General features: G+C 43.9%; 2 protein-coding genes across 6 annotated transcripts; both read right to left on the bottom strand.

Annotated features, from left to right (window-relative positions):
• Positions 1–19,351: 19,351 nt before the first annotated feature.
• LOC117076635 (zinc finger protein 506-like) lies at positions 19,352–47,247 on the bottom strand. Of its 5 annotated transcripts, XM_033200380.1 has the most exons (6): positions 47,026–47,247; positions 44,132–44,433; positions 34,197–34,323; positions 33,277–33,372; positions 20,033–21,066; positions 19,352–19,726 (listed from the first exon to the last, which is right to left on the bottom strand). In XM_033200380.1, the coding sequence occupies exons 3-6, from the start codon at positions 34,228–34,230 to the stop codon at positions 19,712–19,714; spliced, it is 1,179 nt and encodes a 392-aa protein (XP_033056271.1). In that variant the 5' UTR covers positions 34,231–34,323; positions 44,132–44,433; positions 47,026–47,247; the 3' UTR covers positions 19,352–19,711. The 5 variants fall into 5 exon arrangements, with proteins under 5 accessions (XP_033056271.1, XP_033056270.1, XP_033056269.1 ...); XM_033200379.1 differs by lacking the exon at positions 44,132–44,433 and having other exon boundaries at positions 33,277–33,351; XM_033200378.1 differs by lacking the exon at positions 44,132–44,433 and having other exon boundaries at positions 47,026–47,246.
• A 7,996-nt stretch (positions 47,248–55,243) lies between these two features.
• On the bottom strand, positions 55,244–57,873 carry LOC117075648 (endogenous retrovirus group K member 113 Gag polyprotein). The gene is made up of 2 exons (XM_033198188.1): positions 56,134–57,873; positions 55,244–55,818 (listed from the first exon to the last, which is right to left on the bottom strand). Exons 1-2 carry the CDS (start codon positions 57,662–57,664, stop codon positions 55,262–55,264), a joined length of 2,088 nt encoding a protein of 695 aa, XP_033054079.1. The 5' UTR covers positions 57,665–57,873; the 3' UTR covers positions 55,244–55,261.
• Positions 57,874–71,903: the final 14,030 nt, after the last annotated feature.

The following is a 71,903-nucleotide window of genomic DNA, read 5'->3' as shown; positions in this document are numbered from 1 at the left end:
ACTCCAAGCTGGGACTGGCAGGTGATGGTGGCCCCAGCATCTCGGCCACACTGCCAACATGCTGCTGGGAGGCTTTGAGGCCATGCCTGGTATCCTGCCTACCTCCTTGAGACCCCTTCCCGACACTTTCTAGCCAGTGCTACAGCTGCAGCATGTGTCACCACTGAATACCTTCCAGTAGCCGGTGCAGGCTTCAGATGGCAGGGGCGCTCAGCAGCCGTGGCCTCAGCAGCTCTTTCATGGCAACCAGGACAGTCGGGGCAGTGATGACGCCTAGGACCAGTGGGATGGCAGTTCCGTGATGGTGGATGAACCTAGTGGCAGTTCACACCTGGTCCTCAGTGGCTCCCTGGGCTCCTGTGGTGGTAACAGCTTGGCCACCACGAGGCACAGTCTCAACTGCTTCCCCACCTGTCAAGTCAGGCAGGGAGGCCTTGTGCTTGGTGAGGTGTTGGGCTCTGTGAAGGACGGGGACAAGCTGTGCATGGCTCTGTGGCTCTATGGCCTCAAGTGGCAGGAGAACCCCTACTCCTTCCAGTGCACTACCGGCGACATCACTCAGTAGAACAAGTTCAAGGGCATGAACAGCGTCCTGTCTTGCAAGCTGGTAACCATGCGCAGGTAGGTCCCAGTGCACGGCGCAACAAGCACTTGGACTGACCGGATGCGTGTCTGGTGACATTCCTGGCCATCTCTGTGCCCCACCCCCCTGAGAAGGGAGCCAGCGGTTGCTTCCAGGAGGATTTCATCTCCAAGCACAGGAAGAGCCTGATCTGTGGGATGAGCCACACGGCTGGCTGCCCAGTGCTGGCAGTGCCACGTCCTCCAGCACTTCCTGATGTGCCCCAGCAGCACCGAAAGAAGGCCTGGAAACAAGGCAAGAGGAAGGCCTTCTGTATAGCACGGCACCGCTTGAGGAAAGAAAATAAGAAAACTGCCTCCGATCCAAGCAGAGCAGATCAGCGAGAAGGTGGGCATCACTTGGGGAAGTGGATGTGGGTATCAAAGATGAACACTGGATATGTGTCCTGGTCATGGGAGGTGGGTGGTGCGAGAAAGGTGACATTGTGGGTGCCAGCTCGTTCCTGACCCTGAGCACTCCACCACCACCGCCCTCGACCTGCAGGAGGTGGAGAGCATGACTGACAGCTCCATATGTTTTCTCAGGAAGGTGGACGACAGTGCTGCTGCTCAGCCACAGGGCATGGAGTTCATGACAAGCAGGTGAGGGGCTTTGAGAAGGAACATCAGCAGGGGGCCAGCCTTCCCGCAGCCTCAGCCAGGCTTTGGAGTGGGCCCAGCAGGGCTTCTGGGTGGGCCTGAACAGCCCGTCACCTTCACCGGAGGTGCCTACGATGCCATCGTCAAGCTCTTCCCAGACTGGCCCAGGTGGGACCTGGATTCTGTCTTGGACCTGTTACTGCTGTCAAAGTGGCAACGCATCAAATTCCCAGATGTCCTCCATGTTCACAGAGGAGCTCCTACCAAAGTCACGGGGAGCAGTAGACTCGTAGGAGGAGGAATGATGGAGATGTGGGGGCTGATGGCGTTCAGGAGTGTAGGACACGAGTTCTTTGGCCACTTTGGCTGAAATTCACCATCTCCATCCAATTAGAGGGAGAGATTTGAGATCACAGATGCAGCACTTTTTACCAGAGAAAAATATTTTTTTTTTCCAAAAATCGATCTAGAATTTGGAAGCAGCTCTTTATAAAGATGAAAGTGTTGAGTGACTGGATGTTGGGTTGGGGACTTTTTCCAGTTCAAGGATAATTTCTACAGCAGAATAAAAACTTCTATCAAAGAGCCATGGCCAACTATCTGTGGTAGTACAAGGATGGTTTTATGTTCAACTGAGGCCAGTTTAGAATAGAGAATTATGTGGGAAATAAACAGAGAACATGGCAATGGAACCACGTGTTGTAACTTCGTAGGCATCCATACTATGGAAGTTCCTTCCTTCTCTCCTTCCTGCTGTGTGTGCCTCCTCCCAGCATCGGGCATCCCCACGTCCTGGGCCTGTGCTGGGAGAGATATAAAGGATACCATTGGCTATAGGCTAGGGGACTGGCATGGTCAGGGGAGCCTGTGAAGTCAGAGTAGCCCCTGAGGACCAGTCCTGGGATGACTGTGTCCAACTGACCAGGCCCCTGCTGACCAGGGCCCCATGGACTGGGGCCTCTGCCATGACCTGGCCTTCACTGAATGGCCCCTGATAACCAGGACCCCACTGAAGAGTCACTGCTGACGAGGCCCCACTCACCAGGCCTTACTGACTGGACCCCACCTGACTAGGCCCAGGCTGATCAGGTTGTTACTGACCAGGCCCCACTGGCAGCTGCTCTTCCCCCCAGCCAAGCCAGGCCCCCATTGATTGGGTCCAGTGATCAGTCAGCCAGTGGCCAGAGCTGCACTGACCAGGTCCCCACTGACTAGTTACTTACTAACCAAGCTCCTGGAAACCAGGTTCACACTGGCCGGGCACAAGGCCCCACTGACTAGGTCTTCGTGAAAAGGCCCTCACTGACCGGACTGCACTAACTAGGCTTCATGAATGAGACTTTCACAGATAATGTCTTTGCTGGTCATGCCTCCACTACCCAGGAAGTTCTAGTGATTATGTCCCCTTGGGTCACGTCCCTCTTGACTGAACAGGCCCACACTTGAACAGGCCCCCAGTGTCTCTATCCCCTGCACTGACTAGGCCCTCACATCCAAGTCCCACTGACCGGATATTCTGGCCAGGTTTTCACCGACTATGTCCCACTGCCAGACTCTAAGAACTAGGCCCCACTGGCCAGGCCCTCTCTGACCAGGTTTCTGCTGACAAGAACCTGCTGAAAGGTGTTTGCTGACTAGGTCAGTCCTAACAAGATCATCCATGACCAAGGTCCCCACTGATCATGTTTTCACTGACCAGGCCCAAAAGGACTAGGCCCCAATGACCAGGTCCACCACTGAGCAGGCACTGCTGACAAGGTCCCCATGGAACAGGCCCCCACTGTCAGGCCCCCGTTGACTAAGCCACAATGACTACGTCACAGCAGACCAGGCCCCGGTTATTAGGTTTAAGGGACAAAACCCTTGACCACCAGGTCCCACTGGCCAGCTCCCCACCCAACAGATCCCCATAGATGACCCTGAGTTACCAGGACCCCACTAACCAGACCTCTACAGACTAGGCCCCAAAAACCAAGACCCACAGATAAGGCCCTCACTCACTGGGCTTCAACTGGTGAGATTCTGACTGACTAGGTACTTAATGACCAGACTAGGTCATTTATTGACTAGGCCCCACTACCCAGGACCCCAGTGACCAGGCCCCCACTAATCAGGTCCCAAGTCACCAGACCCCCACTGACTGTCCCAACTGACAAGGCCCCCACTGCCTAGGCTTCCACTGACCAGGTCCACACTGACCAGGCCTCAAGAGATGAGGCCCCAACTTACCAAGAACCCACTGACTAGAGAGACCTCCACTGACTGGGCCCAACTGACAAGGTTCCAACTGACCATGTTTTTACTGACCTGACTTTACTGAACAGGCCCCACAGCTGAGTATCCAGTGACCAGACTCTCACTGACTAGGTCTCACTGTCAGGCCTCAAGTGACTAGGCCTCACTATCCAGGACGCACTCATGAGGCTTCCACTGCCAGGCCCCCACTGACTGGGCCCAACTGACGAGGCCCTCAATGACCAGGTCCTTAACTGATGAGGTTCCAACTGACCAAGTCCTTAGTGACCAGACCTTTACTGACCAGCCCCCACTAACCAGGACCCCACTAAACAGGTGCCCACTTACAAGATCCCAGTTGATCATATCCCCAATGTCCAGGTTTCACTGACTAGGCCCCACCAACCTGGTCCCACTGACAAGCCTCCAGCTGACCAGGTCCCCACTGACTGGGACCCAACTTACAAGGCCCCATTAGCCAGGCCTCACTGACCAGGACTCCACTGACTGGGCCCCATCTGATAAGGTTCTGATTGACCAGGTCCTTAATGACCAGGCCTTTACTGACCAGGCCCCACTCCCCATGACCCCAGTGACAAGACCCTCACTGACCAGGTTCCACGGCCAGGCCTCCAGTGACCAGGCCTCACTATCCAGAACCCACGGATGAGGCTTCCACCGCCAGGCTGACTGGGGCCCAACTGACGAGATTCCAACTGACCACTTCCTTCACTGATGAGGTTCTAACTGACCATGTCCTTAACTGACAAGTTCCACCTGCCCAAGTCCTTAACTGATGAGGTTCCAACTGACCAGGTCCTTAACTGATGAGGTTCTGACTGGCCAGGTCTTTAATAACCAGACTTTTACGGATTAGGCCCCATTAACCAGGAACCCAATGACCCAGAACTTTACCGACCAGGCCCCACCAGCCAGGACCCCAATGATCAGGCCCCACTGACCAGGCCTCAGTTGATGAAGCCTCAACTTACCAGGACCCGAGACCACCACTGACTAGACCCCACTAGCCAGGACCCCCTGATGAGGCCTCCACTCCTAGGCTGCCACTGACTGGGCCATACTGACAAAACCCCCAATCAGACCGTCAGTGACCAGGTCTCACTGTCCAGGACCCACGGATGAGGCTTCCACTGCCAGGCCCCCACTGAGTGGGCCCAACTGACAAGGCCCCCTCTGTCAAGGTCTCCACTGACTGGGCCTCAAATGACGAGGTTCTGACTGACCAGGTCCTTACTGAACAGACCTTTACTGACCAGGCCCCACTAATGAGGACTCCAAAGACCAGGCCCCCACTGACAAGACCACAGTTGATTATGCCCCCAGTGGCCACATTTCACTGACTAGGCCCCACTGAAAAGTCCCTCACTCACCAAGTCCCCATTGACCAGGCCCCAACTGATGAAGCCTCAACTTACCAGGACCCCACTGACCAGACCTCCACTGAGTAGGCCCCACTAGCCAGGCCCCACTGATAGGCCCCCCAGTTCCAGACCCCACTGCCAAGCTCCCCACTGACCAGGTCCCTCCACTGACTGATGAGGTTCCCACTGACCAGGTCCTTAATTACCAGACCTTAACTGGCTAGGCCTCACTACCCAGGACTCCAATAGTCAGGTCCCCACTGTTCAGGTCCCTACTGAACAGACTCCCACTGACTGGGCCCCCACTGCCAGATTTCCACTGACTAGGGCTCAATGACCAGGCTTCCACTGACCAGGACCCCAGTAACCAGGTCACACTCACCAGGCTCCCACTGACCAGATTTCAGCTGACCAGGCTCATGCTGACCAGGACACACTGATGTAGTCCCAAGTGACCAGGCCCTCTGACCAGTACCCTCTGATCAGGTCCCCTCAGACCAGGTCCTCACTGACCAGGTGCCTGCTCACCAGGCTTCCTCTGACTAGGTCTCCAATGATTGTGTCCCCATTGACCACACCCCCACTGACCAGGTGCTACTGACCAGGCTGCTGCTGACCAGGTCAGCACTGACCAGACCCCTATTCACAAGGACGTATTCACCAGGCCCTGCTGACCAGGTCCCACATAACCAGGTCCCACATGACTCCACTGAATAGGTTCCACTGATGTGGCCCCCAATAACTCACCTATATTAGTGTGTTCTTGCATTGCCATAAAAAAAAACCTGAGACTGGGAAATTTATAAAGAAAAGAGGTTTAATTGACTCATGGTTCTAAAGGCTGTACAGGAACCACGATGCTGGCATCTATTCGGCTTCTGGAGAGGCCTTAGGAAACTTTCAATCATGGTGGAAGGCGAAAGGGTAGCAGGCACGTCTTACTTGGCTGGAGCAGGAGGAAGTGTGGGGAGGAAGTGCTACACACTTTTAAACAACCAGATGTCATGCAAACTCTATCACAAGAACAGCACTAAGGGGATGGTGCTAAACCATTAATGAGAAACCACCCCCACGATCCAATCACTTTCCACCAGGCCCTACCTCCAACATTGGTGATTCCAATTCAACATAAGATTTGGGCAGGGGCAGATTCAAACCATATTGTTCCACCTCTGGCCTCTCCCAAATCTCATGTCCTTCTCATATTTCAAAATACTACTGGCTGGATGCGGTGGCTCATGCCTGTAATCCCAGCACTTTGGGTGGCCGAGGCAGGTGGATCACAAGGTCAGGAGATCGAGACCATCCTGGCCAACACGGTGAAACCTCGTCTCTACTAAAAATACAAAAAATTAGCCAGGCATCTGGCTAATACAGGTGATGGAGGCCTGTAGTCCCAGCTACTGGGGAGGCTACCTGAACCTGGGAGGTGGAGATTGCAGTGAGCCGTGATCATGCCACTGCACTCCAGCCTGGTGACAGAGGGAGACTCTGTCTCCAAAAAAAAAAAAAATACTACTATGCCTTCTCAACAGTCCTGCAAAGATTTAACTCATTCCAGCATTAACTCAAAAGTCTACAGTCCAAAGTCTTATCTCAGACAAGGCCAGTCCCTTCTGCCTATGACCCTGTAAAATAAGAAACAAGTTTGTTACTTCCAAGATACAATGGGGTATAGGCATTGGATCAACATTCCCATTCTAAAAGGAAGAAATTGGCCAAAAGAAAGGGGTTACAAGCATACACAAGTCCAAAATACAGCAGAATAGTCATAAAATTTTAAAGCTCCAAAATAACTTCCTTTGACTTCATATCCCACATCAAGGGTATGCTGGTACAAGGGGTGGGCTCCCAAAGTCTTGGGCAGAACCACACTTGAAGCTTTCCAGGATTCAGCACCTGTAGATGCTCTCAAGGACTGCCCTTGAGTACTTGTAGCTTTTTCAGGCTGAGGGTGCAAGCTGCCAGTGGATCTACCATTTTGATGTCAGGAGGACAGTGGTTCTCTTCTCATAGCTCCACTAGGCAGTGCTCCAGTGGGACTCTGTGTAGGGGCTCCAACCCCACATTTCCCCTCCACACTGTCCTAGAAGAGATTCTCCATGAGGGCTCCACTCGTGCAGTAGGCTTCTACAGGGACATCCAGACTTTTCCATGAATCTTCCTAAATCTAGGTGAAGGTTTCCCAGCTTCAACTCTTGCACTCTGCACTGCAATCGTAGTGCAGGTCCACTGAACCATCAAAGACCAGGTACATGCCTCTGCCTGGTGTTCTTGACTCATCCACCAGTGTGGAGCTGTCATCCCACTCTTAATTACAGTCATCATCGTTGCCCTAGCTGGCCTGGCTACCACCAGAGTTGCTGAGGTGATGACTGCAGGTTCCCCAACCCCCGGCTCTGGAAAGCCTGAACTGGCAGCTGGAAGGCCCCTGGTGGTGGCACCTGTTGCTGCAGCAGCAGCAGCTAGAGGGCTTCAGGAGGCAGCTTCGAGGAGGTGGGTACCATGGTGAGGAGGGCCTTGAAGCCTCTGGGTGACACGCTGGCCTAGCAGGCTGGGGCACCAGGGCTGCTGTCACTCACCAGGCCCGGCCTAGGGGCAATGGAGTGAGGCCTTGTCTCTAAGAAGAAGCATCTGCATGACAGAAAACATTTGTATATTATACATCTGATAATGCATTAATATCACAAATGTATAAAAACTCAAACAATCCAACAGCAAGAAAACAAATACTATTAAATATTAGCAAAGGACTTGATTATTAGCAAAGGACATTTCTCAAAGAAGGCATGCATATGAGCAACAAGTACATGAACAAAAGCCCAAGTTCAATAATCATCAGGGAAATGCAAATTAAAACCAGAATGAGATGTCACCTCACATCTGCTAGAATAGCTATTTCAAAAAGTTTGAAATGGGCCGGGTGGGGTGGCTCACGCCTGTAATCCCAGCACTTTGGGAGGCCGAGGCGGGCGGATCACAAGGTCAGGAGATCGAGACCACGGTGAAACCCCGTCTCTACTAAAAATACAAAAAATTAGCCGGGTGCGGTGGCGGGCGCCTGTAGTCCCAGCTACTCAGGAGGCTGAGGCAGGAGAATGGCATGAACCCGGGAGGCGGAGCTTGCAGTAAGCCGAGGTTGCACCACTGCCCTCCAGCCAGGGGGACAGAGCGAGACTCCGTCTCAAAAAAAAAAAAAAAAAGTTTGAAATGCACTGAGTCTGGATCTTTAATATCTTTATTTCACTACTTCTTCCAATGTAAGGATTTGGTTTGTTAGTCTTCGATGTGTCTTTTTTTTTTTTGAGATGTAGTGTCACTCTGTCGCCCAGGCTGGAGTGCAGTGGCGCGATCATGGCTCACTGCAACAACCTCTGCCTCCCAGGTTTAAGTGATTCTCCTGCCTCAGTTTCCTGAGTAGTTGCGACTACAGGCGTGCACCAGCTAATTTTTGTATTTTTACTAGAGACGGGGTTTCACCATGTTGGCCAGGATGGTCTGGATCTCTTGACCTCATGATCCGCCCACCTTGGCCTCCCAAAGTGTTGGGATTACATGTGTAAGCCACTGCGCCCAGCCTCAAGGTGTCTTTTTTTTTTTTTTTTTGAGACGGTGTTTCGCTGTGTCACCCAGGCTGGAGTGCAGTGGCGCGATCTCCGCTCACTGCAAGCTCCGCCTCCCGGGTTTACGCCATTCTCCCACCTCAGCCTCCAAGTAGCTGGGACTACAGGCGCCCGCCACCGCGCCCGGCTAGTTTTTTGTATTTTTAGTAGAGACGGGGTTTCACCGTGTTAGCCAGGAGGGTCTCGATCTCCTGACCTCGTGATCCACCCGCCTCGGCCTCCCAAAGTGCTGGGATTACAGGCTTGAGCCACCGCGCCCGGCCCAAGGTGTCTTTTTGTGGTTTTCAGTAAAGTTTTATGGTTTCACACAGGCCTGGGAATGTCTTCTAATCGATTTCATGACAGTTTGCTAATGTGGATAGAGGCTGATTCTTTCTTTGTTATTGTTACTATGTGTTTAGTATTAGTATTAAAGATTCAAGATTTATCGTATGTACAATGTGCATTTGTTCAATTTCCTGAATATTGTTAAACAGTTTTTGTTCTGAAATTTGAAATCGATTCCCCTGCTTTTCTATTTGCACTCATGGCCTCTGTAGATAACTGCAGTTCAAATTCTTTGACTTACATTCTTTCCTGTTTCCTCCTCTTCTCTCTTCTGGTCCAGGCTCAGGCATCCCTCAGAGTGATAAATGGGAGAGGCCTGGCTGGCCCTTGTCTTAGACTTTTCTTCATTGAAACGCTTCTGATGTTTGCTGTTGATTATGATGTTTGCACAGATATCTTTGCTTAATATGAATTTTATTTCCTTCCTTCCTTCCTTCCTTCCTTCCTTCCTTCCTTCCATCCATCCTTCCTTCCTTTTGAAACATGATGTCTGATGTTTCTCAGGCTGGAGTGCAGTGGCTAGTCACAGGTGAAATCATAGCTCACTGCAGCCTCAAACTCCTGGGCTCAAGCGATTCTCTCACCTCAGCCTCCTGAGTAGCTGGAACTGCAGTCATGTGCCACCATGCCCAGCCAGAAGTTTCTATTACCCTATTCGGTATTCTCAATCATTACATATTTTATTTAAGGATATACTAAAGTGATTACATATTTTTTCTATGTTAATCTTTTAATCAAATAAACTATTTTTTTTGAGACACGGTCTTGCTCTGTCACCCAGGCTGCAGTGCAGTGGTGCCATCACAGCTCACTGTAACCTCTGCCTCCTGGGTTCAAGCAATTATCCTGCTTTAGCCTCCTGCGTAGTTGGGACTACAGGTGTGTGCCACCACACCTGGCTAATTTTTGTCTTTTTAGTAGAGACGGGGTTTCACCATGTTGGTCAGGTTGGTCTCGAACTCCCGACCTCAGTTGATCTGCCCGCCTCAGCCTCCCAAAGTGCTGGGATTACAGGTGTGAGCCACCGTGCCCAGCCTCGATTTTATTTTTAATAGTAAAATGTACATGAATAGTTTTTCACGTAATCTGGTAGTAGAAATACACAAGATATCACCATTAGATACTGCTAATCAAATACTTAAAAGGTGCAAGTATCTGGGTGATTTTGTATACAATACTTCCAAACCTTTTTGTCAGACTAATGAGTATAATGAGATTTGATATTTGCTTCTGATGTTGCTGGACAAACTGGGTAAAGAAAAGGATTAAGTCAGGGATTCAAAGTTTTTAATACAAGTACTGCATTAACATCCTAAAAATTTATATGGAGCCCTGAAGAAGATCCTTATCTCCTGCAGCTTCAGGGCTCAAAATACCAAAAATAAATCACAGCATCTCATCCCGTAACTGGCTGAATTACAACAAAAATTAAATTCCCAGGCTTGCAGGATGCCTACTTTTAAAGTGGGTGTATTCATTCGGAAAACATTGGATATTAAAAAATTAGAATGAGGACTGGGCACGGTGGCTCATGCCTGTAATCCCAGCATTTTGGGAAGCCGAGGTGGGAGGATCACCTGAGGTCGGGAGTTTGAGACCAGCCTGACCAACATGGAGAAACCCCTTCTTTATTAAAAATACAAAATTAGCTGGACGTGGTGGTGCATGCCTGTAATCTCAGCTACTCGGGAGGATGAGGCAGGAGAATGGCTTGAACCCGGGAGGTGGAGGTTGTGGTGAGCTGAGATCTCACTACTGCACTCCAGCCTGGGCAACAAGAAAGAAATTCCATCCAAAAAAAAAAAGTATAGGCCAATGCTGGAACACAAAGTTGAATCAGCTGAGATTTATCAATATGGGCTCTCTAAGCAGAGATTCTACGTTTAATGATGCAGCTTGAGGAATCAAAAAAAGTTCTCCTAGTTTGCTTCATTGCCCAAAACATAAGCCAAAATGTGATCAATAGTAACTGAGTTAGAAATGCTGGATCTTAGGCCGGGTGGCTCACGCCTGTAATCCCAGCACTTTGGGAGGCCGAAGCAAGTGGATGACCTGAGGTTGGGAGTTTGAGACCAGCCTGACCAACATGGAGAAACTCTGTCTCTATTAAAAATACAAAATTAGCTAGAAAAGGATTAAGTCAAGGATTCAAAGTTTTTAATACAAGCACTGCATTAATATCCTAAAAATTTATATGGAGACCTGAAGAAGATCCTTATCTCCTACAGTTTCAGGGCTCAAATGCTGAAAATAATCACGGCATCTCATCCTATAACTGGATGAATTACAACAAAAATTAAATTCCCAGGCTTGCAGGATGCCTACTTTTAAAGTGGGTGTATTCATTCGGAAAACATTGGATATTAAAAAGTTAAAATGAGGGCCAGGTGTGGTGGCTCACGCCTGTAATCCCAGCACTTTGGGAGGCCGAGGAAGGAGGATCACCTGAGGTTGGGAGTTCGAGACCAGCCTGGCCAACATGGAGAAACCCTTTCTCTACTAAAAATAGAAAATTAGCTGGGCATAGTGGCGCATGCCTGTAATTCCCAGCTACTCAGGAGGCTGAGGCAGGAGAATCTCTTGAACCTGGGAGGCAGAGGTTTCAGTGAGCTGAGATTGCACCATTGCACTCCAGCATGGGCAACAAGAGCGAAACTCCGTCTCAAAAAAAAAAAAAAAGAAAAGAAAAGAAAAGAAAGAAAGAAATGCTGGATCTTCATTGGTTTGCTATAAAGTGATTCAAAAGCTTTGAAAGATTTGAATGATAAAGTATCTTTTTCATTTAAAACATACTCAACTGAGGAGGATCCAGGAGACACCATTCATTATAACTGTGAGACATACATTTGTGAGAGGAGTCCCAGTATCACTGAAGAGCTTGATCAACACACTTCTCTGTAAGACAGAACTTACAATGAAGATTGTTGCCACCAAAATGAAAAATCTAAATGCATTGGTTATAACTGATCTCGGGACTGCAGGATTTAAGTGGCAGCACTCAAATGCAGCTGTGAAAAAAATGGTAGGAATAGTTATTTAATAGACTGCAAAGTCAAAGCAAGCAATAAGAACAGTTTGACTCATGGGTTTCCTAGAATCAGAGTAGATGGCGCAGTGACTCATGCCTGTAATCCCAGCACTTTGGGAGGCTGAGGTGGGTGGATCACCTGAGGTTGGGAGTTTGAGACTAGTATGACCAACATGGAGAAACCTCATCTCTACTAAAAATATAAAATTAGCTGGGTGTGGTGGCACATGCCTGTAATCCCAGCTATTAGGGAGGCTGAGGCAGGAGAATTGCTTGAACCTGGGAGGTGGAGGTTGCAGTGAGCTGAGATTGCGCCGAGCCAAGATCACACCATTGTACTCCAGCCTGGGCAACAAGAGCGAAACTCCGTCCCCACCCCCCCCCAAAAAAAAGAATTAGAATAGATAGGAAGACTACTAAGTTCTTACTTGATCTGTAGAAGTTCAAGTCAAACAAAGTCAAACCTGAACTATGAAACAAAAAACAAAACCAAAGATTTATGGCTTCTCAATTTTTTTTTTGAAATGGAGTCTCACTCTGTCACCCAGGCTGGAGTACAGTGGCGCGACTTCGGCTCACCACAAACCTCCACCTCCTGGGTTCAAGCCTTCCGAGTAGCTGGGATTACAGCCATGTGCCACCACGCTGGCTGATTTTTGAATTTTTTTAGTAGAGACTGGGTTTCATCATGTTGGTCAGGCTAGTCGCGAACTCCTGACCTCGTGATCAGCCCGCCTCGGCCTCCCAAAGTGCTGGGATTACAGGTGTGAGCCACCGCGCCCGGCTTGGCTTCTAAATTAATTTCCAGTCTCGAATTAGTTTACAGACCCAGAGCTCCTTGAATCAATGAGATGCTGGGTCCCTATGATGAAGAACTCCAGTATACTACTACAAATGTACACTGTTAATTTCTCCCCCTCTTTTCCCCAAAGAAAACGATGCCCTTTAACCAGAGAACCTTTGCACTGGGAAAAAAGAAATAATCAGACCTTTGAGGAATTACTGAATAAAGTTTCTGAATTGATAATAATTCCAGGAGAACTGAAATGACATTGCAGTGCATTAACCAGAGTAGGAACTTACGGAGTTTTGAATCAATTCTAATTCCCAGTTGGCCTGGTGGGTTTCTCAAACCACCCTTTAGTTATCTCCCCCGTTCTGGAATACATAATTAGATTAGCCATACTCAGCAGCTGGTAGAATCTCAAACTGGTTCCCTGACCAATGGAGCGAGAGCTATTATGGTAAAAAAAAAAAAAAGGTCAAGATGAAGTTATCAGAACTGCCTATTCCTAGGAAAAAGTAAACCAAAAGCAACAGCACATCTGTACAGGGATTTCAGAGACTGATGCCACCAGGAAGGTTTTGAAAGATCCAAGGTGCCAGGCGCGGTGGCTCAAGCCTGTAATCCCAGCACTTTGGGAGGCCGAGACGGGCGGATCACGAGGTCACGAGATCGAGACCATCCTGGCTAACACGGTGAAACCCCGTCTCTACTAAAAACTACAAGAATCTAGCGGGGCGAGGTGGCGGCGCCTGTAGTCCCAGTTACCTGGGAGGCTGAGGCAGGAGAATGGTGTGAACCTGGGAGGCGGAGCTTGCAGTGAGCTGAGATCTGGCCACAGCACTCCAGCCTGGGTGACAGAGCGAGACTCCGTCTCAAAAAAAAAAAAAAAAAAGAAAGATCCAAGGTTAGGCTAGGAGAGGTGGCTCATGCCTGTAATCCCAGGACTTTGGGAAGCCAAGGCAGGCGGATCACGAGGTCAGGAGTTCGAGACCCACATGGTGAAACCCCATCTCTACTAAAAATACCAAAAAAAATTAGTCAGGTGTGGTGGCACGCACCTGTAATCCCAGCTACTTGGGAGGCTGAGGCAGTTGAATCACTTGAACCTGGGAGGCAGAGGCTGCACCGAGCTGAGATCATGCCACTGCACTCCAGCCTGGGTGAAGAGCGAGACTCCATCTCAAAAAAAAAAAAAAAAAAAAGATTCAAGGGTCATGGCTCTCATTTCATCCTATATAAGTCACTGAACAAACATAAGAGATCTTGGAGAATTATACTGGATAAACTCAAGCTTAAATCATATGGAGACTCCCATTGCAGCTGTTGTACCAGACGTTGTTTTATACTTGAGCAAATATACACATCCCTGGTACCTAGTGTACAGCTATTCATCTGCCTAATACTTTTTTTCCTGTATCGTTGTTAATAAATACCACCAGAAGCAGTTTGCTTTCAGGTGGCAAAGACACAAACACACCTCCACTGTCCTACCTCGCACACCGGTAACTGGCTCAGGCTTCTGTCACAGCACACCAACTGAGTGACTTCATCAATATATTTTATTCTCACTGTTGCAGAAGGTAGAAGTTATAATCCAGATCATCAGAACTGGTATCTGGTGAGATCTCTCTCCTTGGGTTGTAAGTGGCCACCTTCTCTATGTCCTTCCATGGACTTTCCTCTGTGCTTTTGTGGTAAGGGAGATCTCTAATGTCTCTTTCTCTTCTTATAATGACACTTTTTTTTTTTTTTTGAGATGGAGTTTTACTCTTGTTGCCCAGGCTGGAGTGCAATGGTGCAATCCTGGCTCACTGCAAGTTCCACCTCCTGGGTTCAAGCGATTCTCCTGCCACAGCCTCCCTAGTGGCTGGGATTACAGGCGCCCGCCACCACGCCTGGCTAATTTTTCGTACTTTTTGTAGAGACGGGGTTTCGCTATATTGGCCAGGCTGGTCTCGAACTCCTGACCTCAGGCAATCCACCTGCCTCAGCCTCCCAAAGTGCTGGGATTACAGGCGTGAGCCACTGCGCCTGGCTCTCATTTAATCTTAATTCCCTCCAGTTAGCCACATTGAGGTTAGCACTTCAACATAGACATTTTAGAGGAACACAGTTCAGTCAATAATAGTGATATATCAACTCTTCAGCCTTATGTTGTAGCTTAGTTTGCTGGGATCTTGGTCACCTTTTCCTTCCACAAACTATCACACTGGTTCTTTACATTGATGGTATTATGCTTATTGAATATAGTGAGCAAGAAACTCACTAGACTTATTGGTATGAGAAGCTCACTCTAGACTTACTGGTATGAAATTTATATCAGGATGTAAGGACATTAATCCAACAAAATTTCAGAAGCCTTCTATCTCTGTGAGATTTATAGGGTCCCAGTGGTTTGGGACATGCCAACATATCCCTTGTAAGGAGAAGAGTAAGTTGTTATATTTGGCTTCTATTACAACCAAACAAGAGGCACAACCCTCATGGGCCTTTTGGTTTTGAAGGTAACATATTTCTCATTTGGTAAGTTACTCTGGCCCATTTACCCTGTGACCCAAAAAGCTGCTAGCTTTCCTTTACTCAGAAGAAAAGAATATTCTACATCAGATCCAGGCTGTCGTGTCACTTGGGTCGTGTGTTCCAATAGGGTCAAAGGTGCTGAAATTGTTTTTTTTTTTTTTGTGAGACGGAGTCTCACTCTGTTGCCCAGGCTGGAGTGCAGTGGCCAGATCTCAGCTCACTGCAATCTCCGCCTCCCGGATTTACGCCATTCTCCTGCCTCAGCCTCCTGAGTAGCTGAGACTACAGGCGCCCGCCACCTCGCCTGGCTAGTTTTTTGTATTTTTAGTAGACATGGGGTTTCTCCATGTTGGTAAGGCTGATCTCCAACTCCCGACCTCAGGTGATCCACCTGCCTCGGCCTCTCAAAGTGCTGAATTACAGGCTTAAGCTACCGTGCCTGGCCAAAAGCCTAGGTTTCTTTCTACGTAAAATGTAAAAAAAATTTAAACTCATAGAAGCAGAGTGCAATAATGAAAAAAAAAAAAAAATCCCCTATGGGTTTTTTTTGTCTGATTAAGAGAGCTTCTTCAAGATTGTATTTTCTTCCATATTCTGCATCCTCCTGTTTTTCAGCCAATGGATGAAAAAAGATACAGAGAAAACACATTTGCTTTTATCCCTTTCACTTTCACTCAATATTAGTCAATGTGGATACAGCTGAGAATAGCAGTTTTCTGGCAGGACAGCCACTTCTCAGTAATAAACAACAAAATGAAAATAAAGTGCCCATCTGTCATAAAAAGCTAATGGATTTTAAGAAAAATAAACATATGCATCAGTAATTCTTGTGGTAAAGATTCATCTTGTTGATTTCTATTGAGCTCCCATAATATTTGATCAAAAGCTTGCAAATATACAGCAAAAAAGGAGTATTATTCTAAATCAGAATAGTTATGGCTGTTTTGTCAATGCAAGTCAATATCCAATATATAGAATAGTTATTTTGTCAATATAAGTAAAAATATGACCTCATACTAATAGTCTCACCTATAGTTGTAATCAAATGCTATTTTTTAAAATTTTATTTAAGTAATCCCGGCACTTTGGGAGGACGAGGTGGGCGGATCACGAGGTCAAGAGATCGAGACCATCCTTGCCAACATGGTGAAAGCCCGTCTCTAATAAAAATATAAAAATTAGCTGAGCATGGTGGCACATGCCTGTAGTCCCAGCTACTAAGGAGGCTGAGGTAGGAGAATCACTTGATCCCGGGAGCTGAGATCACGCGAGCTGAGATCACGCCACTGCACTCCAGCCTCGGGACAGAGCAAGACTCCATCTCAAAAAAAAAAAAAAAAAAAAAAAAGGTCTATGTTTGCAGGCAGACCAGATGTTCAAATAAAACTATATAATAAAAATTTACTAATAAGTTTTCAGGACTCAGAAATGTATGAATTCTATTTATAGTTCTTTTTTTTTAAAAATAGTCTCGCTGTTGCCCAAGTTGGAGTGCAGCAGCATGATATCAGCTCACTGCAACCTCCACCTCTGGGGTTCAAGTGATTCTCTCCTCCCTCAGCCTCCAGGTGTGCGCCACCATGTCTGGCTAATTTTCGTATTTTTAGCAGAGATGGGTGTTGGGGTTCAATCAGGCTGGTGGGAAAAATATTTTAAAAAGTCAAAAGCTCTCTTAAAGGCCTGAGTTTGTATAGCTTCAGATTGCTTGGCTGAAGGCAGCCAGGGTGCAGGAGCCAGAAAGATTAGGGTGCAAGTACAAAGGAACATGGGAAGTTTATTTTACTAATCTGTTAGTTATGTGGGCTTAAGACTAAGTTTTGTGCTGCCACGGGCACTTTACTGCCTCCTACTTGGGGTTGGGAGGAGCTTAATACCTGCAAATGGTGTTTGCTTTAGGCCTGGGAAACTGGCCTTTAATCTTTACCCTCTAGTGGTGTTTACGCACAACTTTTGTTAATTAGTCTTACTGAATAAATGCGAACCTCCCTATCTGATCAGACCCAAGTTGCAATTGTTTACAGAACTCACTTTGGAGCCTGTAAGCGGCTTGGATCCTCAGCTGGACTGGCAGAGTGGAATATGAAAGCGCTGCCTCAGGACGGGGTTTCATCATGTTGGCCAGGCTGGTCTTGAACTCCTGACCTCAGGCAATCCACCTGCCTTGGCCTCCCAAAGTGCTGGGATTACAGGCGTGAGCCACTGTACCTGGTCATATTTTATTTTTCTGTATAATTTTTATTATGACCATAAAAATAAACCTGTAGCCAATAACAATTTGTACATTTTAAAATAACTAAAAATGTATAATTACACTGTAATTCAAAGGATAAATGCTAGAGGTGATGGATACCTTATTTACCCTAATGTAATTACTACATATTGTATGCCTGAATCAAAATATGCCATATAAGGCATAAATTTATACACATACTATATACCCACAAATACTAATAATAAATTTCAATAAGAAAAAATAAAAACTTAAACTATGGGAACAATATTCTTCAACTCATTTGCAGTTGAAAGTCACTGGCAAAGTGACGACTAGAGATGTTATTCCACTATGCACCAAATAGTATATTGTTACCACCTTTTAAGTACACCCTTGATTAAGGTGGGATAGGTTAAAGTTAGTGGCATAATATTGCTTCATTAAATGCACAATAGTCTTAACATGGCAAAAAAAAAGTTCACACATAATCTAACAATTTTTATATGTACTGCATTCTATTACATAAAAGTACAATTAATAAAATAATATTCTCATTTAATACTTTTAACTGTTTTTCTCACTATAATGTAGAAAACTATTACTCTGAACCCCCACCTTATTATCTGTATTTATAAAGTAATTCATTATAATTTTTGAAAAAAAGTTTTAAAATGGTCTGCCAACATGTTAATGTAGGTTAGGCCATCCAAAAGACAAAGAAAAGTGTCAACATTAAGTCATGGGCTAGGATTATACAAATGGGAACCCCCACCTTATACATTACTTAATATAAGTTAACTACAAAGAGCCTCTCCACTCACATTTTCATCAGACACCTTACATTTTAATATCCTTACTCTTTTATAGAAAAAGTCATAATACCCAATAAAAAAAGAATCTGTAGTATCTCTAATGCAGCAATAATTGATCACACGCTTTCACATGTGAATACAATAGGAATAAAATAACAGCATAAAGAAATTTGAAAGCTGTATTACATCATTATTCACTTTTCAAAAATTTTTTTTCGAGGAAACAAGTACAACACTTTCAATGTAATTACAATGCTTCAGAAAATCTCTAGTTATATACAAAAACAGTTTTAGTTGTGGGTTCATTTTTATACTCAATACTGATTTAGTGTAATGTCTGAAGTGTCAGTGCCTTAGTTATTCTAGTGTAAAATCAATTTTGAATTAAATATTTTTTCATATTTACTGCATCTGCAAAAATATTTTAGTAAAAACTCTGTGGTGTTTTCTAAGCTATAGATTTTGAAAAAAAAGTCTTTACAAATTCATTGTATTTGCAGGACTCTTTTCCAATATAAATTCCATGATGTTGAACAAAGCTGGAGCAACTGCTTCAGGGTTTTCCTCTAGTACAAATGTGTGCAATAAGATCTGTGATACAAGTAAAGGTACTACAAACCCCCTTTATATTTGTAATGGATGGTTTCAGAATATTCTTCCTTAAAGGCTTGTATTTTCTGAAAGATTATTTGACAGTAATTGCACTTTTAATGCTTTTATTAACTGTGAATCTTCTTCTGTTGAGTAAGATGTGGGTAGGCATTAATGGCTTTTCAATATTCTTTATATCTGTACAATTTTTCTCAAGGATAAAAGCTTTCCTACGAAATAAGGTGTAAACACTCATTAAAAGTTTTGCCATATTCTTCACACTTCTAGGAGTTTTGGTAGCATTCTCACATTTCATACATTTCTAAGGTTTCACACTAATATATTTTTCTGTATACAAAAGTTGGAGGTGGTAAGCAGTCGCATCTTTCAGGTTTGTAGACTTCCTCTTCAGCATGAATTATCACCATGTCTCTTAAGAATTAAGAACTTGTGGCTGGGCGTGGTGGCTCATGCCTGTAATCCCAACACTTTAGGAGGCTGAGGTGGGTGGACCACCTGAGGTCAGGAGTTTGAGACCAGTCTGGCAAACACGGCAAAACCCCATCTCTACTAAAAATACCAACACGAGCTGGGCGTGGTGCTGGGCACCTGTAATCCCAGCTACTCGGCAGGCTGAGGCAGGAGAATGGCTTGAACCCAGGAGGCAGAAGTTGCCATGAGCCGAGATCGTGCCATTGCACTCCAGCCTGGGTGACAAGAGTGAAACTCAAACTTGCAGGCTTTCTGTCCAGTATAAATTATGTGTAATAAGGGTTGAGAACTTCCTTAAAAAGCTTTGTAACATTCTTTATATTTGTAAGGTTTATGTTCCATATAAATTCTCATAGTCAGAGTCGAGGGCTGGTTAAAGGCTTTCCCACATTCATCACATTCATAGGGTTTCTCTCCAGTATGAATTATCTTATGCTTATTAAGGGTTGAGGAACATTTAAAAGATTTTCCACATTCTTTGCTATGTAGGGTTTCTTTTTTTTTTTTTTGGAGACAGAGTCTCGCTCTATTGCCCAGGCTGGAGTGCAGTGGCCGGATCTCAGCTCACTGCAAGCTCCGCCTCCGGGGTTTACGCCATTTTCCTGCCTCAGCCTCCCGAGTAGCTGGGACTACAGGCGCCTGCCACCTCGCCCGGCTAGTTTTTTTTGTATTTTTTAGTAGAGACGGGGTTTCACCATGTTAGCCAGGATGGTCTCGATCTCTTGACTTCGTGATCCGCCCGTCTCGGCCTCCCAAAGTGCTGGGATTACAGGCTTGAGCCACCGCGCCCGGCCGAGTTTCTAATATGAATTTTCTTATGTTTATTAAGGGCTGAGGACCAGTTAAAAGCTTTGCCACATTCTTCACATTTGTAAGGTTTCTCTCCAGTATGAATTATCTTATGTTCAGTTAGAGTTGAGAATGCAGTAAAGGCTTTGCCACATTCTTCACACTTATAGGGTTTCTCTCCAGTATGAGCTCTCTTATGTTTAGAGAGGCTTGAGTACCAAGTAAAGGTTTTGCCACATTCATCACATTTGTAGGGTACATCTCCAGTATGAATTCTCTTATGTTTAGTAAGGTTTGAGGAACGGTTAAAAGCTTTGCCACATTCCTCACATTTGTAGGGTTTCTCCCCAGTATGAATTATCTCATGTTTAGTAAGGGTTGAGGATGAAATAAAGGCTTTGCCACATTTATCACACTTGTATGGTTTCTCTCCAGTATGAATTTTCTTATGTGAAAAAAGGGTTGCGGGGTGGTTAAAAGCTTTGCCACATTCTCTACATCTGTAGGGTTTCTGTCCAGTATGAATTATCTTATGTGTAGTAAGGTTACAGGACTGCTTATAGGCTTTGCCACATTCTTCACATTTGTAGGGCTTCTCTCCAGTATGAATTTTCTTATGTGTAGTAAGGTGCGAGGACTGCTTATAGGCTTTACCACATTCTTCACATTTGTAGTGTTTCTCTCCAGTATCAATTTTCTTATATGTAGTACGGGTTGAAGATTGGTTAAAAGCTTTCCCATATTCTATACATTTAAAAGGTTTTTTTCCAGTATCTCTTATCTTATGTCTGTTTGAATTTGAAAATTTAGGCAAGAATTTCACATATTCATCACAATGAAATATTTTTCTCTGGGTAGTTGTCAAACATTGTTTAAGTCCATTATAACCTCTTTTGTGTACCGGACACTCATCTACACTTTCACAGCTTTTTTTTAACTGTAAATTGTCATGTCCACATTTTTCATATCTTCTTAGTATCACTTTTTGGAAAGAATCTTTTATGCTCTGCTCTGACCAAACGTCTTGGGCACAATGAGAACACATAACTGAAAGAAAAAATAAAAACATATTACTTCAATTGCTAGACTCAGATAAATATACTTTAGAAATCTAATCTATAAAATTATACAAACTACATAAGGAAGATGACATAGCAAAATACCACAAGCTGTAATTTCTTTATAACTGTAACAAAAACATACTGACCAAAATACATTTGTAAAAAATTTATAAATGAGTTAAGTGTGTGAAGGACCCCACAATGCAAAGAGCCACATGGAAGAAAAGGAGAAGTCTATTATTTATACCCAACACAGCTCTTCCTGCTCTCCAGTGTAACATTGTGCCTTTAAAAGTAAATTGCAGGCTGGGCACACTAGCTCATATATGTGATGCCAGCACTTCGGTAGGCCGAGGCAGGTAGATCATGAGGTCAACAGTTCAAGACTAGCCTGGCCAAGATGGTGAAACCCTATCTCTACAAAAATACAAAAAAATTAGCCAGGCATGGTAACAGGTACTTGTAATCCAGTTACTTTGGAGGCTGAGGGAGGAGAACTGCTTGAACTGGAGGCAGAGATTGTAGTGAGCCAAGATCATGACATTGTACTCTAGCCTAGGTAACAGAGTAAGACTCTGTCTCACACATGCACCCAAAAATGTAAATTGCCAACTCCTGGTTCCTTTTTTAAAAAACAAGAAAAATATTGGCACATACATCTTTATTTCTGGCTTCTAGGGGCTTTCTTAGATACTGGTTAATGTCTCCCATGACATGAAATGGTAATATACATTGGAATGACCCTTTGAGTCTAAAGGTAAATGTTACAGAAGCAGAGAAACTGCAGTATCCCAAACACGGAATGGGTGAAGCAAGTTATTACTGAATGAATAAGCCGATTTAACAACACAAAATTTTAGACAAGACACATCTTAAAAACATGTTTGAGAAATTCCCAGAATCTCTAGCCAAGACAATTGATTTCAGACTATGCCAGGACAGAGTTACATTATAAAGATAGTAACAGGTAGCTTTTTGTTAATGTCTAAATCTCAAAGATTACCATGTATACAAAATATTAGGGTGATATGGCCCCATCAAAAAATTATAAAATTTTCAAACACAACAATAAAAAGTGTATAATTTTTAAAATTCCAAATAAATTGAACAGCCCAGGTTTGGTGGTCTTGGCATTTGCCTATAATCCCAGTTACTTGGGAGGCTGACAAAAGAGAATTGCTTGAACCCAGGAAGGGAAGCAGTGAGCAGAGATTGTGCCACTGCCAGCCTGGGCAACACAGCAAGACTCTGTCTCAAAAATAAAATTAAAAAGGCCAGGCGCGGTGGCTCACACCTGTAATCCCAGCACTTTGAGAGGCAGAGGTAGGCAGATCATTTGAGGTCAGGAGTTCAAGATCAGCCTGGCCAACGTGGTGAAACCCTGTCTCTACTAAAAATAAAAAAAAATTAGCTAGGCGTGCTGGCAGGTGTGTGTAATCCCAGCTACTCGGGGGGCTGAGGCAGGAGAATCGCTTGAGCTTGGGAGGCAGAGGTTGCAGTGAGCTGAGATCACAGCTCTGCACTCCTGGGCGAGACTGTCTCAGGAAAAATAAAATAAATGAAATAAAATAAATTGAACAATATTCATGAAGTGAAATAGGAACACAGACAATTACTGAAGATCAGAAAAATGACGATAACACCAAAAATATTAAAATAGAAAACAAATTGTGGAAGTAAAAAATACAAAAACTAAGTGAAAAATTTTTTTTTTTTTTTTTTTTTTTTTGAGGCGGAGTCTCGCTCTGTCACCCGGACTGGAGTGCAGTGGCCGGATCTCAGCTCACTGCAAGCTCCGCCTCCTGGGTTTACGCCATTCTCCTGCCTCAGCCTCCCTAGTAGCTGGGACTACAGGCGCCTGCCACCTCGCCCGGCTAGTTTTTGTATTTTTAGTAGAGACGGGGTTTCACCGTGTTAGCCAGGATGGTCTCGATCTCCTGACCTCGTGATCCACCCGTCTTGGCCTCCCAAAGTGCTGGGATTACAGGCTTGAGCCACCGCGCCCGGCCGAAAAATTTCTTAAAAGAAAGAAAAAATGGTGTAAATATGAAAAAGCTGAAAAGATGAACTAGGATACACCCAAACATATATTTATAACAAACACATATATAAACAAAATTTCAAAAATCACAGATCAGAAAAGAATTTTGGGAGCTACAAGATAAAAATGATGGCCATTTATAAGCACAGTCTTATGAGATAACCAATAAATTTATCAAAAACGTGTTTGCAGGTCAAAAGGAAACTGTGATATTGTTATTAAAGTTATAATAATAATAAAAAAAGCTGTTAAGTGGGAATAGTACCATCAGCAAAATTGTACCACCAAATAAAAAGAAGTCCTTCCAAAATAACCAAATCCTGAGAAAGTATATTGGCACTGCATATGCCCTACATATCAAGGATGCTGAAAGGAGTTTTTTTCCACAGAAAATAACATAATGCAAGAAAACAACACATAATCATATGAAAATATGTAAGTTTCTGGGAAAGATATGCACATACATAAAAATGGAATTTCTTAACATTATCATAATGGTACAGAAAACATTTTTAATTCTCTAAAATTTAAAAGATAAAAGTATAGAAATTAACATCTGTTAACGAATAGACAACATAAAGATATAATTAGTAAAATCAATAACAAAGTTGAAGGCAGATGTAATAATGAGGAATTTTTGTATGCAACTGAAGTTAATTTTTTACCACATTAAAATATATTGTTGGATCTTTTAGAGGTTTTAGGTATACCCCAAGGTACTAAGAAAATATCTGTATAAATACACAAAAAAAAGAAAAAAACTTAAAGCATGTCAATACAAAAATCAAAAAAATTTAAAAAAGAGAAAATGAGACAGAAAGATACAAGAATCAAAACAATTATTTTATTAACTAAGTTTTTCTCTTTCAGAAAACTATTTAAATATATATAATTATCTTTCCAATCGGGAGACATACTTTTAATAAAGAGGTTCATTAAAAAACTTTAAAAATCAAGATTCAACTTGCCTTTTTACAAGAGTCACTTGAGATCTAATGACAAGAAAAGACTGAAAGTGGCAAGACAGAAGTAGAAATTTCATGTAAATATTAACAAAATGAGAGCAGAAGAGGTCAAAATAATATTACACAAGCTACATGTTAAGTCAAAAACTGTCATATTTTATAAAATGTACTTTAAGTCAAAACTTCAAAAGATAAAGAAGGACATTAAACAATATATACATTAATTCACTGGGAACCTATGACAAATTTTTTTTTTTGTTTTTGAGATGGAGTCTCGCTCTGTCACCCAGGCTGGAGTGCAGTGGTGCGATCTCGGCTCACTGCAAACTCCACCTCCTGGGTTCGTGCTGTTCTCCTGCCTCAGCCTCCCAAGTAGCTGGGACTACAGGCACCTGCCACCACGCCCGGCTAATTTTTTTGTATTTTTTAGTAGAGATGGAGTTTCACCGTGTTAGTCAGGATGGTCTTGATCTCCTGACCTTGTGATCTGCCTGCCTCGGCCTCCCAAAGTGCTGGGATTACAGGTGTGAGCCACTGCGCCAGGCTGTGACAAATTTGTTTATCCATGTGTGTATTTTTGTGTTTGTGTGTTTCAAATTGGGGTTTCAAATATATGAAGCAAATACTAACAAAGCTGAATAAACAGAGAGAGAGCAATATAATTATAGTAGGATATTTCAATACCCCACTTTCTGTAATAATAATAAAACAAGACAGTGTATTAGTAAGGGAACAGAAGACTAGAAGGCAGTAAAAAACAATTATTTCTATTGAAGGTACAGAGAATACTCCTCAACACTATCAGGATACACAGCCTTCTCAATAGCTCATACAACATTCCTCTTTACAGACCACCTGTTAGGTCAAAAACAAAGTCTTAACACATTTTTAAAACTGAAATTTCATAATTACTTTCTATGACAAAAATGGAATTAGAGTATAAGACAATAATATAAATAACTGAAAAATTTACTAATGTATAGAAATGATTCAACACACTCTTGAGCATGCACTTGTTCAAATAACTCGGCTGGATGCTGTGGCTCACTCCTTTAGGAGGCTGAGGCGGGTTAATTTAACTCCATTTCAAAAACAATCAAAAAGGAAATAATATTGTGAGGATGTCTATACCGCTCAATTTAATCTATAGATTTAATGGAATTTTTTCAAATTTCTCATTGCATTTTTGAAGAAATAAAAACAGCAAATCCAAAAGAATATAGAATGTAAACAGGCAATAGAGTACCCAACAATCTTAAAAAAAAAAAGTTGGAGGCATTAAAATTTCTGATTTCAAAACACATCAAAAAGCTACAGAATTAAAACAATTTGGTATGAGTATAAAGGTGAAAAAGTAGACTAACAAAACACAATGCAGCACATATATCATCTTTCACATAATTATAGCAGCACCGCTACTGAAAGCCAATAGATAAAAGCAATGCAAATTTCTGTCACCAAATCAGTAGATATAAAAATACTAGCATATCACTCAATGTTCAAAAAGCAGAAAATACTCTAACAACTATTATGAGAAATATTGATGACATTATGCAAAATAAAATGAGCCAGCCACAAAAAGACAGATTGAGATGTATAAAGCAGTTACACTCTTAGAAACTGGAAAAAGTGGTGCTTTAAAAGTGCTATCAAATGGGAAGAATTGGTAGTTGTTTAATGTATATTGAGATTTAGCTCTGCAACATAAAAATATTCTAGTGATATGATGCATAACAATGTCAACATGACTAAATAGTATACATATATATACTTCTTCTTCTTCTTATTTTTTGAGATGGAGTCTCACTCTGCCTCTGAGGCTGGAGTACAGTGGCAAGATCTCAGCTCACTGCAACCTCTGCCTCCTGGGTTCAAGCAATTCCCCTGCCTCACCCTCCTGAGTAGCTGGGACTACAGGCATGCGCCACCATGCCCGGTTTTTTGTATTTCAGTAGGGACAGGGTTTCCCCATGTTGGCCAGGATAGTCTCGATCTCCTGACCTCATGATCCGCCTGCCTTGGCCTCCCAAAGTGCTGGGATTACAGGTATGAGCCACTGCACCTGGCCTAGAAATACTTTATTATAAATTTTGTTATGTGTTTTTGACAGATAAAACATTTTGTTATGTGTGTCTCCCACACAAAATAATATAGATTCATAAATAAATAGATGTTGAAATTAGAAGAATTTTTATGACTACTCACCTAGATAGGATTAAAAAACTGTTTCAGGCCAGGAGTGGTGGCTCACACCTGTAATCCCAACACTTTGGGAGGCGGAGGCAGGTGGATCACCTGACATCAGGAGTTTGAGACCAGCCTGACCAACATGGTAACATCTCTACTAAAAATACAAAATGAGCTGGGTATGGTGGCACGTGCCTGTACTCCCAGCTACTCAGGGGACTGAGGCAGGAGAATCGCTTGAAACCGGAAGGTGGAGGTTGCAGTAAGCTAAGATTATGCCACTGTACTCCAGCCTGGGCAACAAGAGCAAAACTCCCTTCAAAAAAACCCAAAAAATGCCTGAGTGTGGTGGCTCATACCCATAATCCCAGCACTTTGGGAGGCCAAGGTGGGTGGACTGCTTCAGGTCAGGAGTTCGAGATCAGCCTGACAAACAAACGTGGTGAAACCTCATCTCTACTAAAAATGCAAAAATTAGCAGGGCATGGCACACCTGTAGTTCCCGCAGTACTCAGAAGGCTGAGGCAGGAGAATCGCTTGAATCCAGGAGGTGGAGGTTGCAGTGAGCCAAAATCATGCCATAGAACTCCAGCCTGGGTGACAGAACGAGAATCCATCCCAAAAAAAAAAAAAAGGATGGGGACGGAGGCTCGAGTCTGTAATCCTAGCACTTTGGGAGGCTGAGACGGATAGATCACCTGAGGCCAAGAGTTTGAGACCAGCATGGCCAACATGGTGAAGCCCCAACTCGACTAAAAATACAAAAATTAGTTGGGTATGGCGGCATACGCCTGTAGTCCCAGCTACTCGGGAGGCTGTGGCAGAAGAATCGCTTGAACCTGGGAGGTGGAGGTTGCAGTGAGCTGAGATTGTGCCATTGCACTCCAGCCTGGGTGACAGAGTGAGACTCTGTCTCAAAAAAAAAAAAAAAAAGGAAACCTACTCTGAAAAAACACAGTAACATGGAACTTCAGAACAATAATAAGAGAAATGTTTACTCATAAAATCTGGTATGCAACACTGATGTATAATTTAAAAAAACATTGTTGGCCGGGCACGGTGGCTCAAGCCTGTAATCCCAGCACTTTGGGAGGCCGAGACGGGCGGATCACGAGGTCAGGAGATCGAGACCATCCTGGCTAACATGGTGAAACCCCGTCTCTACTAAAAAATACAAAAAAACTAGCCGGGCGAGGTGGCGGGCGCCTGTAGTCCCAGCTACTCCGGAGGCTGAGGCAGGAGAATAGCGTGAACCCGGGAGGCGGAGCTTGCAGTGAGCTGAGATCCGGCCACTGCACTCCAGCCTGGGCGACAGAGCAAGACTCCGTCTCAAAAAAAAAAAAAAAAAAAAAAAAAAAAAACACATTGTTAGGCCAGGTGCAGTGGCTCACATCTGTAATCTCAGCACTATGGGACGCCGAGGCGGGCATATCACCTGAGGTCAGGAGTTCAAGACCAGCCTGACCAACATGGTGAAACCCCATCTCTACAAAAAATACAAAAATTAGCCAGGCATGGTGACACATGCCTGTAATTGCAGCTACTTGGGAGGCTGAGGCACGAGAAATGCTTGAAGCCAGGAGGTGGAGGTTGAGGTGAGCCAAAATCACATGCACCACTGTACTCCAGCCTGGGTGACAGAGCATGACTCTGTCTCAAAAAAAAAAAAAAAAAAAAAAAAGGTCTACAGGTGTACTCATTAAATGCAGGTATTTTGAATCACTGGCATGCACTGTGTGGCAGTACAATTTCAGAGACTATGCAGTATAATTATACACAGAAGATTCTAATGAGAAATTTTTAATAAATAATGATTTAAAAGAAACTAGTGTTACTTTTTTTTTTTTTTTTTTTGAGACGAAGTCTCGCTCTGTCACCCAGGCTGGAGTGCTGTGGCCAGATCTCAGCTCACTGCAAGCTCCATCTCCCGGGTTCATGCCATTCTCCTGCCTCAGCCTCCCGAGTAGCTGGGATTACAGGCGCCGCCACGTCACCCGGCTAGTTTTTTGTAGTTTTTAGTAGAGACGGGGTTTCACCGTGTTAGCCAGCATGGTCTCGATCTCCTGACCTCGTGATTCACCCGTCTCGGCCTCCCAAAGTGCTGGGATTACAGGCTTGAGCCACCGCGCCCGGCCTAGTGTTACTTTTTATGTTTTAAATATTCTTACACAAAATGAAACTGCTGAAATCAACTTTAGAAGAAAAGAATAGACATATTGTTAAATAAAGAAAAAAATATATATTTTGCAGAGTAGGGTTAGACCCTCTGATATGTAAAACAAATATTAGGAAATAAACTATGTTATTATTTAGATATAAGCTGAAGAAAGTAGATGAAAATTCTGTAATTCCTTTTTGCCTGCAGCAAACTTAAATTTATAAGCAACTATTTTAGTAAATATGGAGTGTCTACTAATTATCTAATTTACTTCTGGCCATGCAAATTCTAGCGTATTGTCCTAAACATCTGAATCTAAAATTACAGACAAATTTGAAACAGAAAACAGAAAGTAAAAATGGATAGGGAGAGTGATCTCACCAAGACGAAAAGATTAAAAGTCCCCTATTTTCACATCCCTTTACAGCAAAACAAGGGTCAGCCATCCCTGACAAGAATGCCTTTATGAGAGAACCAGGCTAATGCCTGCTTACAGGCATTACCAGCTTACACCTGTAATGACAGCTCCATGATACATTAAGGTTGGAGAAATGCTTCAGGCCAGGATTTTGAGACCAGTCTGCTACAAGACCTTATCTCCAAAATAAGTGCCTGTAAGATTTGAGATCCAGAGAGGGAGTTCTGAAACGCTGTTAAAGCTTAAGATTGAGAAGTGTTCTATTCAGAAGGCAGGCCCTGATTCAGGTGGGAAACTACAGGACCCCTGTTCGTGGCTACAGACCAGGATAGGGTTCACTCAGCTTGGTCTGACTGAGAATTCTGAACTTACTCTGAAACTATGTGAAACTCCTCCCAGCCACAGTCTGGCAGAGGTCCTGCCATTCCAGAGACCTGGAGGAAGGCACCCATTTACAGCCATGTAGGCAGGCCTGCAGACCTTGGCCTTTACTGTGGTCCCCGCAACAGTTCAGTGACTCAGTTTCAGTTACCTGAGCCACAGTTTATGGCCAGTTCTGCCTATACAGAAACCCACACAGTTACCTGAGGAAATATTCTCTGGTACTCACTGAAAACCATACTCATCCACATCCTGATACAAGGCCCACCATATGCAGGCCCGACTGCAAAAACATGCCCTAGTGTCTGCCCTACGGAGCAAAGTCCTGAAGGGTATTCAGTCTGTCCAAAAATAAAATAGGAATTACAACCACCCAAGTCCCTGTAACAAGCCAACTAAAGGTGGGCCATAGTGCAGACCCAGCAGCCTTGTGACCAAGCTACAATCCCTCTTCACTACAAATTCAGAGGGCATTTCATCACGCTAAGGGCCCAATAAAAGAAGATTTTTTACCTTCTAAAAAATCAGTTTACAAAAACTTGAAGAGGTGTTTTTCTCCATCAAATTCAGACACCAATACGAAACTATATTGTGCCCATTGTCAATGCTTCTATTTTTTTTTTTTTTTTTTTTGAGACGGAGTCTCGCTCTGTCTCCCGGGCTGGAGTGCAGTGGCCGGATCTCAGCTCACTACAAGCTCCGCCTCCCGGGTTCACGCCATTCTCCTGCCTCAGCCTCCCGAGTAGCTGGGACTACAGGCGCCCGCCACCTCGCCTGGCTAGTTTTTTGCATTTTTTTAGTAGACACGGGGTTGTACCGTGTTAGCCAGGATGGTCTCGATCTCCTGACCTCGTGATCCACCCGTCTCGGCCTCCCAAAGTGCTGGGATTACAGGCTTGAGCCACCGCGCCCGGCCGTCAATGCTTCTATTTTAATCTAGCACTGGATGTGGCAGAAGAATTAGTCAAAAAAAAAAAAAAAATCCACTGAAATAGAAAAATACGTAAAATGCTGTTTGTAGATCATACAATCTTATATTTAAAAAACCATACACAGTACTTTTACATTTGCTGAGGAATGGTTTACCAACTATACGGTCAATTTTGTCAATTCAGGACATAGGCATGGGCAAGGACTTCATGAGTACAACACCAAAAGCAATGGCAACAAAAGCCAAAATAGACAAATGAGATCTAAATAAACTAAAGAGCTTCTGCACAGCAAAAGAAACCACCATCAGAGTGAACAGGCAACCTACAGAATGGGAGAAAATTTTTGCAATCTACCCATCTGACATAGGGCTAATATCCAGAATCTACAAAGAACTTAAATTTATAAGAAAAAAAAAACTCAAAAAGTGGGCAAAGAATATGAACAGACACTTCTCAAAAGAAGACATTTGGCCGGGCGCGGTGGCTCAAGCCTGTAATCCCAGCACTTTGGGAGGCCGAGACGGGCGGATCACGAGGTCAGGAGATCGAGACCATCCTGGCGAACACTGTGAAACCCCGTCTCTACTAAAAATACAAAAACTAGCCGGGCGAGGTGGCGGGCGTCTGTAGTCCCAGCTACTCGGGAGGCTGAGGCAGGAGAATGGCGTGAACCCGGGAGGCGGAGCTTGCAGTGAGCTGAGATCCGGCCACTGCACTCCAGCCCCCGGCGACAGAGCAAGACTCCGTCTCAAAAAAAAAAAAAAAAAAAAAAAAAGAAGACATTTATGCAGCCAACAGACACATGAAAAAATGTTCATCATCACTGGTCATCAGAGAAATGCAAATCAAAACCACAATGAGATACCATCTCACACCAGTTAGAATGGCAATCATTAAAAAGTCAGGAAATGGCCGGGCGCGGTGGCTCAAGCCTGTAATCCCAGCACTTTGGGAGGCCGAGACGGGCGGATCACGAGGTCAGGAGATCGAGACCATCCTGGCTAACACGGTGAAACCCCGTCTCTACTAAAAATACAAAAACTAGCCGGGCGAGGTGGCGGGCGCCTGTAGTCCCAGCTCCTCGGAGGCTGAGGCAGGAGAATGGCGTAAACCCGGAGGCGGAGCTTGCAGTGAGCTGAGATCTGGCCACTGCACTCCAGTCCGGGCGACAGAGCGAGACTCCGCCTCAAAAAAAAATAAAAAATAAAAAAAAATAAATAAATAAATAAAAAGTCAGGAAACAACAGATGCTGGAGAGGATGTGGAGAAATAGGAACACTTTTACACTGTTGGTGGGACTGTAAACTAGTTCAACCATTGTGGAAGACAGTGTGGCGATTCCTGAAGGATCTAGAACTAGAAATACCATTTGACCCAGCCATCCCATTACTGGGTATATACCCAAAGGATTAAGTCATGCTACTATAAAGACACAGGTACATGTATGTTTATGGTGGCACTATTCACAATAGCAAAGACTTGGAACCAACCCAAATGTCCATCAATGACAGACTGGATTAAGAAAATGTGGCATATATACACCATGGAATACTATGCAGCCATAAAAAAGGATGGGTTCATGTCCTTTGCAGTGACATGGATGAAGCTGGAAACCGTCATTCGGAGCAAACTATCACAAGGACAGAAAACCAAACACCGCATGTTCTCACTCATAGGTAGGAATTGAACAATGAGAACACTTGGACACGGGCGGGGAACATCACACAATGGGCCCAGCCTGTTGTGGGGTGGCGGGTTTTGGGAGGGATAGCATTAGGTGAAATACCTAACATAAATCATGAGTTAATGGGTGCAGCAAACCAATATGGCACATGTATACCTATGTAACAAACCTGCATGTTGTGCACATGCACCCTAGAACTTAAAGTATAATACAAAAACAAAAACATACATAGTACATTAAAACCTGTCTAAACTAATAAATACACTAATTAAATTAGCAAAATATTAACATAAAAGTATATCTATGGTTTCATAGAGTTTATCTGATAAAATAAAGAAAAACATCTTATTTACTATAGCATTAAATAATAAATTTCTGAAGAAAAAATTAACCAAGGAGGTAATACAAAAAAAAAAAAAAAATCAGAGAAGATTCAAGTAAATTTTAAAATAGTTTATGTCTATGGATTGAAAGATTAAATATTATTTTAGTGCCATATTATCCAAAGTAATCTATAGATTCAATAAACTTCCTATTAAAATTGCAGTGGTATTTTTTTCACAGTAATGGAAAATACAATTCTAAAATTTACATGAAACTAAAATAAACTTTGAATAGCCAAAGCAATCATGAGGAAAAAGAACAAAGCAGGATATCATACTTAAAATTTCAAGCTATATATTTCAAGACTATATAGTAATAAAAACAAAAATGGACAAAAAAGTGGAACAGAACCTAATACTTTCACACACATTTAAGACCTGATGCAAAAAGAGAACTTAAAAATGTCTTAGTTTCATGGCTCAAGCCTGTAATCCCAGCACTTTGGGAGGCTGAGATGGGCGGATCACGAGGTCAGGAGATCGAGACCATCCTCGCGAACACAGTGAAACCCCGTCTCTACTAAAAATACAAAAAACTAGCCGGGCGAGGTGGCGGGCGCCTGTAGTCCCAGCTACTCGGGAGGCTGAGGCAGGAGAATGGCAGGAACCCGGGAGGCGGAGCTTGCAGTGAGCTGAGATCCAGCCACTGCACTCCAGCCTGGGCGACAGAGCAAGACTCTGCCTCAAAAAAAAAAAAAATAAAAGTCTTAGTTTCTCAAAATCATGCAGATACTTGTGTGTCCCCAAAACAATGGAAAAGCAGCCAGATTGTGCAGTCTCTTATCTGTCATGAAGAGGACTTTGGCTCTCACTGTGAACTCGAAGGAAGCTCACTGAAAGAAAAGTAGAATCTCTAGAGAATTTAAAAACATAAGACAGATGTCTCTTTGTAAGAGCAAAATTAAAAAAAAAAAAAAAAAAAGCTGCCCAGGAACTATTTCCTTGGGAACAGAGCTTCCCATATAACATTTTAAGGACTCGCTTTCTCTTTGACCTTGGGACCTCTTATCCGTGTCGTCTGTTGTATTCATTTTCACTCACACCTACCTGGGGGTTTGGCAATCATCTCATGTCTCTTCATAGTTAAAGGTTTTTTTCCTTGCTCCAGACAGGTGATCAGGTCTGGTTTAGAGACAACAATACCTGTTTTATTAAGAATAAATAACGTGAATCTTGCTCATATTCTCCAATTACAAGCTAGTCATGTGCTCAGCAGAGAGGATGTGATAAAATATTCTAGTAAATTAATACTAAAATACTAAGTTATAACAGAAATTTCTTTCTTTCTTTTTTTTTTTTTTAAAGATGGAGTTTCGCTCTTGTTGCCCAGGCTGGAATGCAATGGCTCGATCTTGGCTCACCACAATCTCCACCTCCTGGGTTCAAGCGGTTCTCCTGCCTCAGCCTCCTGAGTAGCTGGGATTACAGGAGCTTGCCACCACGCCCGGCTAATTTTTTGTATTTTTAGTACAGACACGGTTTCACCATGTTGGTCAGGCTGGTCTCGAACTCCTGACCTCAGGTGATCCACCTGCCCGGCCTCCCAAAGGGCTGGGATTATAGGCGTGAGCCACCACGCCTGCCCTATAACAGAAATTTCTAAATATTTAGAAAATACTTTCAATTTGTAGGTTTCTCAATTTTACTACCTAGTACTACTAAAATCAAAAATTGGTGGTGGCAATTAGATTTTCAGGTGGGGGCAACAATATTTTATGCCACTAAATTTTTGGAATTACCACTAATTTGGAGTGAAGAATAAAGCTTAACTCAGGAATGTGGAAAGTTTGGATTAAGATTAAACATCTTGAAGAAATTCTTTTCTAAATGAACAAACTCTGAAGATTTTTCTGGAAAAAGGGTATCTGAAACTCTTATATGCAAATAAATTACTAAAAAAATTCCACAAAAAAGAGAAATAAAACCTTTAGGGTATATTATTAATTATGTACTCAAGTTATCCTCACCAAGGAAGACCAGGTTTCTGTAGTTCTCTAACATCACGTCCCTATATAAATTCCGCTGTGCAGTGTCCAGGCAATGCCACTCCTCCAGAGAGAATTCTATGGCCACATCTCTAAATTGTAATGGTCCCTGAAAAACACACACACACATATTTTTACCAAGTGGCCATGGGCGGAATTTTTGACTTAAGGTGAAATGAGAGAGTAAAGAGAAGTGGTTCTGACTTATAGGACTAGAATTATCCAATAAAATGTTTTCAACACAGAAATATTCTCTAATGTATTCTCTAACTCTGAGAAAAAAGAGCAGCACAAGATCCACATCAGTTCATATATTTTTCTTGATAATAAAGTATAAAATTAAGGCCATGAACACGAACATGTACATTTTTGAGTGCTATATTTACATCATACGGAATGAGTTGTGAATATTTTTCAGATAGAAATGCTGAGTTAGAAGGCACCTCTCAAATTTTAATATGTACAATAAGCTGAAGACCTTGTTATGCAGGGTTTTTTTTTTTTTCCCAGAAGATCTGAAATAAAGTCGTTCTTATTTACTTATTTATTTATAGATGGAGTTTCACTCTTGTTGCCCAGGCTGGAGTGCAATGGTGCCATCTTAGCTCACCAGACTCTGCCTCCCGGGTTCAAGCAATTCTCCTGCCTGAACCTCCCAAGTAGCTGGGATTACAGTCATGCACCACCACGCCCGGCTAATTTTTTGTTTCGTATTTTTAGTAGAGATGGGGTTTCTCCATGTTGGTCAGGCTGCTCTTGAACTCCCGACCTCAGGTGATCTGCTGCTTCAGCCTCCCAAAGTGCTGGGATTACAGGCATGAGCCACTGCGGCCGGCCAATTTTTTGAATTTCTTTTTTTTTTTTTTTTTGAGGCGGAGTCTCGCTCTGTCGCCCGGACTGGAGTGCAGTGGCCGGATCTCAGCTCACTGCAAGCTCCGCCTCCCGGGTTTACGCCATTCTCCTGCCTCAGCCTCCCGAGTAGCTGGGACTACAGGCGCCCGCCACCTCGCCCGGCTAGTTTTTGTATTTTTAGTAGAGACGGGGTTTCACTGTGTTAGCCAGGATGGTCTCGATCTCCTGACCTCGTGATCCGCCCGTCTCGGCCTCCCGAAGTGCTGGGATTACAGGCTTGAGCCACCGCGCCCGGCCAATTTTTTGAATTTCTAACACACCAGTAATGTGAATGTTTTTGGCCCAAGAGGGATATTTTTTCAAACATTTACTAAGTGGAAGAGCCTGTGTTTTTCCCATATTTTCTAGCCTATAAACAAAGAGCCCTCATTTATCAAAGAAAAATATGTAGGAAAAAAATAAGAAAGGACAGCTGCCAGATTAAATATGATGGTTTATGCACATCAGCTGCATAAAGCTACTTAATAATAAAGAGAAAAATAACTCTATAGTGAAAAAAATCTGTCAGACAGCTACTTAACCAAGTGAATCATAAACCATTAACTGCCCTAGGACAGATTTTTATGTTGTGCTAATGCTCACAGAAGAACACAGCATCACTGTTGAAATATTGCCCCAAAAAGGAAAATTATAGTCTGAGTTTAACCATAAAGAAACATCAGTTTTAGGCCTGGCGCGATGGCTCACACTTGTAATCCCAACACTTTGGGAGGTACTAGGTGGGCGGATCATGAGGTCATGAGTTCAGGACCAGCCTAACGGGGTGAAACCCTGTCTCTACTAAAAATACAAAAATTAGGCAGGCGTGGTGGCGAGCGCCTGTAGTCCCAGCTACTCTGGAGGCTGAGGCAAGAGAACGGCGTGAACCTGGGAGGCGGGGCTTGCAGTGAGCCAGAGATTGCGCCACTGCACTGCAGCCTGGGTGATACAGTGAGACTCCGTCTCAAAAGAAAAAAAAAAAGAAAAAGAAAGAAACATCAGTTTTATGCAGCACCCTAGAGAGCAGGTATCTCCTAATAATTGTTTTCAGAACTTTCTGGTTAATAAATGCCATCCCATTTTAATACGCATTTTCTTAATTCCATTCCGCATAGAGCTAATGGAACACACAGATGGAGCCTCAACATTACATGTTCTACATTTTTACTAAGGACCAGAGTTTTTCCCCAATAGAAATCTTGAGTATCCACATCTTTCCATGTTCAACAGCCACAAAGGACACATTTTTAATATTGCAGATCATAAATTATTGTTGAGAATCCTGCATGGCATATAAGAAGCTATGATGCAGCAAATAAAGAGAAGGCTCTGAGATATACGAAAGAAGTATTTTTCAGAGACCCTTGACTATAAGAATTTTAACAAGTAGTTAAACCAAACTCATTAGGGAGGAAAAACACAAGTAGAGAAGGTGTGTGAGTACTAAATGCATGGCAGTCCAGGAGGAAGAGTGGACACAGCTCTTCATCTGACACACGTTTACCTAAAGAAAAGCCTTTTTTTTCTTCTTCCACCTTCTCTGGAATTCATTCCCAGATGAGACTCTCTGGATAAATTACACCTGCATCTTGACAATATGCCTTTAAAGGTGTCAGTATTACATGTTTACCTGCTAGGATGACATCAACTGACAGAAAAAGAAAAAGTCAACCCATTTCTGTCCTTTAAAACAGAAGAGATTCAGGCACAATGAGCTGCTCCATGACGATAAAAATATGTTTCTCCTTTCCTGTCCTCAGGTGCCCTCCCCTGCCACAGAAACCAGTAATTTCTGTTACAGTAATGCAAATATGTGCGACGCGGACCTGTCCCTATCAAACCCAAATAGAACAGGCCCTGTGACCACTCTATAGTACAAAGGTAGAACTTAACTCTCATGAATGTATTCTGAAGCCCTCATACCTGATTCTGGCCTCACCTTAGAGTCATATGAGGCCCTTCATTAAAACAACATGGATGCTTCCACCCACAACAATAAACAGAAGCTGTGGGGAGGGCACAAGAGGTTTCTGCAAATTGACCATGTGATCCTAAGGAGAAGCTGGGTTGATAACCACTAAGCTAAGCATTCTTCTCAGGCTTTAACGAGTTTATAAATCACTTGGTAATTTTGGCCTCACTTTAGCCCCCTTGTCACAACCAAATACTTCTGGTACAAATAAGGACAACCCATCTCCATCGTAAAGTTTTATATTCTTTGCTGGCTCTTTAAAGTTTAACAGACAAAACAGAAGGCAGCAATGTCTGAATAAGTCTGTATTTAAAAAGCAACATGTGTACACATGTACTAATGCAATGTTTATTAAGCAGGCACTATGTGCTCAAGGGTATGATACAGAGCACTGTGCTGGGCATAACACATTATGTGATTTAATTTTCATAACACCCTGGGAGCTGGTACTAAGGGTTTCATACTTTCCAGGATTTAGATAAAGGTCCCAGCATTTTTATTTCTTCTTCTATTTCTCGGTCATCAATTTTTTTTTTTTAATTGTGTAGAATAAAAGCCAAATACAGACAGATGAAAGAGATATAGAAGGAAGAGTTGGCCGGGCGCAGTGGCTCAAGCCTGTAATCCCAGCACTTTGGGAGGCCGAGACGGGCGGATCACGAGCTCAGGAGATCGAGACCATCCTGGCTAACACGGGGAAACCCCGTCTCTACTAAAAAAACTACAAAAAACTAGCCAGGCGAGGTGGCGGCGCCTGTAGTCCCAGCTACTCGGGAGGCTGAGGCAGGAGAATGGCGTGAACCCGGGAGGCGGAGCTTGCAGTGAGCTGAGATCCGGCCACAGCACTCCAGCCTGGGTGATAGAGCAAGACTCCGTCTCAAAAAAAAAAAAAAAAAAGGAAGAGTTTAATGTAGTATACAGAAAATTTTATTCTATTCATATTTACTTTTTTGTGACTTATGGAACAACTACTGGATCTTCAGGAATAGAAAACAAGTTGCTAATTAGAATGTCTCTGCAAGCACTGGTTTTAATACAACAGTTAAAAACTAAGACTCTAAAATACATACTTTATTTTTCCCATTTATTTGCTTTTGGGTTTCAGGAAATTGTGAGCACCAGCTCTAGAAACTTACTAGGATTCATCAGCCAAAACTCTGATCTCTTTTAATCAGTTCTGTGAGGCAAGACTCCAAGGTAGGGTCAGAACTAAATAAAGTCTCCAAAAAGGGTGTCTCTGCGGCTGGTCGCGGTGGCTCACGCCTGTAATCCCAGCACTTTGGGAGGCCAAGGCAGGCAGCTCACGAGGTCAGGAGATCGAGACCATCTTGGCTAACAGGGTGAAACCCCGTCTCTATTAAAAATACAAAAAAATTAGCTGGGCGTGGTGGTGGATGCCTGTAGTCCCAGCTACTCGGGAGGCTGAGGCAGGAGAATGGCGTGAATCCAGGAGGCAGAGCTTGCAGTGAGCCGAGATCGCTCCACTGCACTCCAGCCTGGGCGACAGAGCGAGACTGTCTCAAAAAAAAAAAAAAAAAAAGATGTGAATCTGAACAGGTCTGGGGCAGGGTGAGGACGCTATGTAGAATCCTGTTCTCTATGCCACTGGGGTACTTCCAGTTTTGTTTTTTCTAAGCTTACCTAAAAGAAACTTAAATCCAGAGCTTCTGCAATTTTAATCTTTTCTAGCCACTGCCCTGTCAACTTTATACTATATACTAATATGCAATTTAAACAAATCCCTTCAGGTCTTCTAGGGTAATTTTGTTTTTTGGTTTGTTTTGAGATGCAGTCTCACTCTGTCGTCCAGGCTGGAGTGCACTGGTGCGATCTCGGCTCACTGCAACCTCTGCCTCCCAGGTTCCAGTGATTCTTCTGCCTCAGCCTCCCAATTTGCTAGAACTACAGATGCGTGCCACCATGCCTGGCTAATTTTTGTATTATTAGTAGAGATGGCGTTTCACCATATTGGCCAGGCTGGTCTCAAACTCCTGACCTCATGATTCGCCTGCCTCGGCCTCTCATGTACTGGGATTACAGGCATGAGCCACTGTGCTCAGCCCTTCTAGAGCAATTTTATTAGAAAATAAATACGTATACTTAACAAGGAAAAATAAATAGAAATTCTACTGCTGGGTGTGGTGGCTAACGCACGTAATCCCAGCACTTTGGGAGGCCAAGGTGGGTGGATCGCAAGATCAGGAGTTCAAGATGAGCCTGACCAAGATGGTGAAACCCCATCTCTACTAAAAATACAAAAATTAGCCAGACGTGATGTTAGGCACCTGTAATCCCAGCTACTCAGGAGGCAGAGGCAGTAGGATCACTTGAACCAGGGTGGCAGAGGTTGCAGTGAACTGAGATCACACTACTGTACTCCCTCTCAAAAATAAAAAAAAAAAAAGAAATTATAGTAACAGTTCTTCTGTTCATAAATATCCCCTCAGATGTAGACCTCAGAAGTCACAACGATATAAAGAAGGTGGCCTAAATAAAGCCCAAGATTTTGGACACATGTATTTGTTGTACCAACCATATGATGCACAATTCAATTATTTATCCAGTTGCTAGTTTCTGGATTGTAGGAACCATGACTGCTTTATGTTTTTTTTAATGGCCATATGAAATGGAAGCTACTAGTTTTATCTATTTGGGTCTCCAAATCTCATCCTTGTTTATCATCCAAGTACCAGGATATTGGAGAAACTCTCATCTAGGTATCAACTGAAGACACCTCTTGTATGAGGGGATGAACAAACACAGATGACTCATTTCTCTTACACTGAGACAGAAGCAGAATTAACCACTCTTGTCAGCCTGACATAATTCTGTACGGGACATCTCAAATGCCTCAAAAATGCCTCAAAGACACCTAGGTGATTTTGAGGGAATTCCCAGTGACCCTGGGCCAATGGTCCAATGGTAAGCCAGGCTGGAGACTCAGACTGATTCTAAATAGAAAATGGAACAGCCCTGGTGGAACTCCAGAACCTGGATCACCCGTTCTGATTTACTAGCTCTTGGGTAAGAGAAATAACAAAAATATTCTACTCCAGTATCACATTTTTTTTTTTTTTTTTTGAGACGGAGTCTCGCTCTGTCACCCAGGCTGGAGTGCAGTGGCCGGATCTCAGCTCACTGCAAGCTCCGCCTCGCGGGTTTATGCCATTCTCCTGCCTCAGCCTCCCGAGTAGCTGGGACTACAGGTGCCCGCCACCTTGCCCGGCTAGTTTTTTTTTTGTATTTTTTTAGTAGAGACTGGGTTTCACCGTGTTCACCAGGATGGTCTCGATCTCCTGACCTCGTGATCCACCCGTCTCGGCCTCCCAAAGTGCTGGGATTACAGGCTTGAGCCACCGCGCCCGGCAAAATAAGCTTTTATCTAAAGAAACCTGTGTCTACTTTTAGGGACTAAAAATGCAAAAAATAAACTTTTTGGGACCAAAAGCAAAGCAAAAAATCTGATGTACTAGCTAAAGATAATCTGGAGTCAGAAAAAATGACAAAAGGTTTATTTAGCTGTTAATATGATTTACATATATTTACAAAAAAAGCAGAGAAAATATTTACATAAAATGTAAATCCCTTAAGCAAGAAGAGCAAAAAAATTTTTGGAACTTTTTAAAGAGTTTTTGAACCCTTGGACATCTGAATTTTGCACACTGTATGCACTTGAAAGAATGTTTATGGGGGAAAAAGCAGAAGAAAGAAAGATATTATAAAAAATGAATGAGGCTGGGCGCGGTGGCTCAAGCCTGTAATCCCAGCACTTTGGGAGGCCGAGACGGGCGGATCACGAGGTCAAGAGATCGAGACCATCCTGGCTAACACAGTGAAACCCCGTCTCTACTAAAAAATATTAAAAAAAAAACTAGCCGGGCGAGGTGGCGGGCGCCTGTAGTCCCAGCTACTTGGGAGGCTGAGGCAGGAGAATGGCGTGAACCCGGAAGGCGGAGCTTGCAGTGAGCTGAGATCCGGCCACTGCACTCCAGTCTGGGCCACTGAGCGAGACTCTGTCTCAAAAAAAAAAAAAAAAAAAGAAAACCAAATGCATGTTATTATTTATAAGTAAGAGCTAAATAACAACAACACATGAACACATAGAGAACAACAGACACTGAGGCCTAGTTGAGGGTGGAGGGTGAGAGGACTAAGAGGATCAGAAGACAGACCTGTTTGGTACTATGGGTAGTATCTCAGAGACAAAATAACCTGCATGCCAAACCCCCATGACAGAATCTTAGTTGTGTAACAAACGCACATGTGTACCCCAAACCAAAAATAAAAGCTAAAAGAAAAAAAAATCCGTGGGTGGGAGAGAGTGCAATGTAGGTGAAAGGACTGATTTTTGGTACAGACAGTGGTCCCAGCGGGGCTGTACTCTTGATTTCTGTGTGCATGCAGGCAGGTGAGATTATGAACAGCTGGTCCAAAATGCTAGGATAGTGGTTGAAAACAGGTTGCTGCTGCAGATTCAGTGTCTGTGAGTGCGAATATGCTAGGAGACTTGCGGATTCTTGGCAAGAAACACTACGATCAAAAATGCCATCATTGTGAGGTTCCTGAGGGTAGTGCCGAGTCTTGGCAGGGGTGCGGACACGTCAATGTCTAGTGTGTGTGTTTGTGAGTGGGTGGGAATCCTGTGGTGGCAGCTGTGGGAAAAGGGAGTCTGTCATCAGAGCTACTTTCCTCTACATTTTCAATCATCTGTCACCCTGAGAGAAGACCTGGAATCACAGGACAATGGGCAGTGTGACAGCCTGCATACAACAGAGCATAGCCTCCCATTCCCAATCTCCCAACGTTTTATTCCAGGTCAGGCCTCCGTTGTATCTTTTTTCTGGCACCACATCTGTAGAGTTTGCTGAACATCAAACAATTCTCCAACACTAACTTATTGTCTCACATTTGAATTCTGACACCACCCACAGTCAGCACAGACCCTGATTCAGGGCTCCGTCCCACAACATTGTCCTCATGACAGATGCCAGTCACAAACCCCAAGGGCCCATCTATGCTTCTGAGCTACTGTGTAAAACGTGGGGACTCCCATAACCTCCCTGAAGTTCAATAATTCGGTAGAGCAAGCTACTCACAGAACTCATCAAAACACTGTAGTTATCTTTACTGGCTTAATATATAAGATGCAGCTATGGAAAAGCCAAATGGAAGAAATGCATAGAACAAAGAAAAGAGATGGGGAAAGATGAAACACATAGATAATCCTGGAAAATATTTGTGATTAATAAAATTCTCCATCCTTTGTGTGCTCCAGGAACAGTTTATGGTGCTCTCTTTTCTTACCTGTCACACAGCCAGACACACACTCTGTACATTTTTTTCTCATTAAAAAAATCAGCTGAGGCCGGGCGCGGTGGCTCAAGCCTGTAATCCCAGCACTTTGGGAGGCCGAGACGGGCGGATCACAAGGTCAGGAGATCGAGACCATCCTGGCTAACACGGTGAAACCCAGTCTCTACTAAAAATACAAAAACTAGCCGGGCGAGATGGCGGGCGCCTGTAGTCCCAGCTACTCGGGAGGCTGAGGCAGGAGAATGGCGTAAACCCGGGAGGCGGAGCTTGCAGTGAGCTGAGATCTGGCCACTGCACTCCAGTCCCGGCGACAGAGCGAGACTCCGCCTCAAAAAAAAAAAAAAAAAAAAATCAGCTGAATTTGTTTTCAGTGGTCATAATGAAATATTTCTTTTCTTTGTTTTTTTTTTTTTTCCGAGCCGGATTCTCACTCTGTCGCCTAGGCTGGAGTACAGTGGCGCTATCCCGGCTCACTGCAACCGCTGCCTCCCAGGTTCAAGCAATTCTCCTGCCTCAGCTTCCCGAGTCGCTGGGATTACAGGTGCCTACCACCACACCCGGCTAAATTTTGGTTTTTCTTGGTGGTTTTTTTGAGATGGAGTTTCGTTCCTGTTGCCCAGGCTGTAGTACAATGGCGTGATGTTGGCTCACCACAATCTCCATTTCCCGGGTTAAAGCAATTCTCCTGCCTCAGCCTCCTGAGTAGCTGGGATTACAGGCATATGCCACCATACCTGGCTATTTTTTGCATTTTTAGTAGAGATGGGGTTTCACCATGTTGAGCAGGCTGGTCTTGAGCTCCTGACCTCAAGTGATCAACACCCCTGGGTGGGCCTCCCAAAGTGCTGGGATTACAGACATGAGCCACTACACCTGGCTAAGGTGCTTGCATTTTATACCTCCATAAGAAAAGCAAATATATCTACTTCTTTCAACAATATATTATTTTATTATTTATATTTTATTTATTTATTTCTGAGACAGAGTCTTGCTCTGTCGCCCAGGCTGGAGTGCAGTGGTTGGATCTCGGCTCACTGCAAGCTCCACCTCCCAGGTTTATGCCATTCTCCTGCCTCAGCCTCCTGAGTAGCTGGGACTACAGGCGCCCGCCACCGCACCCAGCTAGTTTTTTGTATTTTTTAGTGGAGACGGGGTTTCACCGTGTTAGCCAGGATGGTCTTGATCTCCTGACCTCGTGATCCGCCCCTTTCAGCCTCCCAAAGTGCTGGGATTACAGGCGTGAGCCACCGTACCCAGCCTATTTATATTTTATTATATTAAAAATAATATAGTAAAAAATTCATCATATGGGAACACTTCTAGAAGGTACCACGTTTCATCACATATAATTTAGCATTAAACTCAGAAATCAAGACAACAGGATATAGAACTGAGATATTCACTGTCACAAATTTACCCAGCAAAAGGAGGTACTGATGTTTTGACGAATCTATATAACTCATACATTATCCACCAGATTTTCCTGTGGAAACATTTTCATTGTCTACAGCCAAAATGGAAGAGAGATTTTCCCTACTTTTTTCCCTTGGTAGCTAACATTCTTAAAGCTACGGCTTAGAATTCTGTTTGAAATCACTCAGCTATAAAAAACACACCTGAGAAAATTCCTAAACTCACTCTGGGAAAGAAAAAGATAAATGAGAATTATTAACAAATATATGATTAAATACTAATTTTTTGAAACTCATCTCTTTTATGTCCTTTGTAAATATTTTCTTACCTTTCAAGCCCTACTAATAAAATGCAAATTGCAGTTAAAAAATTGATGCAGCTGGGTGCAGGGGCTCACGCCAGTAATCCCAGCACTTTGGGAAGCCAAAGTAGGTGGATCGCTTATGATCAGAAGTTTGAAATCGGCCGGTCCATCTCGACTAAAAACACAAAAACTAGACGGGCACAGTGGTGGGCACCTATAGTCCTAGCTACTCGGGAGGCCGAGGCATGAGGATCACTTGAACCCAGGAGCCAGAGGTTGCAGTGAGCTGAGATGGAGCCACTGCATTCCAGCCTGGGCAACAGAGACTGTTTCAAAACAAAAACAACAACAAAAACACCTGAGGTTAAAATAAGTGAACAAATCTTTTCAAGGTACAGAACCTATCACCCACCCCATCCTGTTCAGTTACATGGTCAATAACTACCCTCCCAGGAGACACTGCGCTATGCCCCAGTGAGTGCCCCACGTGCATTTTACTTTCTTAAGTTTTTACGCCATCTTACTGGGGTCAGTTTTTTTGTCTTTTGAAGTGTTTTTTCACAAATTTTTCACTACTTTTCTGCTGCCCATGCAAGAGAATCCAGGGGGCAGAATTTGTTTTCCCCTCAATACCAGCATCTGATTGGCTGACCAGCAATGTTGTCTCCAAGAAATGGAAGCTAGGTTGAGTGAAGATAATCTTCATGTCGCAAGGGGTTAGCTTTTCAAAAAAAAAAAAAAAAAAAGTGCACCAGGATCTGTCTTTCAACCCCAAGGCTGCCACCTGCTCCCTTCAGAGGCTACACTCCATACTTCAGGTGGTCCTATGGCATAAAATGACCCAAGAGCTAATATTCACTAGACACTCTAACAGACATAGTCATGGTAGGTATCTTGGTTTATCCCCAGAAAGTACTAAAACCCAGGACCACTGAAGGTTGGCTGAGGACACATCATCCTATTAAGTTTCCAGAGGGTAATCTGGACCCAAAAACATTCGGTAAGTTCTCTGGAAAAATAAAAGACAAAGAGGCACAGAGAGTTTTTATAATACAGCATCAGGGGATTATTCTTTGCTTTATTCTCATGGGAAATATTTACAAACAAAAAACATATTTTCAATAGCGTTATGCAATGCTTTTTAAAAAATGACTATTGGCCAGGCTCGGTGGCTCACGCCTGTAATCCCAGCCCTTTGGGAGGCTGAGACGGGCAGATCACCAGGTCAAGAGACAGAGACCATCCTGACAAACAAGGTGAAACCCTATCTCTTCTAAAATTACAAAAATTATCTGGGTGTGGTGGCACGTGCCTATACTCCCAGCTACTCAGGAGGCTAGGGCAGGAGAATCGCTTGAACCCAAGAGGCAGACATTGCAGTGACATCGCCCCACTGCACTCCAGCATGGCGACAGAGCAAGACTCCGTCTCAAAAAAAAAAAAAAAGATTAATTGAGGAACATGAGGTACACTTGAGGCCCTGCTTGGGACACGTGAAAAATGCCAGGGAAAAATCAGTCCCCTGTGGGGTGTGAAAATAATTAGGCAATTAGAATGAGGAAGCTCTAGTACCCAGATTCCTACTTCTAAGAAAAAAAATAAAAACTCAAGTGCATTTTTTGGTAAATTACTACATTAGGGGAAAAAATAAATCAGGCTTAAGCAACTATAAACTGCCAATTAAACTCTGATTACATAACCAAGAAATTTCCACCTCGATTGTACAAATTTAAAAACTACCTAACTAGCCTGGGCGCGGTGGCTCACACCTGTAATCCCTGCACTTTGGGAGGCCGAGGCGGGTGGATCACGAGGTAGGAGATCGAGACCATCCTGGCTAACACGGTGAAACACGTCTCAACTAAAAATACAAAAAATTAGCCTGGCGGCGGCAGGCGCCTGTAGTCCCAGCTACTCGGGAGGCTGAGGCAGGAGAATGGCGTGAACCCAGGAGGCGGAGCTTGCAGTAAGCTGAGATCAAGCGACTGCACTCAAACCTGGGCGACAGAGCGAGACTCAAAAAAAATAATAATAATAATAAAAATAAAAAATAAAAACTACGTAAGTATACCTAACCAATTATTGAATTTGGTTTTCTTCATCATGCACCTTATAAATGTCTTTCCTTCAAGCCCCTCCCATGGACCACAAACCACAAACTGTAGGTAGGTGCTCTACAATTCTTGAATCACTCTTTGATTAAATTATTTGATATTTTTGCGATGACTCCCCGCTCTTTTTTTTTTTTTTAGGCAGAATCTAGCTCTGTCGCCCAGGCTGGAGTGCAGTGGCGCGATCTCAGCTCATGGCAACCTCCGCCTCCTGGGTTCAATCGATTTTCTCACCTCTGCCTCCAAAGTAGCTGGGACTACAGGCGTTTGCCATCACACCCAGCTAATTTTTTTATTTTTACTAGACCTGGGGTTTCCCCATTTTGGCCATGCTTGTCTTGAACTCCTTACCTCAACTGATCCGCCCGCCTCGGCCTCCCAACGTGCTGGGATCACAGGCGTGACCCACCACTCCCGGTCCCATAAATTTTTAATAGGAGAAAAGAGAAACTGTGAACCCCACTAACCAAAGCTCTTCCCATTCATGAACCCGTACCCCGAGTCAGGATTCTCCCCTGACGGCCCTCCCGTGGTCCCTAAACAATCTGGGAAAGACCGTGGCTGCAGAGCTGCCCAGAGAGGGCTCCAGCCCAGGGCACAGTCACTAAACAAGGAAAAGACAGGACGCCCCGGGGCCCCGCTGTCAACGCAGCCGCCATCTTATGGCTCAGGCGGAACTGGGCAACGAGAACTTGGAGCGCAGACTGCTGAGCTAACTGCCGGGAGGCCTAAATTCTGCCACAGCCACTTCCTCCCCAGTTCCAACCAGCCCCTCCCCGTCTCTCGGGATGTCGAACCCGCACTCACCATTTCTAGGCTTCCAGGGGGTCCCAGCGTCTTAGCTGTGGCTCTCCCAATACCTGCAGGTCACAGGGCCACCGAGGCTGGGCCTCCAGGAGCAGACGCCACAGAGCAGTGAAAACAACACCTGGAGCTCTTAGGGCAGCCAGAGACAATGGGCACGCCAAGGCCAGAAGCCGGAAGCCTTCCTGTTAGCTCCAGCTGCGTACCTGACTTGACGATTTGCAGCCCAGCGTCCCTGATTGGATAATGCTTAAGGCCCCGCCCCCTCAGGTCCTAAGTGACAGAAGACGTGATGAGATGCTGGACTGAGTGAAGAGTGACAGTGTAAGCCTGCAGCCTTTTCTTTTTTTCTTTTATTTATTTATTTTTTTGAGACAGAGTTTCACGCTTGTTGCCCAGGCTGGATTGCAATGGCGTGATCTTGACTCAATGCAACCTCCACCCCCTGGGTTGAGCGAATACTCCTCCCTTAGCCTCCCGCATATCTGAGATTACAGGCGCCCCCTACCGTGCCCGGCTAATTTTTTTTCTAGTTTTAATAGAGACGGGGTTTCACCATATGAGCCAGGCTGTTCTCAAACTGCTGTCCTGAAGTTATCCGCCTGCCTCGGCCTCCCAAAGTGCTCGGATTACAAGCGTGAGCTGCCGCGCCCGGCCAGCTGCAGCCTTTTCAAACAGCACTTCCTCCCTGAGCTGAGCCAGATCCACCCCAGAGCATGGGAAAATTCTCTCTCTTTTTTACTCTCTTTTTGAATGTGTTCAAAAGGTGAACAGAAGTATTCTGCTGCCATATTAATAATACATAAAATTTTTGTTCAAGAGAAAATCAACCTTTACTTTGGTAACAGTGCATTGTAATGCCCAGACCCGCGATGACCCAAAAGCAACCACCAGAGTCCAGAGACAAAGCCAAGCGGCAGGGATCGCTTTATTTCGAGTTCGAACTTGGTTCCCTCCAGCTAGGTATCAGATCCTAGGGAGAGACCCCGAGCTCGGTGTTCAGCCGTCTTTTATAGTCAGATACAAACGAGTTACAGCAAGTTACAGAGTCACTGGGGATTTTTACAGTTGTAGGTTTACAATTGGCTGACATTTAAAGTTAAACATTAGTCAGTTGTTCATTGGTTCCTGCCCTTTGACCAAACCACAAACGGCCGCTTGCCCTGCTAGGGACTTTCCAGATAACCCTGTTGTTTTAGCATTAAGGGGAGTTTCCTGACTTTTCTGACCTCTGATATTCAATATTTTTCCACTCCTCAGTATTATCAATTAAAGCTAATTTCAATAAAACCTTACAAATAAATCAAATTTGTCATTTTTGAACACTCTAGATTTACATATATATTTTGTAATTTCTTGTAATTTTTCTTAACTTTTTATATTTTATTTTTATCCACATTCTTTTAATTTTTCCATTTGAAACAACCTTTACTTTCAAACTGCTATAGGAGGTAGAAATAAATCATCTAGGGCCAGGTGCAGTGGCTCAAGCCTGTAATCCCAACACTTTGGGAGGCCAAGGTGGGCAGATCACTTGAGGTCAGGAGTTCAAGACTAGCCTGGCCAACGTGGTGAAACCACATCTCTATTAAAAATACAAAAAATTAGCAGGGTGTGGTGGTGCACACCTGTAGTCCCTGCTACTCTGGAGTGAAGGGGTGGCCTGCCCCTCCACACCTGTGGGTGCTTCTCGTTAGGTGGAACGAGAGACTTGAAAAAAGGAATAAGACACAGAGACAAAGTAAAGAAAAGCGGGACCCAGGGGACCGGTGCTGTGCTTACAGAGGACCCACACCAGCACCGGCCTCTGAGTTCCCTTAGTATTTATTGATAATTATCTTTACCATCAAAAAGATAAGGGAGTGGCTGGACAATAGGATCATTGTAGGGAGGAAATCAGCAGTAAGACATATGAACAAAAAGTCCTTGTAACATGAATAAGTTTAAAGGAAAATGCTGTGCCTTGAGATGCATATGCGAACATCTCCATAAGCCTTTTAGCAGCATTGCTCCAGCAAGCCCCACCTTATCCCTAAAGGCGGTTTTCTCCTTACTCAGTAAACAAAGCACACAAAGGGTTTTACCCGGAGATGTTCCATTGCCCAGGGAGGGGCAGGAGACAAATGTTTTTCTTTTTCTCTTTCTTGAGATTTAAGAGAATGGGGATGACCTTTAACCATAAGCAGCCTTTAGGCACTTGTTTAACAAAGCACATTCTGGCCGGGCGCGGTGGCTCAAGCCTGTAATCCCAGCACTTTGGGAGGCCGAGACGGGCGGATCACGAGGTCAGGAGATCGAGACCATCCTGGCTAACACGGTGAAACCCCGTCTCTACTAAAAAAATACAAAAAACTAGCCGGGCGAGATGGCGGGCGCCTGTAGTCCCAGCTACTCGGGAGGCTGAGGCGAGAGAATGGCGTAAACCCGGGAGGCGGAGCTTGCAGTGAGCTGAGATCCGGCCACTGCACTCCAGCCTGGGCGACACAGCGAGACTCCGTCTCAACAAAAAAAAAAAAAAAAAAAAAAAAAAACAAAGCACATTCTGCACCGCCCAAAATCCTTTCAACCTTAAGTCACCACAGCACATGTCTCTTGCAAGGACAAGGTTGGGGGTAGGGTCACAGATTAACAGCATCTCAAATACAGAACTAAATGGAGTCTCTTATGTCTACTTCCTTCTATATAGACACAGTAACAGGCTGATCTCTCTTTCTTTTCCCCACATTTCCCCCTTTTCTTTTCAACAAAACCACCATTGTCATCACGACACCGAGATTACATACTTCACAAGGTAATAGAATATCACAAAGCAAGTGGAGGCAGGATGAGTTCCCAGGATGGTGTTAAAATTAAAATTAAAATTGCCATCGAAATTTTGGGCACGCATAGTCATTGATAACATTTTATCAGGAAATAGGGTTTGAGAGCAGACAACCTGACTGACCAAAATTTATTAGGTGGGAATGTCTTCATCCTAATAAGCCTGAGAGTACTACAGGAGCCCGGGGCTTATTTCATCCCTTCGGCTTCAACCGTAAAAGGCGGCACGCCTCCAAGGGGGTCGTTTATAGGCCTACCCTCAGAGCGCATTCTCTTTCTCAGGGATATTCCTTGCTGAGAAGAAGAACTCAGCGATATCTCTCCTATTTGTGTGCAAAAGGAGAAAAGATATGGCTCTGTTCCGTCCGGCTCACCGGCGGCCAGTTCAAGGTTACCTCCCTTGTTTCCTGAACACTGCTGTTATCCTGTTCTTTTTACAAAATGCCCAGTTTTCGTATTGTTCAAACACACGTGCTCTACAAACAATTTGTGCAGTTAAGGCAATCATCACAGGGTCCTGAGGTGACATATATCCTCCTCAGCTTACAAAGAAGATGATGGGATTAAGAGATGAAAGTAAAGATATAGGAAATAACAAAAGTATAAATTTTGGAGAACTAATAAAATGTCCATGAAATATTCATATTTTATGTTTTTCTGCTGTGGCTTCAGCCAGTCCCTCCGTTCAAGGTCCCTGACTTCCCGCAACATTCTCCTTCCCTTTCCCTCTATATAAGTGTGCCATGGCGATGAAGGCTTGTTCGTTCTCTCGATTTTGGCGCAGGATTCTTCCACTGGTCCGGCACACTAAAAACAAACCGATTAAACAGAAACACATAATTCCAAAATTTACTGCAGTAGAGTTCCCAATAGACTTAATCCGAGTCGTGGGGTTTAATCCATAAAGATTTTTTGCCACTTGATCTAACGCCTCAGCTCCTGGCACAATATTTAAGTGACTCTGAGAGGCTTCAAAAATTTGTTCTTTTAATTTAGAAATGTCTAAAGTGAGATTATCTTCTCTTCCCTGTAGATGGCGTCTTACCATGTCCCAGTGATGTCTAGACTCATTATAAACTTGGGGTGTAATACAAAAATCTGACATATTCCAGTCACACTGTAACTGGAAACGATGTTCCAAGCTCATGAGCCTATCTCCCATCCAAATAACAGTTTGTCTAAGGTCATTAATTTGATTAGCCAATTTTTGATCAATACCAGATTGTGAATTCCACAACCTTGTGGAATTCTTTTGCCAATTGTCAACAAAGCTTACTGTCTGAACAGAAGAGTGCAATGCGACTCCTGCCACAGCGGCTGTAGATGTGACTGCAATTAATCCCATAATCACTGCAATTAAAGTAAAAATGAATCTTTTGGATCTATTTAAAATGCCTTTTAATACTTCAGTCAAAATATGAATGGATGGCGAGGCCTCCCATGGTCGATCCATGGACACAGGGATCCACACGCCTTCTCTTGCTCTCACTAGCAGAATACGGTGCTGCCAATCAAAAGTCGAATCAATGCAAGTAAACAATCTGCAATTTTCACAAGTTATAGTTTGGGAGTCTGGTTTAATAACTATATTTCCTATGACTAACATATAAGGGGGTTTTACACAACTTTGTAAAGGAACTGTTAGACTGGAATTTAGGTTGATAGAGTAAAATGGCCTATAATCTCTTGTTCCTATAGTTTGGTTCCCAGACCAAATTCTTTTTTTTTTTTTTTTTTTTTTTTTTTTTTTTTTTTTTTTTTTTTTTTGAGACGGAGTCTCGCTCTGCCGCCCAGGCTGGAGTGCAGTGGCCAGATCTCGGCTCACTGCAAGCTCCGCCTCCCGGGTTCACGCCATTCTCCTGCCTCAGCCTCCCGAGTAGCTGGGACTACAGGCGCCCGCCACGTCGCCCGGCTAGTTTTTTGTATTTTTAGTAGAGACGGGGTTTCACCATGTTAGCCAGGATGGTCTCGATCTCCTGACCTCGTGATCCGCCCGTCTCGGCCTCCCAAAGTGCTGGGATTACAGGCTTGAGCCACCGCGCCCGGCCCCCAGACCAAATTCTAAGGTGGTATGAAGCTACAGTAAGCCTCCATAATTCTGGATGTTCAGGACCAAAAACCGGACTTATTATTTTTTAACCCTGCTGCATTTACATGAGTTAAAGCATGAAGTTCTTGTGCTTTTATGAATGCAGAGGATACCAGTAAGTCAGCCTTTTAATTTGCTTTAGTTAAAGGTCCTGGTAAATTAGTATGTGCTCGAATATGAGTAATATAAAATGGGAAATTCCTTTTTCTTACAGTTTGTTGTAACAAATTGAACAGCTGGTTTAACTGATCATCCATGCTACATTTAATTAGAGCTGTCTCAACATCCCTTGTAGCCTGTACTACATATGCAGAATCTGATATAATATTAACAGGTTGATTAAAATCTTCTAACACTGTAATGACTGCAACCAACTCTGCCCTTTGAGCTGATTGATATTGAGTTTTGATTACTTGCTCCTTTGGCCCTCTGTAAGCCACTTTTCCATTGCTGGAACCATCAGTAAATACTGTCAGAGCATTTTCTAAAGGTTTATGTCTGGTAATTTTAGGTAAGATCCAAGTAGTCAATTTTAAAAACTGGAAGATTTTTGTTTTTGGATAATGATTATCAATAATTCCCACAAAATCAGCAAGGCCAATTTGCCACGCACCAGAATTGATAAAGGCTTGTTTAACTTGTTCCTTGGTTAAAGGAACAACTATTTTGTCTGGGTCATTACCACACAATTTTATTATTCGTAATCTTGTCTGACCAATTAATGTAGCTATTTGATCCAAGTACAATGTAAAAGTTTTAATTGTACTGTGTGGAAGGAATGACCACTCCACAAGATCGGTATTTTGAACAATGATGCCTGTTGGAGAATGTGTAGTGGCAAAAATCAAAAGTTGGAGTGAGGCTAAAGAATCTGTTCTACTTATTTGCGCTGACTGAATTTTTTCTTCCACTAATTTAATTTCTTTTGTTGCCTCTGGGGTTAATATTCTTTTACTATTTAAGTCTGGATCTCCTCTTAGGATAGAGAACAAATTTGACATGGCATAAGTAGGAATGCCTAGGGTTGGCCGAATCCAATTAATATCGCCTAACAATTTTTGAAAATCATTTAATGTTTTTAATGTGTCTTTTCTTATTTCTATTTTTTGTGGCTTAATTTTTCTATTTTCTATCTGCATCCCTAAATAATGAAAAGGATCAGAGGTTTGGATCTTATCAGATGCTATTGTTAGTCCTGCGTTGGCAACCTCTGCTTGCAGAAATGTGTAACAGTCAATTAATTTGTCTCTTGTTTCTGCAGCACATAAAATATCATCAATATAGTGAATGATATAACAATCTGAAAATTTGTCTCTAACTGGTTGAAGGACTTGACCTACGAAAGTTTGACAAATAGTTGGACTATTAAGCATTCCCTGAGGTAATACTTTCCACTGAGACCTGGTGGCTGGTTCTTTATTATTTATGGCTGGTATAGTAAAGGCAAATTTTTCACAATCTTGCTCTGCCAGAGGAATGGTAAAAAAGCAATCCTTAAGATTAATTATAATTAAAGGCCAGTCTTTTGGGATCATGGCCGGAGAGGGCAATCCAGGTTGGAGAGGCCCCATGGGTTGAATTACAGCATTTATGGCTCCTAAGTCCATTAACATACACCATTTGCCTGATTTTTTCTGAATTACAAATACAGGAGAATTCCAGGGTGAGAATGAAGGCTCAATGTGTCCCTTTTCTAATTCTTCCTTTGCTAATAAGTGTAAAGCCTCCAGTTTTTGCTTTGGTAGCGGCCACTGATTTACCCATACCGGTTTTTCTGTTTTCCAAGTTAATGGAATGGGTTTAGGAGGCTCTACAGTGGCCGCCCCTAAAAAGGATATCCTATTCCTTTTCTTTCTTGATTTTTCTCAGTCTCAATTGGGACTTTAATGCCATTTTCATTTTTTCCTAATCCCTTTCCTGGTATATATCCCATCTTAGTCATGATTTTTTGACTCATGGGGCTGTATAATGGAGCAGGCATAATGATTTCTGCACCCCATTGTTGTAACAAATCTCGACCCCATAGATTAACAGGAATTGAAGTAATCATTGGCTGAACAGTACTTTCTTGATTATCTGGCCCTAAACAATGTAAAATCATTGTACTTTCATACACTTCTGAAGCTGTGCCTACACCGACAAGTCTTGTAACAGCCTTTTGTTTAGGCCAATTTTTTGGCCACTGATTTAAAGCAATGATCGAGATATCTGCTCCTGTGTCTACCAACCCTTCAAACTGTTTTCCTTGAGTAATGGCCTTACACATGAAAGAGACCAAATGAAATCTACAGGCAGGCAGCCCGGGCGGCGCCTTGAGCCTAGTTAGAAGTTGACCCTACAGGCAGACAGCCCGGGCGGCGCCTTGAGCCTAGTTAAAAGTTGATGCCGGACCTAACCGATAATGTTATCTATAGATTTCAGATGTTGTATAGACAAGCAATGTGAAAGTCCCTGTCTTGTTCTTTTTCTGTTCTAATTACTAGTGCTTGCCATATATCTCTCAACTTCCTGAGCCCAGTATAAACATATCCCACCATATGTCTCCCCTCCATATATCCCTCAACTTCCTGGGCTCATCCCACCATATGTCTCCCTACCATATATCTTTCAATTCAAAGACTACCATATATCTCAACTTTAGAAGGACACCACCTGGAAAATCCCCGATAAGAAAACAGCCGTTTGTGAGAGCACGGGAACCAATAAAAAAACTGCTAAATGTATAAACTTAAAATGTTAACCAATTGTAATGCTGTAACCTAGAGAATTCCCTCGTTCCTCTGCAACTTTACAAGTCCTGTTTACATTAGGCTATAAAAGGCAAGCGCACGCATTGTTCTGGGCCCTCCTGTATGTTGTGGAACGGAGGGACCAAGTTCGAACTTGCATTAACGATCCTTGCCGCTTGGCTTTGACTCTGGACTCTGGTGGTCTTTTTTTCGGGGAACAAACGGTCTGGGCATAACACACACAGGTCTGCTTTCAGAGACTAGACTTGCCAAATATGCAGCCTTTCCTGTCAGATCAGTGCTTCCGAACCCTCCTGTTCTTTTTATCTCACTGTTTCCAACTTTAATATAAGGTAGGAGTAATAATTGAGTGATCCTGTCTCCTGGACTGGCACTCCAAGGAATTGAGGAACTAATAACCAATTGAATTTCGCCTTCATAGTCTGAATCAACCACACCAGTGTGAACTCCTTTTAGATTTAAACTTGATCTTCCTAAGATTAGTCCTACAGTCCCCTCAGGCAATGGGCCATATACCCCGTGGGTATTTTTTGTGGAGGCTCCCCTGGAAGCTAAGAGACTGCTTGTAAAGCACATAGATCTACTGCTGCACTGTCACTTGTGGCGGGGGATAATTGCTGTATTGTGATAACTGGCTTATTCCCTGAGACACTTGCGACAGTGGGGGTTGTTGTTCCTGAAAACCATGAGGAACAAAGGGTTGAATTTGGAATGCCCCAGTTTGTTGGGGGGCCTGAGGCTGGCCCCTCCTCTCGTTTCCCGACAGTGGTTGCCCATTTTTATCAAATTTAGAACTACATTGAATACTCCAATGTTTTCCCTTTTTACATCTTGGACATTGGCCAGGTGGCCCTTTATCTGTTGTTGTAGTAGCTTGAGTAGTTACATTTGGTTTACTTGAGACTAGGCAATTCTTTTTTAGATGACCAATTTGACCACAATTATAACATTTTCCCCCAAATGTTCTAACTTGTCCTCCTAAAGCAACTCCTGTGATTGCTTGAGCCATAAGCATAGCTTTATGCGTAGCTCCTCCAATTCCATCGCAGGCTTTAACGTACTCCGAGATTACATCTAATCCTGTGGGAACCCTTCCTTTTAATGGCTTAATGGCTGATTGACAATCAGGATTGGCATTTTCTTTCTTTTTTTTTTTTTTTGAGACGGAGTCTCGCGCTGTCACCCAGGCTGGAGTGGTGTGGCCGGATCTCAGCTCACTGCAAGCTCCGCCTCCCGGGTTCACGCCATTCTCCTGCCTCAGCCTCCCGAGTAGCTGGGACTACAGGCGCCGCCACCTCGCCCGGCTAGTTTTTTGTAGTTTTTAGTAGAGACGGGGTTTCACCGTGTTAGTCAGGATGGTCTCGATCTCCTGAGCTCGTGATCCGCCCGTCTCGGCCTCCCAAAGTGCTAGGATTACAGGCTTGAGCCACCGCGCCCGGCCAGGATTGGCATTTTCATATGCCATCAACTCCACTATGACTTTATGGGCATTCTCATCGGTAATTGACTTTTGAGCAGCATCTTGAAGTCTTGCTACAAAATCAGGGTAGGACTCTTTAGAGCCTTGTCTTATTGTATTAAAGGAGGGGCAGGCGGTTCCTGGGTCTTGGATTTTCTCCCAGGCCCTAAGGCAGATAGCCCTGATTTGCTCAATGGCCTCATTTGGCATTATTGCTTGTTGGTCAACAGTGCTCCAATTTTGACCTATTCCTAATAATTGATCTGCATCTATGTTAATTGGAGGATTAGCAGTCCTATTTCTTCGGACCTGCACTTGTGCCCCATCAATCCACCAAGTCTTAAATTGTAAAAATTGAGAGGGTGAAAGTGAGGATTTTGCCAGAATCTCCCAATCATAAGGAATGAGTCTATGTCCATGAGCAATGGAATCTAATAATGTTCTCATGTAAGGAGAGTTGGGTCCATACTGTTTTACTCCCTCTTTCATCTCTTTTAGCATTTTTATACAAAAGGACTGATATCTGGCTTCAGCTAGGGGAGGCTCTCCCTCTTGGGCCCCTTCTCCAGGTGGTCTTGCTTCTAATATTACTGGGAATTGCCACGCCTCAGTATCTCCCTGTTTTCTTGCCTCATCAATAATTTTATGTATTGCACTACCCTGTGTACTAGGCGGTGCTGTAGGATTAAGTCTCATGGTGGGCAGCTGAGGATATGGTGCCCTGCCCTGTGGCACTGGAAATGTTCCTGGCTGTCCATACGGATTTTCTGGGGGCTGCAGATACTGCAGTTCAGCTGGCGGCCAGTATTGATAGGCTACTGGTAGCTGGGTCTTATTTTCTACCTGCTGATATTGTGGACACTGTATTTGGTTTGGCATTGCCATGACAGAGACTCTATCTTTTTCTATTTGATCTTTTTTTGGAGTTTGTACTTGTTTAACCTGCATTTGAGGTTCTAAGGTTGCAGGCATCTGAGCTGTTGTAAGAGGAGTTGGCCATCGTGGTTTAGACTCTGATGGCTCTGCTAATTCTGGATCTTTTTCCTCTAATTTTAACGTTTCAGGATATATTACCTCCTGTAATTGATTATCGTCAACATTTTGCGTTGACCGAGCCATTACCGGCTCTGCTACACATTTACAGTGTGAACTTTCTTTTCTTTTCCGGGATTCTATCCCTGCCTCTTTTTCACAATCTACTGCACAGCTTTTAGGGACATCGGAAACTGGAACGCTATCTTCTTCTGTTTGCAACGGTTCTAAAGCTACTTTAATAATGACCCAATCATTCCATACTGTAAGTGGGATGATTTTACCTTCCCTACTTGCTTGTTTTAATTCTTTGCCAATTTTTTCCCAATCTTTTAGATCTAAAGTTCCCTGTTCTGGAAACCATGGACAAAACTGTTCTATTGTTTGAAAGAGCGTAATTAGATTTTTGGTAGACACTTTAACTCCCCCTCTTTTTAAGATAATTTTTATAAAGCTGCGATAAGAGGTATATTTACTTTTAGTTTGCCCCATTGTTACCCTAGGTTCTTCCGAGCGCACAAGCTTACTACAAGGCTGACTGTAGACGTACTCGGGAGTCTCTCGTCAACTTGTCCTCAATGACCACGTTCCAGCGTACCTTCACCTTAGAGAAAAGCTCCCACGTTGGACGCCAGATGAAGGGGTGGCCTGCCCCTCCACACCTGTGGGTGCTTCTCGTTAGGTGGAACGAGAGACTTGAGAATAGGAATAAGACACAGAGACAAAGTAAAGAAAAGCGGGACCCAGGGGACCGGTGCTGTGCTTACAGAGGACCCACACCGGCACTGGCCTCTGAGTTCCCTTAGTATTTATTGATAATTATCTTTACCATCAAAAAGATAAGGGAGTGGCTGGACAATAGGATCATTGTAGGGAGGAAATCAGCAGTAAGACATATGAACAAAAAGTCCTTGTAACATGAATAAGTTTAAAGGAAAATGCTGTGCCTTGAGATGCATATGCGAACATCTCCATAAGCCTTTTAGCAGCATTGCTCCAGCAAGTCCCACCTTATCCCTAAAGGCGGTTTTCTCCTTACTCAGTAAACAAAGCACACAAAGGGTTTTACCCGGAGATGTTCCATTGCCCAGGGAGGGGCAGGAGACAAATGTTTTTCTTTTTCTCTTTCTTGAGATTTAAGAGAATGGGGACTGGCCGGGCGCGGTGGCTCAAGCCTGTAATCCCAGCACTTTGGGAGGCCGAGACGGGCAGATCACGAGGTCAGGAGATCGAGACCATCCTGGCTAACATGGTGAAACCCCGTCTCTACTAAAAAATACAAAAAACTAGCCGGGCGAGGTGGCGGGCGCCTGTAGTCCCAGCTACTCGGGAGGCTGAGGCAGGAGAATGGCGTGAACCCGGGAGGCGGAGCTTGCAGTGAGCCGAGGTTGCGCCACTGCACTCCAGTCTGGGCGACAGAGCGAGACTCCGCCTCAAAAAAAAAAAAAAAAAGAGAATGGGGATGACCTTTAACCATAAGCAGCCTTTAGGCACTTGTTTAACAAAGCACATTCTGCACCGCCCAAAATCCTTTAAACCTTGAGTCACCACAGCGCATATTTCTTGCAAGGACAAGGTTGGGGGTAGGGTCACAGATTAACAGTGTTTCAACTACAGAACTAAATGGAGTCTCTTATGTCTACTTCCTTCTATATAGACACAGTAACAGGCTGATCTCTCTTTCTTTTCCCCACAGCTTTTCCATTGTTTTGGGGACACAAATATCTGCATGATTTTGAGAAAGTAAAACTATTTTTTAAGTTCTCTTTTTGCATCAGGTCTGAAATGTGTTAGAGTAGTAGTTTCTGTTGCATTTTTTGTTCATTTTTCTGCACAGTCCTTTCCGTTTTTATTACTATATAGTCTTGAAATATAGTTTGAGGCCGGGCGCGGTGGCTCAAGCCTGTAATCCCAGCACTTTGGGAGGCCGAGGCGGGCGGATCACGAGGTCAGGAGATCGAGACCCTCCTGGCTAACACGGTGAAACCCCGTCTCTACTAAAAATACAAAAAACTAGCCGGGCGCGGTGGCGGGTGCCTGTAGTCCCAGCTACTCGGAGGCTGAGGCGGGAGAATGGCGGGAACCCGGGAGGCGGAGCTTGCAGTGAGCCGAGATCGCGCCACTGCACTCCAGCCTGGGCGACACAGCGAGACTCCGTCTCAAAAAAAAAAAAAAAAAAGAAATATAGTTTGAAATTGTAAGTATGATATCCTGCTTTGTTCTTTTTCCTCAAGATTGCTTTGGCTATCAAAGTTTATTTTAGTTTCATGTAACTTTTAGAACTGTATTTTCTATTACTAGGAAAAAAATACCACTGCAATTTTGATAGGAAGTTTATTGAATCTATAGATCACTTTGGATAAAATGGCAATTTAATAATTATTATTTCTATCCATAGATATAAAGTATTTTAAAATTTATTTGGATCTTTTCTAATTTTTTTATTGATTTTTTTATTGTAAAGATTTTTCACCTCATTGATTAATTTTTTTCTCTGAAATGTATTACTTAATGCTATAGTAACTAAGATTTTTTCCTCCTCTATTTTATCAGTTTAAGTTTATGAGACCATACATATACTTGTATGTTAGTTTTATATTTTACTAATTTACTGAGTGTACTTATTAGTTTAGACAGGTTTTAATGTACTGTGTATGGTATTTTAAATATGAGATTGTATGATCTACAAACAGCAACTTTTTCCTTACTCTTTTTAATTTCTTGTTTTTTCTTTTTTTTCTTTTTTTTTGAGATGGAATCTCGCTGTATAGGCAGGCTAGAGTGCAGTGGTGTGATCTCGGCTTACTGCAACCTCCACCTCCTGGATTCAAGCAATTCTTGTGCCTCAGCCTCCCGAGTAACTGGGACTACAGGTGCACGCCACCATGCCTGGCTAATTTTTTGTATTTTTAGTAGAGATGGAGTTTCTCCATGTTGGCCAGGATGGTCTCCATCTCTTGACCTTGTGATCCACCCACCTTGGCCTCCCAAAGTGCTGGGATTACAGGCGTGAGCAACCACGCCCTGCCACTTTTCTTCAATTTCAATGGATTTTTTTTTATTTCTTTGACAGATTCTTCTGCCACATACTTCCCATGTTACATTAAAATAGAACCATTGACAATGGGCACAATATAGTTTTGTATTGGTGTCTGAATTTGATGAAGTAAACACCTCTTCAAGTTTTCATAAACTGATTTCAGAAGGTAAAGATGTTTTAGGCCGGGCGCGGTGGCTCTAGCCTGTAATCCCAGCACTTTGGGAGGCCGAGACGGGCGGATCACGAGGTAAGGAGATCGAGACCATCCTGGCTAACATGGTGAAACCCCGTCTCTACTAAAAAAAAAAAATACAAAAAACTAGCCGAGCGAGGTGGTGGGTGCCTGTAGTTCCAGCTACTCCGGAGGCTGAGGCAGGAGAATGGTGTAAACCCGGGAGGCTGAGCTTGCAGTGAGCTGAGATCTGGCCACTGCACTCCAGCCTGGGCGACAGAGCAAGACTCTGTCTCAGAAAAAAAAAAAAAAAAAGATCTTTTAAAATTGGGTCCTTAGGGTGATGAGAAGCCCTCTGAGTTTGTAGTGAAGAGGGATTGTAGCTTGGTCACAAGGCTGCTGGTTCTGCACTAGGGTCCACCTTTAGTTGGCTTGTTACAGGGGCTTGGGTAGTTGTAATTCCCATTTTTTTATTGGACAGACTGAATACCCTTCAGGACTTTGCTCCGTAGGGCAGATGAGGAGTGGAAAAATACTGAATATCAGAGGTCAGAAAAGTCAGGAAACTCCCCTTAATGCTAAAACAACAAGGTATCTGGAAAGTCCCTAGCAGGGCAAGCAGCCGTTTGTGGTTTGGTCAAAGGGCGGGAACCAATGAACAACTGACTAATGTTTAACTTTAAATGTCAGCCAATTGTAAACCTACAACTGTAAAAATCCCCGGTGACTCTGTAACTTGCTGTAACTTGTTTGTGTCTGACTATAAAAGACGGCTGAACACCGAGCTCAGGGTCTCTCCCTAGGATCGGATACTAGCTGGAGGGAACCGAGTTCGATCTCGAAATAAAGCGATCCCTGCCGCTTGGCTTTGTCTCTGGACTCTGGTGGTTGCTTTCGGGTCATCGCGGGTCTGGCATTACACAGACACTAGGGCATGTTTTTGCAGTTGGGCCTGCATATGGTGGGCTTTGTGTCAGGATGTGGATGAGTATGGTTTTCAGTGAGTACCAGAGAGCATTTCCTCAGGTATCTGTGTGGGTTTCTATATAGGCAGAACTGGCCATAAACTGTGGCTCAGGTAACTGAAATTGAGTCATTGAACCGCTTCAGGGGCACAGTAAGGGCCAAGGTCTGCAGGCCTGCCTACATAACTGTAAATGTGTGCCTTCCTCCAGGTCTCTGGAATGGCTGGACTTCTCCCAGACTGTGGCTGGGAGGAGTTTGGGATGATTACAGAGTAAGGTCAGAATTCTCAGTGGGACCAAGTTGGGTAAACCCTAGCCTGGTCTCTAGCCAAGAACAGGGATCCTTTAGTTTCCCACCTGAATAAGTGTGTGCCTTCTGAATAGAACATTTTTCAAATTTAAGCTTTAACAGTGTCTCACAACTGTGTCCCTGGATCTCAAATCTCTCTTAGATGCACTTATTTTGGAGATGTTGTCTTGCTACATAAACCAGGTGTTATGCCCAGACCGTTTATTCCCCGAAGAAGACCACCAGAGTCCAGAGTCAAAGCCAAGCGGCAAGGATCTTTACTGCAAGTTCGAACTTGGTCCCTCCGTTCCACAACATACAAGAGGGCCCCGAACAATGCGTGCGCTCGCTTTTTATAGCCCAATGTAAATAGGACTTGTAAGGTTACAGAGGAACAAGGGAATTCTTTAGATTACAGCATTACAATTGGTTAACATATTAAGTTATACATTTAGCAGTGATCTATTGGTTCCCGTGCTTTCAGTAAAACTACAAACAGCTGTGTCGTTATCAGGGATTTTTTTCCAGGTGGTGTTTTTCTAAAGTTGAGATATATGGTGGGACGTGTTTGTACTGGGCTCAGGAAGTTGAGATATGAGAGATATATGGTGTTTGTACTGGGCTCAGGAAATTGAGAGATATATGTTGTTTGTACTGGGCCCAGGAAATTGAGAGATATATGTTGTTTGTACTGGGCCCAGGACTGAGGAATGTGCCTGATTTCTTTCATTCCTGAATGCAGAGAGCAGAGAGACCCTAGCCCACCCTAACTAGGCTCAAGGTAGCAAGCCCTTGCTGCCCTCAAGATCCTAACGTTCTCAGACTGTGATGCGGGGAGCAGCCTCAAAGATCTCTACAATGCCTTCAGGGTCGTTCTCCCGTTGTCCTGATGATTAGTACCAGGTTCCCTTCTAGCCATATTAATCTCTTTAGCAAATAGTTTCTGGGTATTGCTGTGATGTACTGTATATTTTATTATTACTTTATTATGTATCTTAACTTCTCTACCAGAATGTAAACTAAGCTGCACAAGAAACAGTGTTTTCATCTCCTTTACAGTAGCAAGTACAGTGCTTTTCACTTAGCAGATCACAATAAGTCATGCTGAATTAAGTTGCTATTTCTTCAGTGTCAACATCTATGTATGTGAGATGAGCAGAATGTAGTGCACCAATTTCTCATTTTAATGGTGTTTAAGAACCTTTAAAAGTTGTAGCATGATTGATTCAGATGCAGAAACACACCAATTGTAAAGAGGACTAAAATAAAGGGACTGATTGCCCTTATTTTTCAACACAGGGACAAAGTCTTAGTTTTGTTTTAAACTTTTTATCTAAGTTTAATTCATATGATGGCTCATAAATGTTTACTAATAACAGTAACAATCTCATGTAGAAGTCTCTCTTTTTTACTTCTCTTATCTCCAAGGTTTTTATGCTTAAAGAAAAAAAATATTGATATGGAGTTGGCCAACATGACTGAATAGAAGTAGCTAGTGTATGCCACTCTCATGAAGAGAAATGGAACAGACGAGTAAATACAGCACCTTCAGCGGAAACATCCAAGTACATGCATTGGAAACTCATCAAGGAAACAACCTGACCCATGGAGAATGGAGAAAAGCAAGGCAGGATGACTGCCCACCCAGGAGTCACGTGGAGCCAGAAAGCCTCCTCAGCCCAGGGAAGTGGTGATTGAGTGAGCAAACCCTGAGACCCACGCTTCTCCCACGAATCTTTGCAACCCTTGGGTCAGGAGACCCTCTCATGGACCCACTCCATCAGGGCATTCAGTCTGACATGCAGAGCTACATGGAGTCTTGGCAGAGCAGCCACTCAGGCACACACACAGCTCCAGCAGCCTTAGATACCCAGGCTTCCTAGCAAAAGCAGCTGCAACTCCAGCAAAGCAGCTGTAACTCCAGCAAAGCAGGAGGTAGACCCCTATACAAGTCCCTAGGAAAGGGGCTGAATCCAGGGGGCCGAGAAGTGACAGCCTGCAGGCCTTGTTTCCATGGCATCTCTCAGGATAAGACCCACTGGCCTGGGAAACAAGCCAGCCACTAGTAGCAGCACTACAGCTCCCTGAGGTGGAGCTCCCAAGGGCAGAGATAGGCCACCATCTCTGTTATTTCACAGCCTTAGCCATTGTTGCCTTTGGGCTCTAAGGAGTCCCAGTTGACTAGGGACTGCAGTGGTTTCCTGGCACAGCCCAGAAGCTATACGGAGAAGCAGTCAAACTGCTTATTCACGTGGATTCCAGATCCCATTTCTCTTCACTGGGCAGAATCTCCTGGCTGGGGTCTCTAGTTACCCCCACTGGTGTTTTCCAACCCACTGATTTCAAACTTCTCTGGGATAGAGGTCACAGAGGGTGGGGTGGGCTGCCATCTTTGCTGTTTGATAGCTTTCGTCATTCTTGCCTTTGGGCTTTGGGCAGTCTGAGGCAACTGGGGGATGGAGTAGACCCCAAGCATAGCACAGCTGCTCTAGGAAAACGTAGGCAGACTGCTTTCTTAAGTGGATCCCTGATCCTGTTCCTCCTCACTGGGCAGGACCTCCCAACTGGGGTCTCCAGCCACCTCCTGCAGGTGTGTTTGGACCGGCAACAGGTCCATACCTCCCTGGGACAGAGCGAGCTCCCAGAAGAAGGGGCGGACCACCATCCTTGTTGTTTTGCAGACTCCACTGTTGACAGCTTTAGGTACTGGAAAATCCGAGGTGACTAGGGACTGGAGCAGACCCCCAGCATGCTGCCGCAGTCCCACAAAAAACTGGCCAGACTGTTTGTTATGTGGGTCCCTAATCCTGTATATCCTCGCTGGGCAGGTTCTCCAGCTGGGGCTATTGAGCCAGTAGCAGTTCCGCAACTCCCTGGACAGAGCTCCCAGTGGGAGGGACAAGTTGCCATGTTTGCTGTCTTACAGCACTCACCCTTGCTGTCTCTGGGCTCTGCAGAGTCTGTGGGGAGCAGGGGCTGGTCTGAATTCCCAGCACAGAGCAATCACCTCATGGAAAACCAGCCACATTGTTCTCCATGCAGGTCCTGGTCCTCATTTCTCTTCACTGGGCAGGGCCTCCCAACCTGGGACCCTAGTGTACCACCACCATGCCCCTGCCTGATCACTGTAATTAGAGGCATAAGCAGCCCAGCATTTCTCTGAGGAAGAAATCCCAGAGTCAAACTACAGCCCCTCCATCACTACAGTTGTAGTGGTACCACCCTAAGAGCCCTCAGGCTGGGAAAGGAACAAACGGCCTAGTCACTATGCTGGCACCTCCAATATACCACAGTCACCATATGGAGAGGAGTCCAGTCCCTCTTCTCTAGGAACCCCCCCTCCCCCACTCCTTACCTGGCAGGGTCCTTGGCTCATAACCACAGAACAGTCACTTCATCCATGGCTGAGCATATCCACCGGTAGTGGCCCAAAGTTTTCCTGAGGAGAGGCTCCCAGAGGCATCCTAAAGCCCTTCTGCCACTGCCACAGCAGCAGTTCCCTCCCTGCTGCCAGTGTTCTGGGGAAGAAATAGCCTGAGTGATACACCCGAGTTTATAGCACACCACAGGCACCATATGGAACAAATACCAGCCTCTCCTCTTGGTGAGCCCTCAATCCCTTGCTCCTCAACAAGCACAGCCCCAAGCTCATGCCAGCAGTGCAGCTATCCCACCCCACTGGCTGAACACTCCCAGTAACAGCAACTCCACATTTCTCGGAGGCAGAGCCAACCAAAAGCCTCTCTGCCATTGCCTCTGCAGTGGTACTACCCCTGCTACCCTTAGACTAATGAAGACCCTAAGTGACTTATCCACACCTCCGACAAGCTGCAGTCAACTGAAGGAGAGGAGGCCAGTCTGTCTCCTATGGATCTCACCCACATCCTCGCTCATCACCAGGCAGGGAACCCCTGACTTGGGCCCACAGCACAGAACTCCCCCATCCTGGGCTGAGCAATTGCTGACCTTTATCTCTCTGGGGATGGAGCCTACAGGAAACAAGCAAAAGATTCTTGGTTACAACTACTATGAAGGTCCCTTCCTCTGCTTCTTCCGAGTTGAGGAGGAAACATAAACCCTGAGATCACCCCAGAGCTGTGGTGGGCAGCCCAGGAGGGCCCCAAGCCACGATCTACAGCCAGTACTCAAGTGGGAGAGAAGCCTACACTTTCAGAGCATTGAGAGGGAGCACAGCTGCAACTGCAGAAATATAGGGGAGCCACACAACTGAGCAACAGCCTACCTACCAACTGACCACTACCCCTAAGCACCACCTACTGGATCACACCAAAGCTTCAACACCAAAAATACCTTGCTAACATACCCACTGTGAAGCCAAAGACAAGAAGTGAGCTACAAATAAAGACCATGCCAAAAGCCTTGGCCTTGTGAAAACATCTAGAAAACAGATCTATTGACTGTACTCAATCTACACAACAGTTAAAGAAACATACGCATACAGAGTTGAGAAAGAACCAATGCAAGAACTCCAGCAACTCAAATGGTCAGTGTCTGTGTCCTCCAAGTGACCACACTAGTTCTCCAACAAGGATTCTTTTTTTTTTTTTTTTTTTTGAGACGGAGTCTGGCTCTGTCGCCCAGGCTGGAGTGCGGTGGCCGGATCTCAGCTCACTGCAAGCTCCGCCTCCCGGGTTTACGCCATTCTCCTGCCTCCGCCTCCCCAGTAGCTGGGAGCCCGCCTCGTCGCCCGGCTAGTTTTTTGTATTCTTTAGTAGAGATGGGGTTTCACCGTATTAGCCAGGGTGGTCTCGATCTCCTGACCTTGTGATCCACCCATCTCGGCCTCCCAAAGTGCTGGGATTACAGGCTTGAGCCACCGCGCCCGGCCTCCAACAAGGATTCTTAACCAGGTTGAGTTGGCTGAAATGGCAGAAATAGAATTCAGAATATAGATAGGAACAAAGGTTATTGAGATTCAGGAGAATGGCAAAACTCAATCCAAGGAAACTAAGAAACACAATAAAAGGATAGAGGAGCTGAAAGATGAAATAACTGGTACAAAAAAGTACCTAACTGATCTGATAGAACTCACCCTACAAGAATTTCAAATGCAATCACAAGTAATAACAGCAGAAAAGACCAAGCTGAGGAAAGAATCTCAGAACTTGAAGACTGGCTTTCTGAAATAAGTCAGACAAAAATAAAGAAAAAAGAGTGAAAAGGAATGAACAAGACCTCCAAGAAATATGGGACTATGAAAAGAGACCAAATCTACAAATCACTGGCATCCCTCAAAGGGACTGGAAGAAAGCAAATGACCTGGAATATATATTTCAGGATATCATCCATGAAAATTTCCCAACCTTGCTAGAGAAGCCAACAGCCAAATTCAGGAAATACAGAGAATCCCTGCTAGATTCTACACAAGAAAATAATCCCCAAGACACATAATCATCAGACTTCCCAAGGTCAAAATGAAAGAAAGAATGTCAAAGGCAGCCAGAGAGAAAGGGCAAGCCACCTACAAAGGGAACCCTATCACGCTAACAGCAGACTACTCAGCTGAAACCCTATAAGCCAGAAGAGACTGGGGGCCCATATTCAACATTCTTAAAGAAAAAAACGTCAAGGGAAGCCCATCAGACTAACAGCAGATCTCTCGGCAGAAACTCTACAGCCAGAAGAGAGTGGGGGCCAATATTCAACATTCTTAAAGAAAATAATTTTCAACCCAGAATTTCATATCCAGCCAAACTAAGTTTCATAAGTGAAGGAGAAATAAAATCCTTTACAGACAAGCAAATGCTTAGAGATTTTGTCACCACCAGGCCTGCCCTACAAGAGATCCTGAAGGAAGCACTAAACATGGAAAGGAACAACAGGTACCAGCCATTGCAAAAACATGCCAAAATGTAAAGTTCATCGATGCTAGGAAGAAACTGCATCAACTAATGAGCAAAATAACCAGCTAATATCATAATGACAGGATCAAGTTCACACATAACAATATTAACCTTAAATGTAAATGGACTAAATGGTCCAATTAAAAGACACAGACTGGCAAACTGGATAAAGAGTCAAGACCCATCAGTTTGGGTAGGTCTTCAGGAGACGCATCTCACATGCAGAGACACACATAGGCTCAAAATAAAGGGATGGAGGAAGATCTACCAAGTAAATGGAGAACAAAAAAACGCAGGGGTTGCAATCCTAGTCTCTGATAAAACAGACTTTAAACCATCAAAGATCCAAAGAGACAAAGAAGGCCATTACATAATGGTAAAGGGATCAATTCATCAGGAAGAGATAACTATCCTAAATATATATGCACCCGATACAGGAGCAACCAGATTCATAAAGCACGTCCTTAGAGACTTATAAAGAGACTTAGACTCCCATACAATAATAATGGGAGACTTTAACACCCCACTGTCAACATTAGATAGATCAACAAGACAGAAAGTTAACAAGGATATACAGGAATTGAACTCAATTCTGCACCAAGCAGAGTGATATCAGTGGGATATCACCACCGACCACACAGAAATACAAACTATCATCAGAGAATACTATAAACACCTCTACGCAAATAAACTAGAAAACCTAGAAGAAATGGATAATTTCCTGGACACTTACACTCTCCCAAGACTAAACCAGGAAGAAGTGGAATCCCTGAATAGACCAATAACAGGCTCTGAAATTGAGGCAATAATTAATAGCCTACCAACCAAAAAAAGTCCAGGACCAGATGGATTCACAGGGGGAGGGATAGCATTAGGAGATATACCTAATGTAAATGATAAGTTAATGGGTGCAGCACACCAACATGGCACATGTATACATATGTAACAAACCTGCACATTGTGCACATGTACCCTAGAACTTAAAGTATAATAAAAAAAAAAAAAGAAAGAAACTGAAAGAGATCAAATAAAGAGACTAAGAGGCAGAAATGAAGTCCACAGGCAAACAGCCCGGGCGGCGCCCTGAGCCTAGTTAAAGATCGACCCCGGACCTAACCGATTAAGGTTATCTATAGACTCCAGATATTGTAAGGACAAACGTTGTAAAAGTCTCTGTCCTGCTCTAATTACCAGTGTCTGCCACATATCTTAGCCCTGGGCCCAGTACAAACACAATCCTCTATTTTGTCCCAACTTCCTTGGCCCGACACAAACACATTAAGAAAAACAACACCTGGGGAAGCTCCAATAAGGTTACAACCGTTTGTAAAAGCGCAGGAACCGATAAGAAGGCTGCTAAAAGCATAACTTAACATTAACATGTAAACCAATTGTAATGCTGTAGCCTAGAGAAATGCCTTGTTCCTCTGTAACCTGACAAGTCCTGTTTACCTCGAGCTATAAAAAGCAAGCGCACGCATTGTTTGAGGCCCTCTTGTATGTTATAGAACGGAGGGACCAAGTTCGAACTTGCATTAAAGATCCTTGCCGCTTGGCTTTGACTCTGGACTCTGGTGGTCTTCTTCGGGGAACAAACGGTCTGGGCATAACAAAACTTCAACCAAGCATTTCATATCCAGCCAAACTAAGCTTCCTAAGCAAAGGAGAAATAAAATCATTTTCAGATAAGCAAATACTGAAGGAATTCACTACCAAAAGACCCACCTTACAAGAGATCTTGAAAGAAGCACTAAATATGGAAAGGAAAAACCATTACCAGCCAATATAAAAACATACTTAAGTACACAGACTACTGTGACACTATAAAGCAACCACACAAACAAGCCAGCATAATAACCAGCTAACAACACAATTACAAGATCAAATCCACACCTATCAGTACTAACCTTGAATGTAAACAGGCTAAATGCCCCCATTTAAAAGACAAAGAGGCTGGGCATGGTGGCTCATGGTGGGCAGATCACTAAGGCCAGGAGTTTGAGACTAGCCTGGCCAACATAGTGAAGCCCGTCTCTACTAAAAATACCAAGAATTAGCTGGGCATGGTGACACATGCCTGTAATCTCAGCTACTCAGGAGCTTGAGACATGAGAATTGCTTGAAACTGGGATGTGGAGGTTACAGTGAGCCAAGATTGTGCTACTGTACTCCAGCCAGCCTGAGCAACAGAGTGAGAATCTGTCTTGGAAAAAAAAAAAAGGCAAAGTGGCAAGCTGGATAAAAAAGCAAGACCTAATGATAGTATGCTGCTGTCTTAAGAGACCCATCTCACACACAGTGACACCCACAGGCTCAAAATAAAGGGATAGAGAAAAATCGCCATGCAAATAGAAAAAAGAAAAAAGTAGAGATTATAACCCTAATTTCAGACAAAACAGACTTTAAAACAATAAAGATTTAAAAAGACAAAGAAGGACATTACATAATGGTAAAGGGTTCAATCCAACAGGAAGACCTAACTATCCTAAATATGCATGCACCCAACACAGGAGCACCCAAATTCATAAAGCATGTTCTTAGAGACCTACAAAGAGACTTAGACTCCCATACAATAACAGTTGGAAATTTCAACACTCCACTGACAATATTAGACAGAACAGTGAGGCAGAAAATTAACAAAGATATTCAGGACCTGAACTCAACATTGTACCAAATGGATCTAATAGACCTCTACAGAACTCTCCATCCCAAAACAGACAATATATTCTTCTCCTTGCCACATGGCACCTACTCTAAAAATGACCACACAATCAGACATAAAATGATCCTCAGCAAATGCAAAAGAACTGAAATCATACAAAACACACTCTTGGACCACATTGCAATAAAAATAGAGGTCAAGACTAAAATAGGCCGGGCGCGGTGGCTCAAGCCTATAATCCCAGCACTTTGGGAGGCCGAGACGGGCGGATCACGAGGTCAGGAGATCGAGACCATCCTGGCTAACATGGTGAAACCCCGTCTCTACTAAAAAAAATACAAAAACTAGCCGGGCGGGCGAGGTGGCGGGCGCCTGTAGTCCCAGCTACTCGGGAGGCTGAGGCAGGAGAATGGCGTAAACCTGGGAGGCGGAGCTTGCAGTGAGCTGAGATCCGGCCACTGCACTCCAGTCCGGGTGACAGAGCGAGACTCCGCCTCAAAAAAAAAAAAAAAGACTAAAATAATCACTCAAAACCATGCAATTACATGGAAATTAAACCACCTGCTACTGAATGACTTTTGGGTAAATAATGAAATTAAGGTAGAAGTCAAGAAGTTCTTTGAAACTAATGAGAACAAAGATAAAAACAGAAGAGTCTCTGGGACACAGCTAAGGCTGTGGTTAAGAGGGAAATGCATAGCACTAAATGTCTACATCAGTAAGTTAGATCTCAAAATAACAACTCAACATCATAACTGAAAAAAATTAAGAGAAGCAAGAGCAAACCATAAACCATTCAAAAGGTCAATGAATCTAGGAGCTGGTTATTTAAAAAAATTAATAAGATAGTCTGCTAGTAGACAAAGAAAAAAGGGAGACAATTCAAATAAACACAACTAGAAATGACAAAGGGGATGTTACCACTGACCCGACAGAAATAAAAATACGCATCGGAGGCCAGGCACGGTGGCTCACACCTGTAATCCCAGCACTTTAGGAGGCAAAGGATCACGAGGTCAGGAGATTGAGACCACCCTAGTTAACACAGTGAAACCCTGTCTGTACTAAAAATACAAAAAATTAGCCGGGCGTGGTGGCAGGTACCTGTAGTCCCAACTACTCAGGAGGCTGAGGCAGGAGAATGGCATGAACTCAGGAGGCAGAGCCTGCAGTGAGCCGAGATCACCACTGCACTCCAGCCTGGGGAACAGAGTGAGACTCCATCTCAAAAAAATAAAAAAGTAAGCATCAGAAACTACTATGAACACCTCTATGCACACAAACTAGAAAACCTTGAGGAGATGGATAAATTCCTGGACACATACACTCTCTCAAGACTGAACCAGGAAGAAATTGATTCCCTGAGCAGACCAGTAATGAACTCCAAAATTGAGTCAGTAATAAAACGTCTGCCAAGCAGCCGGGCGCAGTGGCTCATGCCTGTAATCCCAGTACTTTGCGAGGCCAAGGCGGGCAGATCACGAGGTCAAGAGATCGAGACCATCCTGGCCAACGTGGTAAAACCGCATCTCTACTAAAAATACAAAAATTAGCTGGGCGTGGTGGCACGCACCTGTAGTCCCAGCTACTCAGGATCCTGAGGCAGGAGAATTGCTTGAACCCAGGAGGCGGAGGCTGCAGAGCCGAGACTGCACCTATGCACTCCAGCCTGGGCAACAAGCGTAAGACTCTGTCTCAAAAAAAAAAAAAAAAAAAAAAAAAAAAGCCTACCAACCAAA

Source organism: Trachypithecus francoisi, unplaced genomic scaffold, assembly GCF_009764315.1.
Source record: "Trachypithecus francoisi isolate TF-2019V2 unplaced genomic scaffold, Tfra_2.0 Lachesis_group5, whole genome shotgun sequence".
NCBI lineage: Eukaryota > Metazoa > Chordata > Mammalia > Primates > Cercopithecidae > Trachypithecus > Trachypithecus francoisi.
This window is presented reverse-complemented; position numbering and strand designations above follow the sequence as displayed.

Excerpts from the sequence above, each read along its gene's own strand:
- LOC117076635 (XM_033200378.1), bottom strand. Across the intron at positions 33,373-34,196 it reads CAGAAACCTGGTCTTCCTTG|GTATTGTTGTCTCTAAACCA; the intron begins GTGAGGATAACT and ends TTAATAAAACAG. Across the intron at positions 21,067-33,276 it reads GATGATTGCCAAACCCCCAG|TTATGTGTTCTCATTGTGCC; the intron begins GTAGGTGTGAGT and ends TTTTTCTTTCAG.
- LOC117075648 (XM_033198188.1), bottom strand. The coding sequence starts at position 57,664 with ATGGGGCAAACTAAAAGTAAATATACCTCTTATCGCAGCTTTATAAAA. Across the intron at positions 55,819-56,133 it reads GGAGTTGATGGCATATGAAA|ATGCCAATCCTGATTGTCAA; the intron begins ATGCCAATCCTG and ends AAAAGAAAGAAA.